The sequence below is a fragment of the Cryptomeria japonica genome, chromosome 11 (genome assembly GCF_030272615.1).
Source record: "Cryptomeria japonica chromosome 11, Sugi_1.0, whole genome shotgun sequence".
Taxonomy (NCBI): domain Eukaryota; kingdom Viridiplantae; phylum Streptophyta; class Pinopsida; order Cupressales; family Cupressaceae; genus Cryptomeria; species Cryptomeria japonica.
In genome coordinates this window covers 138,650,729-138,722,817 of record NC_081415.1, presented here as the reverse complement: position 1 = coordinate 138,722,817, position 72,089 = coordinate 138,650,729, and positions in this window count along the sequence as shown.

Here is a 72,089-nt window from a genome sequence, read left to right as displayed (position 1 = left end):
AGTTCTAGTGTGCGTGAGCAAGCATACCGGTGAGAGGATTCTACTAGAAGTTCTATAGTCTTGTAGTTGAGCCTAACTAGTAAGGTGTGGCAGAGCAGGAAGCATCCTAGTGTGATCCAATGTGTTGAGAGACTATGTGTGAGAGGGAGAGAAAGATAATAGAGGTTGAGAAACAAAGATAGTAATTCCACAACCAACAGTGTGAGTTTCAGTGGAAGAGAAAAGACTATCAACTGATAGACTGTTATTTGATCAAAGAGTTGCAAAATTCATTTGCAACAAGAAGACTTAATTGTATTCAAATAGTATTTCAATATACATCACCAAGTTGAAGCTTGGTGCAGGGGTTGGTGCTCCCCAGGTTGGTGCCCAAAATCTTTGTAAGTCAATGTTTTATTTGTGAGGCTGGATTGGAATAGTAGTCTCCAACAACTTTTCTCACCAAGGTTTTTCCCATATTGGGGTTTCCTCGTAAATCCGGTGTTGTGAATCACTTATGTGTGAATGATCTCTTTGGTTCTCTTTCTTGTATTACTGGTATGACTTCTTAAAAGTTAAGTGAGTACTTGATATTTTGAGATTAGATTAGAAAAGCGAAAAAGCTAGAAACCATTGACTCACCCCCCTCTCAGTGGTATTCAGTGTTCAACATATTTGAGGCAAATGTAGCAAATGGAAATGGTGAACAAACCTTGATCCATGATATTGATTGGCTAGGTTATCAGTTTCACTTCTTCTGAATGATGTCCTGCTATTTCACTATAGTTGGATTTTATTTCAATACTCTAGTATGGATTAATTGCATTCTATCTTGTTTGTTAAAGGTATTTTCCTCTATTGATAGCTGAGAATAGTCTTGTGCCCTAGGTTAGATATCAAGAGTTCTTGTGTATTTTCTCTATTTCATATCAACAGGTTTGCTTACATCAATGACAAAATCCTTCAGGTTTTTTAATTACAGGTGATTGTTCTTACAGTGTATGTTTTTCTACATGGTTGTTTATATATGGTTTTAAGTGGACTTGAAGACAAAATCTTGCATGAAGTTGTTGTAAAAAATAATACTTACTTAGAAGAATCCCTTGCTTCACAGTCATTTGTTTAGCTAGGCCTTTTGATGGCCTTGCCAATGGTGATGGAAATTCATCTAGAACGAGGGTATCATACTACATTAAGTGATTTTATTATTATGCAACTATAGCTAGCCTCCATTTTATTTTATTTTTCTCTTGGTACAAACACACATTACTATGGATGAACATTTCTTCATGTAGGAGCCAAATACAAAGCTACTGGACATGGATTTGTTGTTTTCCATGCCAAGTTGGTAGATAACTATTGGTTCTACTCACACAGTCCAAGCCATTGGACAATTCATTTGTAGTCTAGGAGATTTCAGAGACTTCATAGCAGAAAGAAGCCATAAAAGGATAGTTTTGTCAGTGGTTGTTGCAGAGTAATAAGGGTGTCCTTCCCATATACATCTTTCTTTCAAGAATGTTGTCAATTAAAGAAATGGTAGTGGTTATCAGATCAATCATAGTTGAGATTAAAGAAAGTTACTATTGGAGTGAAGGGTCCAAGGAAAAAAAAAAGATAAATCAGTGCATCATTGTTAAGAGCATAGATAGTAGCTATGATAGAGAACACTGCCAAACTCATGGAAGCAACATGAGTAGAGGATATAAAAGTTACAGTAAAGGACCAATAGCCATTCATTATATCAGAAAAATATAGTAAGGTGTTGAAGATAAGGGTCTTATTGTAGGTCAAGATCATAGAAGACCTAATCACTAACAGTAAAAGTCATCTAGGAATTTTAGAATAGAGGAGCATCTTTCTAAAATATTTGTCATAGAAAATAGACTCCCATGCTCATTTGGTGGTTAGGAAATTTCCCAAGGTAGTATTAAAGATATAAGGTAGTGGGAACCCCTTTTGTTTTGATTGCAAGTTTAGAGTTAGAATATATGCCACAGAGGCAAATTTAATGAGCAGAAGGGGAGCAAAATTTGCTAAGGATAGTCTCATCATAAAGGAAGTTATGAGAATATTATGATGTGTTCACATTCACAGTCATTAGGCACTATCATGGAGCTTAGATATAGTGATAATTGCAGCCCATAACAGCCAATGGGGTGAGGAAGATAAGAAACTATATCCTAATGATAGTAATGGTAGTCCTTTGTATTGCAGGATAAAAATAATTCACAAGGGATTAAAACACATATCTCTTGTTATTTCGTCCATTCGAATTAAAAGATTGTTTTATAAGGAGAGTGAATCAAATTTAACCCACTCCATCTATAAACCTTATTCATCTTATATTTGATACTTTTGTTCTCCTGAAGCCTAATTTGTATGTGATAGATGTTGTTTATCTACTTCATGCTTTGGGATATTTGCTTGAAAAGTTCTTTATTGGTTTGCTACTCATTTTTTCCTTAAATTTTTTTGCCTAGGCAATTGACACTTTTATGGAAATTCCTATTAGCAATTTGGAGGAATTGATTATGTGTTGCATTCATGTTTTGTCATTGATGGCAACATCGACTATTTTAGTTGTTGATTGGTTTTTGGTTGGTTTTGGTAGAGTGGTTGGATTATGATATTGATCTAGTATGCTCCAATATACTTTGGTTTGTGTAATTAATTTGGATCTTTCATTCATTCTATTTAGATGAGTATCACGATAAGTTGGTTTGGGATTTGATGACTTAGGAGCTATCATTTGCTCTAGTAAGCCTTTTGGTCACCAGTAAGGGTTTTACTAGTAGAGCTTTGTTGAAGATCTTTTGATGCATGTGATAAGTGGTGTTGGTGTGACTTCTAGATGGTTCTTAGGATGTTGTTGGTTATCATTTTTGTGTTCCTGTTGATCAGTGGTGTTGGATTTGGTTTATGCCAACCCATTTTGGGTCCAATGTTATCTAGGTTATGGACCGGTTTATGTAACATGTTGGAGGATGTTCTTGATGCGTTATCAGTGGGATCTCATGATTGGTTTAAATTGTTTTCAGCCTAATCCAACTTGGTTGATCATTGGATTGTGATTTTATATTATGAACTTATTGTACTATTTTTTAGGTGGCCGACCTAGTTGTTTAGGTCCCGGGTTGGTATAAATATGATGTAAGATCTCTTTGTAGATCATGGGAATATGAAATAGGACTATCTGTGTGAGAATAATTTTGTAATCATATGTAGAGGTTTTGGTCGATCATAGGTGATGGAATTGGGTTGGTAAGAGAGGTTTAAGACCTCCGATATTGAGCTTAACTAAAACTATTCTCAAGCATAGGAGATGTTATCTTTGCAGTTCACTTTTCTTTTCTAATTGTAGTCTGGATTTGTTTTGTAGTCAGTGAGGCTCCTTTTGTGATGAGCAGTGAACTCTAGGTTGTTGGCCTTCATGCATGTACAATCCCCTCATATTGTAATCACATACTTACTATAGAAGTATTATCTAATTGTGGATAGGCTTCCCACCATGGTTTTCTGCTTTACCAGGTTTTCCACGTACAAATCTTGGTGCAATGTGTTGTGGATGAATGGTAACTATTTTGTGATTTATGTTTATGTTTAATAGCTATATCAGTTATTTTGGTAGTTGGTTTATGCATTCTGATATTGAGTTTATGTATTCTGGTAATAAGGTTTTGAATGCTTAATATTATGTAATCTGTTGAAAAATGATTCAGCCCCCCCTCTCAGTTGTCCTCCGGTTATCTAAGTTGTCTAAAAATTGGTATGAGAGCTTGGTCCTATCTACATAAGCTTAATTTCTTGAGGAAGATCCTATGGAATCTAGCAGTTCAAGTTCATCAAGTACATCTGCAGTTGCTTTCCAGAGAGAAATTCCTAGGCTTGATGGAACAAATTACAAGGTATGGAAGATTAAAATGGAGAATAATCTAAGATGTCATGGAAAGGAAATTTGGGAGATCACTAAGAAAGGAGTTACCCCATTTAATTTGTCATCTAGCAATGCTTCTCCGACAGGTCTTGATAAGGATCTTAAGAATGATTGTAGAGCTAGAGAAGCCCTTTTGTGTACACTTTCTGATCAGTAAATAATGAGACTAACTGATAAATCAACTGCAAAGGCTATATGGGACAAATTGGAGACTTTGAATGAAGGTGACCCTACTATTAAAATTGTTAAAGTTGATGGTTATCGGGTGAGGTATGAGAACCAAAAGATGGAAGATTATGAAATGATTACTACTTTTATGGAAAGAGTTAATGAGATTGTTTTGGGAATTTAATGTTGTGGTGGATCACTGAGAGAAGATGAAATAGGTTCTAAAGTACTGAGAGCTTTTTCACTGGCTTATAAGATTAAGGCTATTGCAATTAATGAGTTGAGAACTATGGAAAACACCTCTATTAATAGGCATACATTGGTTGGGAAATTGTCTTCTTTTGAGCTTGAGGATTTTGGACCTTTTGGAGCTGTAAAATCTGAACCTACTTTCCATGCATCTACATCATCTACCAACAAGAGTGATTGGAAATATTTATATGAAAATGAACTAGAGGATATGAAGAAAGAAGATGAAGAGTTTGAGAAACTTGAAGCCTTATTTTCTAGAAGAGTACCTAAAGGACTGACAGGAAGTAAGTATGAAGGAAAATCACCTTTTAAATGCTTTGCATGTAAACAGATAGGTCATTTTACATCTACATATCCGAAAATGAATTCAAGATTTGAAGAAAGAGCTAGAAGAAATTTTAGGACTAACCATTATCAGAACAAGCATAAGTACAGGAGGAACAAAGACAAATAATGTTACTATGCGAATGAGGAAGGTGTGACTAATTCTGATGATGATTCGACACAATATTAAGCTAGTGGATACAACAATGGAAAGGAATGTTTCTTTTTAACTATCAAGGAAGATGATTTGGTACTTGAAGAGAAGGCCCTTGTTGCTAAAATTGAAGACAAGGAAGAATGGGTAATTGATAGTGGATGTTCACATCATACGACTGGAGATAGAAGGAAGTTCTTATCTATGCAAGAATTTGATGGTGGTCTGGTTATATTTGGAGATGACAAAGAATGCATGATCAAGGGAAGAGGGAAAATATCATTGGATAGTAAGAATAACACTGATAATGTTTATTATGATGAAGGTTTAAGGCATAATATTTTGAGTGTAGGATAGTTGGTGGATAAGGTATTTAAGTTATAGTTAAGGATGGAAAATGCAAGATTATCAATAGATCTGGATTGGATATTGCAATCGTTACACAGACTAAAGGTAATATTTTTAATTTGAACTCCCATGAGAAGACATTTTTGATTGGACAAATTGATGAGAGTTGGATATGGTATAAGAGGTTGTGTCATGTGGATTGTAATTCCATTGTGAAGATCATTTCTACTATGGTAGATAGAGATATACTTAAGATTGTAAAGCCCTATAATCCGATATGTAAGGAATGTCAAATGGGAAAACAAGTCAGAACTTATTTTAAGAGTATACAAGACAAATCTAATGATGTTCTTGATCTTATTCATAATGATTTGTGTGGTTCTGCTAGAATCAAAAGTTTTTTAGGGTGATAGATATTTCATGCTAATCATTGATGACTATTCAAGAATAATATGGGTTACTTTTCTAAGGGAGAAGTCTGATGCATTTGAAAAGTTTGAAATATTTAAAGCTAAAGTTGAGACAGAGAAAAGATTAAAGATTAAGTGCTTAAGGTTAGATCAGGGTGGAGAATTCACATTCAGTGAATTTAACAACTATTGTGAGAAGAATGGGATAAGGAGACAGTTGTCTGCACCCAGGACACCTCAACAGAATGGAGTTGTGGAAAGGAAGAATAAAACTATCTTGGATGCAACTAGAAATATGATGATGGAAGATAATATGCATCATGTCTATTGGAGAGAAGCTGTAAGCACAACGATATACACATTCAAAAGAGTTGATATCATAGGAGATACCGGTAAGATACCTTATGAGTTATGGTGTGGTCATACACTAACAGTTAAGTATTTTAGTATCTTTGGTAGTAAATTCTATATCAAAAGAAATGATTTCATTGCAAATATTTATGCTAGATGTGATGAAGGAATGCTTCTTGGTTATTCTAATGAAAGAAAAAACATATAGATGTTATAACAAAAGATTTTAGAGAATTGTGGAGAGCACAAATGTCAAGGTGGATGAGCAGAACAAAAGACAAATTAGAACTCATGAGAAGGAATCGGTGGTAGAAATGATCATAAATGAACCGGTAGCACCTAAACCAGAAAAAAATGTTGAACCAATTACTCCAGTAGTATTAGAAAATTTAACAGTTTCTAAAGATTAGGACAGAGGAACATAAAATCAGAAGACTCCTAGGTATGTAAGGCTGAATCATTTAGAAGATCAGATCATTGGAGACATAAACAAAGGAGTGATGACAAGAAGAAGGTTGGAAACTGATGAGGTATGTTTAATTTATTAAGTTGAACCAACATTAGTAATTGAAGCTTATAAAGATGAATGTTGGATGAATACTATGGAAAAAGAATTAGATCAAATAGAAAAGAATAACACATGGACTTTAGTTCCCTGACCTAAAAAAAAGAATGTTATTGGAACTAAATGGGCTTTTAGGAATAAATTGAATGAAGATGGACAAGTTGTGAGAAATAAAGCTACATTGGTTTGTAAAGGATATTCTCAGAAGGAAGGAATTGATTATGGTGAAACCTTTGCACCAGTAGCTAGGATTGAAGCTGTGAGATTATTTCTTGCTTATGCTGCACATAAGAACTAAAAGGTTTATTAGATGGATGTTTAGTTTGCATTTCTGAATGGAGATATTGAAGACAAAGTTTATATTGAGCAACCTGATGAATTTTCACTTTTAGATGACAAAAACATGGTTTGGAGGTTCAATAAAGATTCATATGGATTGAAACAAGCCCCTAGAGCTTGGTATGCAAGACTAGATAAATATCTTTTGAAGCTTGATTTCACTAAAGGTAATGCTGGTAGTAATTTATATTATAAGATCATTGATGATGACACATTGATTATTAAACTCTTTGTTAATAATATCATTTTTGGAGGTGAATATAAGTTGTTTATGGAATTTTCTAACACTATAAAGAATGAATTTGAGATGTCTATGATTGGGGAGATGATTTTTTTCTTAGGTTTGCAAATTACACAAACTAATAAAGGTATTTTTATTTGTCAAACTAAGTATGATACAAAGCTATTGAAGAAAGTTGGTATGGAAAATTCTAAACTGGTTGGTACTCCTATGGTTACAAGTGAGATATTGAAAAAGAAAGATGCATCTACACTGGCAAATCCTACAAGGTGCAAGTCTATGATTGGAGGTTTGTTATATTTGACTTAGACTAGACCGGATATAATGAATGGAGTTTGTATTATATCAAGATATCACAGTGGTCCTAGAGAAAATCATGAGTTTGGTGAAAAGGATTTTCAGGTATTTGTAGGGAACAACTGAATGTAGTTTGTGGTATCCTAAAAAAGATGACTTTAAATTATATGCATATATAGATACAAATTGGGCTGTAGATGTTGATGACTAGAAGAGAACATTTAGTGGAGCTTTCTTTCTTGGAAAGAAACTTGTTTCATGGATCAACAAAAAGCAATCATGTACCTCTTTATCTTTTATTGAAGAAGAGCATGTTACTGCTGCTACTAACTATACACAAGTTCTATGGATGAAGCAAATGTTGAAGGATATAAAGGTAAATTGTAATGAATCGATAGTTATTCATTGTGATAACTCTACAACTAATGATATATCAAAGAATCTGGTATTTCATTCTACAACAAAACACATATCTATCAAGTATAACTTTTTGATGGAGAAGGTGGAAGAAAATGAAGTCAGACTAGTTTATGTGAACACTAAAGAGTAGATTGCAGACATCTTCACTAAACCTTTGCCTAAAGAATAATTTGAGTACTTTAGAGACAGATTGGGGGTTTTTTCTCCTCCAGTAGAAACCGGAGTGATGTTTATTAGAATCAGTCTAGTATGCATTATCAGAGCTATTACTCATTCCAGATTGATGTGATGGTGCTACTACTCAGGGGGAGTAGCCATCTGTAAGATTCAGAGGATTTATGATATTTCTTTGACGTTTATATCAGATTTATGGAATTGATGTCAAAGGGGGAGAGTTATTCCTATGAAAAACATAAGTGAGAGATATATTCATTAGAGTAGTTTGGTTCAGTGCTTCATTGCTATATCATTTTGTGGGAGATTGTTGGATGTCTTCCATAGGGGGAGACTTGTTTGGCATTTCTTGGTACTTGGATGTTTTTCACATCTAGTGTTGCACAATTTGGAGGAATTGATTTTGTGTTGCATTGATGTTTTGTCAATGGTGGCAAAACCGACTATTTTTCTTGTTTATTGGTTTCCATTTGGTTCCAGTAGAGTGGTTGGATTATGATATTGATATGGTATGCTCCGGTATGCTTTGGTTTGTGGAATTGATTTGGATATTGCATTCATGCTATTTAGAAGTGTATCACAATCAGTTGGGTCAGAATTTTATGACTCAGGAGCTATCATTTGTTCTAGTAAGCCTTTTGGTCACCAGTAAGGGTTTTACCGATAGAGCTTTGTTGAAGATATTTTGATCCACATGATAAGTCGTATTGGTGCAACTTCTAGATGGTTCTCAGGATGTTGTTGGTTATCATGTTTGTGTTCCTATTGATCAGTGGTGTTGGATTTTTTTTATGGTGACTTATTTTGGGTCTGGTGCTATCTAGGTTATAGACCGGTTTATGTAATGTGTTGGAGGATTTTCCTTGATGCATTCCCAACAGGATTTAATGATTGGTTTATATTGTTTTTGGCCTAAGATGACTTGGTTGATCATTTGATTGCGGGTTTATGTTATGAACTTATTGTATTATCTTTTAGCTATCTGACCTAATTATTTAGGTCCCAGGTTGGTATAAATATGATGTAAGATATCTTTGTACATCATCAGAATATTAAATAGGACTATCAGTGTGTGAATAATACTGTAATCATATGCAGAGGTTTTGGTTGAGCATATGTGATCAAACTGGGTTGGTAAGAGAGGTTTAAGACCTCTAATACTGACCTTAACCAGAACTGATCTCAGGCATAGGAGATGCTATCTTTGGAGTTCACTCTTCTTTCTCGATTGTAGTCTGGATTTATTTTGTATTCAATGAGGCTCCTTTTGTGATGAGAAGTGCACTCTAGGTTGTTGACCTTCCTACATGTGTAGGCCCCTCATATTGTAATCGCATACTTACTACAGAAGTATTATCTAACTATGGGTAGGCATCTCACCATGGTTTTTCCCTTTACCAGGCTTTCCATGGACAAATCTTGGTCTCATGTGTTCTAGATGGATGGTAACTATTCTATGATTTATGTTTATGTTTAATTTCAGTATTAGTTATTCTGGTATTTGGTTTATGCATTTTGGTATTGAGTTTATGTGTTCCGGTAATAAGGTTTTGAATTCTTAATGTTCTATAATTAGTTGACAACTGATTCACCCCCCCTCTTAGTTGTCTCCTGGTTATCTGAGCTATCTAACAATTAAATTCTTTAAATTATATGAACGTAGCTACTATGCCATGTAAATGATAACATTCACAGACAAGGTTTGCGTTAGTGGCGAATATTCACCAGTGGCGAATTTTTAAGGTCAGCAACCTGGGAAATGGCGAATATATTATACCGACTGGAGGTGGCCATGTCCCTAGAACATTATCAATTTCCGTTAAATTCACGACCCGATTACAATATGTTTTATGTCATTAATCATTTCTATGCGACAATTTTTCCAATACAATATATGGTGGACACATGGTAAATTTAATATTTTGGCTACACTCTTTGAGGTTGCCTTAATAGATGACCATAATTTTTCTATAGGAATATGAATAGTTTTTGACCAAGAGGACCCAATTCGCTTGATATTTTGTCAGCACCTGTCTTCATTTACCCCAATTTTTGCCAACTCTATTGTATTTGCCAGTTAATTGGACTACCCATAATCACATCAAAAATTACATGTCATGTTATAGTTAAGTGGGTTCACCAAATATTTCTATACCATATAAAATTCCCATGGAATTTGCCATATAAAGATTGATATAGATACATTCAAAGATCAAATCTATCTCTACACAATATAGTGGGTTCTAGGCTATGAATTTGGATCAGTATAAAAGTTTCAAACCAAGGAAAAATATTGATGTTCACTTCATTGGCAATTGCTAGGGACCTAAAGGTGAGCGATCATATTTTTGAAGTGTTATAATATTATTCCAAATTTATCTATATTTGTTTGCACTGTTGAGTTCATTCTTATTTAGTGGGGACCCATTTGTACCAAGTGGTCATCTGGGAGACCTTAGACATTTAGATTGTAGGTCATAGGGCTAATGAAACAAATATTATACTTTATAGTCTATTATTACTTCTTCAACAAATTGATATTTTATTTGCAGCCTTTATTTCATTGCAGATGTCGAACAAGAAGGGTAGGAATCCTGAATGTGGGGAAGGCCATGAGAGGCCAACAAAATGTAGAACACTATCTTCATACTTTGGCTTTGGAAAAGATTGTGGTGAAAATCAAGAAGGTACATCATCACAAGTACAAGTACCAAATTTACAACCTACATTGCATGTTGAAGATGGTGGTAAACTTGATATCTCATATTAGGATGAACTTGAATAAGATTATCTGGTAGATACCTAAGTTAACCGGAATGATATAATCAACTTGGGTGATAATGCCAAATATTATAATGCATGGAAGGGGAAAAGAAAGGCCAAATCAAAAAAAGATCAACCAAAATAAAAAAAAGGGTCGGTAGTGGGATATGTGAGAGAGCAGTTTTCAATTTAACTAGGCATCAAAGTAATAGAGCCTATCCAGGCCCTCTGGTCCTCCGTAGACATACTTCTCAAGTGGATAGGAGTGTCCATCTTGAGAGATCAGAATACCAAATTATACAGCTTGAGCCTATAGACCTAAACTAGAGGCAGAATTTAACTACCATGAGCCTCGACAATTTATCTACCTAAGGCTAACTTTAGATGAAATTAATGAAGATAGTTTATAAATAAATGAAGCTCTTGATTATAATAATTCTTTCTCTAACCGTGTTAATTCCTTTAAATTTTTTTAAATCTTTCATATAGCTTTGCAAATCTTTCCAATAATTGCACTAGTGTGCGAAATTGGAAACAACTCTAAACCAATACCAAATACCATATTGGAAGTCATGCTATAGCTGTGGGGGCAGAGTGGATTGTAGTTAGTGACAAGACATATATTAAATGACCAATATTATCAACCATGATAGTTGAAATGTATCTATTGAATCCAATTCCATTCCGGGCACTTTTTGGAGAACTACATTCTTTTTAGACATTTGGGCCGCAATAAAACTTGTCATTGATCTATGATCATCGAATGGTTTAAATCATTGATATATTTTAGGTATGTGTGACATGTCAATGAGGTCATGCTTATCGATACATCATGCATAGTCTGGACTCAATGTGATGTGATGTGATGTGCCTTATCTATTAATGGCAATGAATTCATGAAATCACCAATAAAATATATATTTTTCCATAAATAACAAATCATTAGTCAAACAAATCAAATAATTTTCAAACGGTGGATAAAAATCACAATACAATTAAATAATTTTTCCTTCAAAGTAAAAATTTTCATCCATACACTTATATATTTGTTCCTTTAAACAAAAACATTCACCTCCTGCAATATATATTTTCTCCATAGAACAAGGTATTATTCACCAAAATTTTATGGAATTTTTCATACCCTAGAAAAAAATCGGCAATACAAATTAATTTTTTTTTCCACTTTGAAATTTTTTTGTGCCATCAATATGAAAATTTGCCCCCCCAAAATAATGCCTGATTTGCCAGGGTTTTACACTTTTTCCTAGGGGGTGCTTTCTTAAAGTTATCCCTATTCATAGAGATCAATCTAGACATCATCATGATTAATTTCGAGCTCAAATACTTCATTCCATTTGAATGTGGAGCTCTTCATACACAAATGTGAATTTTATAGGGCCCCATGAATCAAAACCAAAACACAAGATCACCATAAGAAATTGATAAAATATCATGGTATATTACAAAAATTGCTCATTGTTTCAATCATGGTTTAAAAACTTATGACTCAACAAACCTAAATTTGACTCAAACTTGACTTCTCCACATAAAACTTGCCAAAACTCAATGAAATTTTTAAACATTAAAAAAAACATATTTTGTAAAATATTTTTTTTGAATACCCTAAGTTAACCTTCCATAGGTGTGGAATTTACCTTTGTCTACAAATCTCTTTACACAAAATTGTGTGCCCATATCGGGCACACAATTCTAAATCAACAATGTTCTAATCCACAATGCAAGAGAAGCAAGAAAAAATAATCATAATGATAACCAAAGTTTGGATGTCATAGTTGGTTGAAAGGCATGTGAAATAGCACAAAACCTTGAAGATGAAACCCTTGTTTTAGAAAAGTATGTGATGCTTTTAAGATTTGAAAAACCTACCTCAACTTTCTTCTACTATTCCATTGCATGAAACTATTGATTGTGTGGAGAAACTATGGAGGGATTGTTGTTCACGTAACATCAATTGTTTCAGGTGTGAAAATATTCCTCATTACCTCACCAAGGGTTCCTTTAGGGCTTTTTTTGCCTTTTAAATCTCCTTTGACTATGGGCTAGGAATGAGTTAGTGGAGGTGTTGAAAAGTTTACAAGCTTGGAATTCCCTCCTAAAACCAAAGAGATGAGATCCTCACAAAAAAAAACCTATAATTATTTTAAATATGACTTAGGTGAGTCATAAATCATATAAAACAAAAATTATACTATAAAAATTAATTTTAAATATAATTTAGGTGAGTCAAATAAATTGTATACAATAAAAATTATTTTGGATTAAATTAATGATAGTTGATATTGACAATTTAAAAATAAAAGTTAGTTTTAAGAAAACAATTGAAAAAGAATGGTGTTGATAGCTAATAATCTAATGGTAATGTTCTCTAGGACAACCAAATTGCTACATTCTTTGAATAAAAATATTCATATATAAATATATATACATATATCTATATATAAATATGTCTTTTTATTTTAGATAAATAAATAAATTTATTTATTTAACAAAAAAATTATTTATAAGAAACTAGAAAATGACAATAGGAGAATTAGTCATTTATTTAGTCCTTTTTTTAATTTTTGCATGACTAATGGTATAAAGGATTACTAGTCATTTTTATTTGTGTCAGTAATTTTTTTTGTGTGTTTTTTATCTGACAATCAAATTAGTCATTTATAGTTGTGTTGCAAAAGATGACTAGTTTTCAACCATTTTTAGTTGTCGTGACTAAAATTTTTCATCACCTGGTCATTTATTTATCAGATTTCTACTAGTGTGTCCTAGGTATCAAATGTGTTAGTGGAACCCTTGAAGAAGATGAAATTGTTGCTGGGGTGTTGATATCTTTTCCTTTTGCTTACAAACATAAGGTAGCTGCTATTGATGAGATCTGGAGTTTGACTACAGTGACAACATATATGCTGGTTGGAAAGATTGTTGCATTTGAGTTGAGTTAATTTGGTGAATCAGATGGAAAGTATGAGACAACATTTAGAGCATTTGTATCTAGTAAGCAAAAGTATGATTCTTGAAGAATGTAGAATATCTAGATATGAAAGAGAAAGGAGATAAATGGAAGAGCAAGAAAGAGAACTAGATGAGCTTGAAGCATTGATTGCCTAGATATTGCCTAAGGGAGGTGGTAAGTATGATGGAAAATTGCCTTTGAAATGTTTCTCTTGTAATAAGATAGAACATTTTTCTTCTAGATGCTTAGAGAGAATGGCTAAATATGACAAGCATGACAGATTTGATAAGCATGATAGAAATGATAGATATGAGAAGCATGAGAAGTATGATAAGCCTTACAAGTCTAACTAGAAGTATAAGCATCAGAAGAACTACTATTATGTTGTTCATGAAGGTGTTATAGATGAAGAATCAGAAGGAGATGAAGTTGTTTTTCTTTCCATTAAAGAAGAAGGATCGGTACCTATTGATTTCACTAGCTGCACTATTGAGGAGAGATCTTTAGATGCTAAAGTTGAGGAAAGAGATGAATGGGTAATTGACAATGGTTGTTCACATCATATGGCTAGTGATAAAATATTTTTTTTGAGTATTGAAAGGTATGATGGTGGAATAGTAATATTTGGAGATGACAAAGCCTATGTGATCCATGGTACATGTTATATTTCCTTTCATGGTAAGCATAACACTAATGATTTTTTGTATGTTGAAGGTTTGAAGCATAATCTTTTGAGTATTGGACAAATGGTTGACAAAGGTTATGATTTGCAGTTTAGAAATGGTAAATGCAAGATCCTAAATGCCTTTGGTATAAAGATTGTATCTAGAACTAAGACTGAAGGTAATATTTTCCATTTCAAAGTTGGTGAGAAAAGTTGTTTGATTGAACAGATTGATGAAAGTTGGTTGTGGAATATAGGAGAATGTGTCATGTTATCTTTGATTCAATGATTAAAATTAGTTTTAATCAAGCTGTTAGAGATCTTCCTAAGATTGTTAAATCTAATAATTTGGTATGTAAGGAATGCCAATTGGGTAAGAAAACAAGAATTTCTTTCAAGAGCAAGTAGTATACATCTGATGGATTGCTAGGTCTTGTACATACTAACCTATGTGGACCTACAGATGTTAGAAGTGTGCAGGGAGATGAATATTTTATGTTTATAATTGATGATTATTCCAGGATGATGTGGGTTATCTTTTTGAAGGAGTAATCTGAAGCATTAGCCAAATTCAAGATATTCAAAGTAAAGGTTGAGACTAAGTTAGGATTGAAAGTGAAATGTCTGAAATATGATAGAGGTGAGTTTGATTCATTATGTGAGAAGCATGGGTTTAGAAGACAATTATTTTCTCCTACAACCCCACAATAGAATGGAGTTATTGAAAGGAAGAACATGAATGTTTCGGATGTTGCAAGGACTATGTTGATTGAAGGGAATGTTCTCAAGATATATACCAGGTAAGACTACTTATGATCTATGGTTTGGTCATGTTCCTATAGTGAGATATTTCAGAGTATTTGATAGCTATAAAGGAGGGGATTTGTCACCTCCAAGATGATAAATCTCAAAGGACAAATCGATCTGCCTCTACCTCCCTCAAACTGGCACTAAGGTGAGCCAAGGGATAAAAGTGAAAATCTAAGCTAATAAACTGCATATGAGACTCTTGGATGACTCTATTGAGTCTTTGTCCTCAACATGACTATGTAGAGTTGGGACACCAACGTGATGCACTATCGTCTAGTACGGACAAAAGCCAGAAACTGTATGGGGGTTGCAGATACAATTATAATATTAAATAAACGTAGAAAAACAACAAGATAGACTAATAACATAGAATGAGAAATAATAAAATGATTTGAGAAGAGGGAAAAGAAGAAAGCTTACAACTGGTTCACGATATGAATCCTCTAGCTAAATGATTTTCTTCCTATGATTATAAACCTGCACACAAGCAAGAAGTAAAATGTTGGGGGTTGTGTTTTGGAGTCTATCTCATTTAGAACCCGATTTTGGTGTTTCCACCTCCATGGACAACCCAAATAGATTAATAGAATAAAAGATAAATACAAGATAAAATAAATGATGAATGATAAATGATAAAAGAGGGATGTGATAAATCCCAAGATACTCAAAGATGAGATATATAGAATGATAGAAAGATATTACCAAAGAGGCCTGAGAAAGCCAAGAGAGTTACAAGAGATATTATTAGAGCTTTAGAGAGCTTGAGAGAGATTGAGAGTGTTGTAGCAAATTGGATACTGCTATAGCAAGTGAGTGAGAGAGCAAGAGAAAGTTGTGAGAGTCAAGAGAGAGTGCTTGGAGAAGCTAGAGAGATTAAATATCCAAGAGAGCTTGAATGGAGAGAAAAGATGGATTTAAAATGAGAGAAGAGGAGGGAAAGAGAGGTTCGTGATCCATTTAGAAGATTTCATTCTGTTTCCACCAACATGCGCAAGTGACAAGTGGAAAGGTGCACTCAGAACTAACATTCAAGCATTGAGATGCTATGGGACTAATGCATGGCACTCAGACATCCAGGAGGTGTGCTAGTGTCCAAATGAGCCACGCTAAAAAATGACAAGAGACAAGGGAGATACGCGACTAACATGAAATAAAAGATGAGGGATGCCTTGAGAATCCTAAGAGGGAAAAGGCTGATGTAAGGACTAAAGTGAGCCTACTCAGGTGCTAGGGAAGTGGACACCAAAGTGGTTACAAAAGATGTAGGTCAAATTACAAAGGGGTATGAAATTTTTAACAATATTGTAGAAATATTTATATCAAGAGAGATGAAAAAAATGGAAAGTTTCATGCAAGAAATGATGAAGGAATTTTCTTGAGATATTGGTGCAGGAGCACTTGGAGTCCAGTCCATATATCAATTAGGTGCTTGAGTCTTAGGAGTTAGGGGTCATGTCATTTTTATTCAATAAGGTCTATTGAGACCATTTGTAATTTAATTTCATCCTTTTAGATGGGTATGTCAAATTTGGAGTCATAATTTGCAAATATGTAATGTTGTTCAAAAGTTGTTATTTTTTTTGCCATCGGTGATGTTATAGCGATAGAGTGTCATTCCTGTAAAAATATCATCATTATTGTAATCGGGATAGTTATCTCGATAAAGGGTCTCTGTTGTAGAAAAGTTTTCAAAGTGGTCATCGAGATATTTATCCTGATATATTGTCATCGGGATAGGTTTCTCTATTAGGATTGGAAAATCCAGTTCAACCGACTTTGGTGGGATATTCCGATAGGCATCCAATACCTTGTCAGTATAGCTATACCAACATAGGGGTCATAGAGGTAAGTTTACTTTATCAAAATTGCACAAAAAGGTTACCTCACCGATATTAGTTATTCTGATGGGTGAAAAAGTCTTAAGTTTGGGATTGTTATGGCCCCGACGATGTCCAACAGGGTTTTGTCGATTTAGGATTGCTATCCTGATGTTTGTGTTTAAATTTGGTATTTTAAATGTGGAAGTCAGACAGTCAGGTAACCCAAGGGTCTATTGTGACTACGAGAATGCATAAATTTGGTATAAATTATATAGAAATGGTTGGAAAAAGAGGGGATTTTGCAATGTAAAATTGATTTTCAAACTTTGAAATCATTGGCACCAAAGTTGAAAGCTTATTTTCTGCAACTCGCTTTGTCTCTTCAATTTGTTCTATTTTTTATTTTTGAATGTTGTTGTATGGATTTAAACTATTTATGTGAGAACGTTAGGGTATAGAGTTGTGGGCAATCTTCCATTTGTCGATGGTTAAAATTCTGAAAATTAGTTGTATGTTATAGAATCCCCTCTTTTTCGAACCGTTGCTCTACAATTATACCAAATTTATGCATTCCCATGGTCATAAAAAACCCTTGGGTTCCCTAACTATTTGACTTCCACATTTGAAAAATCAAATTTAAACATAGACATTAGAATAACAATCCTCAACTGACAAAACCCTATTGGACACCGTCATCAGAATAGCAATCCTGAACTGAAGACTTTTTCACCCATCAAAATAACTAATATTGGCGGGGTAACCTTTTTGTGCAATTTTGATAAAGTAAACTTACCTTGATGACACTTATGTTGGTATAGCTATACCAAGAAGGTATTGGATGCTATCAGGATAGCCCACCAAAGTCGGTTGAACTAGATTTTCCAATCTTGATAGAGAAACCTATCCCAATGACTCTTTATCAGGATAACTATCTCGATGACCACTTTGACAAATTCTCTACAACAGAGACCCTTTATCAGGACAAATATCCTGATAATAATATTGACGACCTTTTTACATCAATGACACTCTATCGGTATAAATTATCTTGGTGACAACAAAAATAACAACTTCTGAACAACATTACAAATTTGTAAATTATGACTCCAAATTGGACATACCCATCTAAAAAAATGAAATTACATTACAAATGGTCTCAATAGACCTTATTGAATCAAAATGAGATGATCTCTAACTCATAAGACTCAAATACCTAATTGATATATGGACTGGACTCCTTGTGCTCGTGCACCATATTCAAAATTTTAACAATCAACAAATGGAAGATAACCCACAACTCTATACCCTCACGTCCTCACAGAAACAATTTGAATCCATACAACAATATTCAAAATAGAAAAGAGAATAAATTGCAGAGACAGAGGGAGTTGCAGAAAATAAACTTCTAATTTTGGTGCCAATGATTTCAAAATTTGAAAATTAGTTGTACATTATAGAATCCCCTCTTTTTCCAACTATTGCTATACAATTTATACCAAATTTGTGCATTCCTGCAGTCACAACAGTCCCTTGGTTTCCGTGACTATTCAATTTCCATATTTAAAAAATCAAATTTAAACATAGACATTGGGATAAAAATCCTGAACTGATGAAACCCTATTGGACACCATCATCGACATAGCAATCTTGAACTAAAGACTTTTTCATCCATTGGAATAACTAATATCAGTGGGGTAACCTTTTTGTGCAATTTAGATAAAGTAAACTTACCCTGATGAACCCTATGTAGGCATATCTATACCGACCAGGTATTGGATGCCTATCGAGATAACCCACCAAAGTTGGTTGAACCAGATTTTCCATTCTCGATAGAGAAACCAATCCCAATGACACTTTATCGAGATAACTATCCCGATGACCACTTTGACAACTTTTCTACAATAGAGACCATTTATCGAGATAAATATCCTGATGATAATACTGATGACGTTTTTACAGCAATGACACTCTATCGATATAACTTATCTTGATGACAATAGAAATAACAACTTTTGAACAACATTAGAGATTTGCAAATTATGACTCCAAATTTGACATACCCATCTAAAAAACATGAAGATTGCATTAATGATATGTTATGTTGTCATTGATATCAATTAATCAGTAATGATATTGTTGTTAATATTGTTATTAAAACTGGTAGGAAGAATTTGTGGAGTACACCGGTAACCAGTGTAAACCCTATCTATTAATGTAACCAGTAAACCCTACCTATTGTTTTTGATAAACCCTAACCAATTAATTTTTCTGAATTGGTTATATTGGTTTATGATCTGATGATGAGCGGTAATGATTATGACATGTATGATTATTGTATGAAGACAATTTGAAAAGATTCTGGCGATTTGTTGTAATGGTTTTTGTCTAGGGAATGAGAAAATGTATTGCATCTAATGCAAAGCACGTGATGAGTTACTAAGTTCGATGAAGTGGTGATCAAGAAGCGATCAAGGTTTTCTTGATTGATGTTCAGAGATTGCTATGTAATCCAACGGTCATACTTGAACTTATTTGTTTGTAATCTCTATGAAAATTAACTTTTTGTTGTTTTACCAACCTAATTGATTTGTAATGAAGGTCAATGGAGTTGTTTAGTTTAATGAGTTGGCAAAGAGTGGGCATAGATCAGTTGAGTGTGTGGTTACCAAACTAGATGATGTATTTGCAATTTGAGTAAAGATAGATAGGAGCATGAAATGAATCTGATCAAGGAAGTGTAGTGCTATTCAGATAGATCAAAAAACTCCTATTGTTTTCTAACAATTATAGAAAAATTGAAATCCCTTAACCAGATAAGCTCTAACAAGCTTGGTACTATTAAAATCCAGTAACAAGGTGATCCATTAGATTGGATTTTCAAATCCTCTATTGAGGTTACTCCTTACAGGGTATTTCTTCTAACAAGGCATTGTAGTCAATACCTTAACCGAGTGATTCCTATCATGATCAGTTCTTAATAAGACTTTTGTAAAGTGTTAATAGGCTAGGCTCCTAACAAGGTAAACTTCAAAAGAGTTCAGATAGTTATCTTGTGAGTCTCATCTCACCATGATTTTTACCTATTTTGGTTTCCATGTCAAAAATATCTATGTCAAGTGGTGAATGTTTTGTTGGTTATGTTTTCATGGTTGATTTTCTTAAATACTTAATTACTTTGATAATTCATGATAACCGGAAGCATTGAGAAATGAAGAATTTGTTGTAATAGTCAACTGGTTTATCTTATGAGTTTTTATCTTGACAGTGGTATTACATTGATTAGTTCTAAGTTTACTTTAAGAGATTGATTTTTGAGATTGGTGAAGTTTGTATTAGTTTTTCCATCTACTGATTCACCCCCCCACCTCTGGAGTTGACTAGATACTTATTCTTTCATCATATCATTAATTGGTATTAGAGCATTTTAGGTACTCTAAGGTCTAAGCCTAATAAATTGAGGTAAAGATCTTGTAGATCATGATGAAGAAGGAAGGTTTGAAATTTAAAAAGAGGGAACTACAGGATATGGAGTGATAGAATGAAAATTTATATCAAGAGTCTGGGAAGCTAGTATTTGGAGCATGTCGATACTAAATATGTTGCACCTACTGGGATGTTGACTGATGATCAGAAGAAAGAGAAACAAGAAAATAATCAAGCATTAGAGGCCATTATCAATTATTTGTCTTATGCAGACTATGTAGATGTTCATGGTCTAGAGACTGCATATGAGGTATGGAAAAAACTTGAAGAGATTTAGAGCGGTGATGAACATGTGAAGATTGCTAAAGAAGAGAGTCTAAGAGGAAATTTTGATGACATGTAGATGGCTGAAGGTGAGAATATCCAACACTATGGTCAAAGGATAAAGGAGATAGTCGATAAAATTAAGAGTGTAGGAGGTAAAGTGGAAGATTCCACAGTGATTAGTAAGGTACCGAGAACCTTGCTACCAGTCTACGCTATCTGAGTTGCAACTATTCAAGAGTCGAAGTCCATTGACAAAACTAAGGTAACTATTGATACCATCATTGGAAATCTTATTGCTTTTGAATTAAATGGTTATGATGGTAGCGTACAAAAATCTAAGTCTGCATTTAGAGCTTTTGTTTCTAGCCCACCTGTGAGAAAAAGTAGAGATGCCAGTCACAGTTATGAATCTGTATCCAATAGAGAAGCTGATGATGAAGACAGTTTAGTTGAGCTTGAAGCATTGTTCGCCAAGCCGTTTCTTAGAGGTACTAGTAAATATACAGGTAAATTACCTTTGAAATGTTTTGCATGCAACAAGATTGGACACATTTCTACTAACTGTCCTAATGCTGATAATGAGCACAAATGAGAGAAATTCAACAAGTATAAGGGTAAAGGCAAAAGGGATTGTCTTATTGTTGTTGATGGTGGTATCACTGATGAAGAATCTGATGGTGATTCTAATGAAGAAATTGTGTTTGTAGCCATTAAAGAAGATATGTCAAATCAGAAGGCATTAGTATCCAGGGTGGATAACTATGTTGATTGGATCATTGATAGTGGTTGTTCACATCACATGACCGGTGATCGAAGCAAATTTCTTTCTCTGAAGGAATTTGATGGCAGAGTTATAAGATTTGGTAATGACTCACCCTACATGATGAAAGGTAAGGGAACTATTTCTCTTAATGGAAAGAGAAGTGCAGATGATGTCTATTGGGTCGAAGGTCTAAAGCACAATCTTTTGAGTGTGGCACAACTCAATGATAGAGGATACCCATTGGAGTTTAAAAATGGTATGTGCAAAATCTATGACAACAAGGGTGAACTGATTGCAACCGGGAAGCAAACTAAAGTTAACTTGTTTCACCTTAATCCTAAAGTCATCAACAATTTAATTGCAAAGATATATGATAGTTGGATTTGGCATAGGATATTTTTTCATATAAACTTTGATAACATTGTTAAAGTGAGTAAGTCCAAGAAAGTGAGAGGTTTGCCTCAGTTGGACAAACCTATTAATGCTCTATGCAAAGAATGTCAGTTGAGAAAGATGACATCCTCAACTTTCAAGAGCAAATCTTTTTCGTGGGAACATTTGTTAGATTTGGTTCATACAGATCTTTGTGGACCAATAAGAACAAAAAGTATTCAAGGTGATAGATATTTTATGACCTTCACTAATGATTTCTCAAGGATGATGTGGGTCACATTCTTGAAGGATAAAACTAAAGCTTTTGGTAAGTTTAAGGCATTCGGTGTCTTAGCTGAGAAGGAGAGCAGTAAGAAGATAAAGTGTTTGAGGATAGATCAACGTAATGAATTTACTTCTGAGGAATTCACTAGGTATTGTGAATAAAATGGTATCAAATGACAACTTTTTGCACCAAGGACACTATAATAGAATGGTATTATAGAGAGAAACAACTGGCTAGTTGTTGAAGCTGCTAGGATGATGTTGATAGAAGGAGGTGTAGTGAAAAATTTCTGGAGAGAAGATGTTAGCACAAATATCTGCACTATGAATCGGATTTTGGTAAAGTGAGGTAAGGAAAAGACTCCTTATGAATATTGTTATGGTAGATCACCTGATGTTAGCTATTTCAGAATATTTGGAAGAAAATGTTTTATTAAGAGAGCTGATTATATTAGCAAATTTGAGGCTAAAAGTGATGAATGTATAGTTCTTGGCTATTCCACCAAGAGTAAGGCCTACAAGTGTTTTAACAACCAAACACAGATAATTATTGAGAGTGATGATATTCAAGTGGATGAAAATCCTAAAGTCTCAGAGGAAATGAGTTTAGAGAAAAAGGATGAAGATCCTTGCATTTTGATTTTGGAACCAGAGACTCTGAAATCTAAAACTAGCAAAGAAAATATTAGTGTACCAATTCAACCGAAACAAATAAATTTGGAAGAAGATGAGGATAATGAAGAAGCTGAACTTGAAGATAATGATAGAGTTATATATGAGACTGAATCACAATCCTGAATAGATTATTGGGGATAAGGATGCTCGAGTACTAACCAAAAGAAGAATCAAAGAGAATTATTGCATGATCTCCACTATTTAATCAATAACTGCTAAGGAAGCATTTGGTGATGATCATTGGGTTAAAGCTATGGAGGAGGAACTTGATCAAATTGAGAAGAACAACACATGGACCCTAGTACCCTGACTAGTAAATAAAAATATAATAGGTACTAAGTGGGTATTCAGGAACAAGTTGAATGAATATGGTCTTGTAGTTTGCAACAAATCTAGGTTGGTTTGCAAAGGTTATGCACAAGAGGAAGGAGAAGACTATGGTGAGACTTTTGTACCAGTGGCAAGATTGGAAGGTGTCAGAATTTTACTTACATTTGTAGCACACAAGAAATTTAAGGTATACCAAATGGATGTTAAGTAAATATTTTTGAATGGGATAATAGAAGAAGCATATATTGAGCGGCCAGATGGTTATGCTCTGACTGATAAGAAAGACATGGTATGTAGATTCCAAAAGGGTTTATATGGATTAAAGTAGGCACCAAGAGCATGGTATGAAAGGCTTCATACACATCTGATGAAGATAGGCTTTCTAATAACCAGTGATGATAGCAACATATATCTCAAATCTGAAGGAGATAAAATACTAGTCAATAAAGTATTTGTTAATGATATCATATTTGGAGGTAATGATGGCATGAGCAACAGTTTTGCAGATGAAATGAAAAATGAGTTTAAAATGTCTTTAGTGGGAGAAATTAAATTTTTAGGCTTGCAAATACAACAAATGAAGAATGGTATCTTCATCACATAGTCTAAGTATGTGAAAGAAGTTTTGAAGATATTTGGCTTGACTGACTGTAAACTAGTTTCGGACACCTATGGTTACAGGTTGTAAGTTATCTAAGGAAGATGAGTCCAAATATGTTGATGAGAAGGAATACAAGTCAATGATTGGAAAATTGCACTATGTTGTTCATAGCAGACCGGACATAGCTCATTTAGTTGGCATAGTTTCTAGATTCTAGAAGAATCCTAAGGAAACACATCTAATAGCAACCAAAAGAATTTTTAGATACTTGAAAGGTAATATTGATTATGGTTATGGTATCCATATGGATGAAATTTTGTCTTGAAGGTGTACAAAGATACAGATTGGGCAGGAAATATTGATGACTGGAAAAGCACAACTGGTGGAGCATTTTTTCTTGGAGGAAGAATTGTTTCATGGAGTAGTAAGAAGCAGAGTTGTACTTCACAATCTACTATTGAATTTGAGTATGTTGTAGCTTACATGAATTGTACACAGACTATATGGATGTGGCACATTTTTGAAGGTTTTAAGATGAAGATTTTAGAACCTGTAAATATTTTATGTGATAATACAAGTTCCATGAATATTTCCAAGAACCCTATTTTGTATGCATGAACCAAGCATATTGAATTGAAGTATAATTTCTTGAGGGAAAAAATATAGAGTAAAGATGTGATCTGAGAGCATGTTTCTACCAAGGAGAAGCTTGCAGATATTTTTACTAAACCTCTACCTAAAACTACTTTTGAGAATCTTAGAAGTTAGTTAGGGGTTGTCCCTCTTCATGAAGTCTGTTAAGTATGATGTAGATTACATCAGTCCCAGAGCTACTTGCATAATTTTATAGAAGGATTGGTGTAGAAGTGGATTTATTCCATAGGGGGAGTATCAAGTTGCAGATTGTTGATAATGCACAATGAAATTTGACACTACATGTTTTACTTTCAATTTAGAATTGTTGTCAAAGGGGGAGAAGAATTATGTGATTATGGCAAGGAGAGCCAATGATAAGCTAAAGACATAAAGAGCATGGTGAATACTTGGTAATGTAAACTAGGATTCCTATTCACAATCATGCTAAAATCAATGGTATTGATATTTGTATTGCCATCAATGCCAAAGGGGGACATTGATGGCATTTGCATTAAGATTGCATTAAGGTTATGTTATGTTGTCATTGATGTCAATTAACCGGTAATGATATTGTTGATATTTTTGTTAATATTGTTACTAAAACTAGTAGGAAGAATTTGTGGAGCGAACCGGTAACTGATGTAAACCCTATCTATTGATGTAACTGATAAACCCTACTTGTTGTTTTTGATAAACCCTAACCGATTAAGTTTGGTAAATTGGTTATATTGGTTTATGATCTGATGATGAGCGGTGATGATTATTGTATGAAGACAATTTGAAAACATTTTGGTGAGTTATTGTAACAGTTTTTGTCTAGGAAATAAGAAAATGTATTACATCTAATGCAAAGCGCATGATGAGTTACTAAGTTCAATGAAGCGGTGATCAAGGAGCGATCAAGGTTTTCTTGATTGATGTGTAGAGATTGCTATGTAATCCAATGGTCATACTTGAACTGATTTGTTTGTAATATCTATGAGAATTAGGTTTTTGCTATGTTACCAACCTAATTGATTTGTATTTAAGGTCAATGAAGTTGTTTAGTTCAATGAGTTGGCAAAGAGTGGGCACAGATCGGTTGAGTGTGTGGTTTTCGAACTGGATGATGAATCTGCACTTTGAGTAAAGGTAGATAGGAGCATGAAATGGATCCAATCAAGCAAGTGTAGTGCTATTCTAACTGTATGCGGGAAAAGTAGGTTGATGAAACTTAAAATGTGAAAATTATGTTCAAAGGGGATTGTCCACACACCCATAGGACTTCTTGGTGCAATTTATGGAGTCATGAAGAATGACTCAACTTCCCAAGGTAGGTTCCATGGTTCTCTATCTCACAAGGTCCCTCAAGCCAATGCCTTTGCTCTCAGATCACTGAGCAAAGTGACTAAGGGATGACGAATGCAAGAGCGAGGGATGCTTTAGATTAATTTTAACATGAAATGCATCCTATCTATGCTAGATTCCACAAATGAAGTAAACTAGGTTATAAGATGACAAGGTTAGTAGCAATACTATCCTAACATGATATACTAGTTAATAATTTAAGCTAATGATAAAGGAAATACTCTAAAATGTTTATTAGATTAATTCCTATTACAAAGAGAAGCTATATGTATTGATAAATTTGAGTATAAATGAGATTCTAAAAGCTTGGATCCTTTTTGAAATGGAGGAATGAGAGCTCTATTTATAGTGAAGATAGGGCAATGGAAGGTCAAGATTGAAGGAGTTAATCAAGGGTTAGGATTGAAAGTTTTCAATCCATGTTTACAATTTTCACCAACGAAATGGTGACAATTGTCAACATAATACTGCTTAAGAGGATATGTAAGAAGCATTAAATGCTTGAGAAGACCTCATGGTTACCTTAGAAGGTAAGGGTTAAGATTAGGTTAGGGTTATCCAATGGATAAAGCTTTTATCCAAAGGGTAAACTCTTGTGCAAAGGTTAAAGGGATAACCATGGTCAAAGAAATGAAGGCTTGATGAGACCCCTGGGTTAGATGAGGGTTAAGTTAGTCAAAAAGTCTCTAACAATGCCACTAAGGGTTAGTTAACCATTAATAGTTTGAAGACTTTGGGGACAAAATTTGTAAGTCCTTCCAAATTTGGGGGTATTCAACAAGTTAGCTTGTTGAAAGCATAAAGGCTTTAATGCATTTTGAAGACTTTACTCCAAATTTGAGAAGTGACCTCCTCAAATTTAGGGAAAAGGGATAATGGATGGGTTTAGGCTAATTGATTAGGATTAGATGGATTCTAGAGGAAATTAGGAATAAGGTTAGGATGCAAGTAGGAGATGTAGGAAAATGCAAGTGGATGAGGGATAATAGGATTAATTAAAATAAATTGCTTTATTTCAATTTGGTTACAAATTGGGGATTGAATAAATTAGATTTATTTAATTGGGGTAGAACTATTTAATTAAATGTGAATTTAATTAAAAAGTAGAGAGAAGGGTTTTAATTGAATAAAATGATTTATTCAATTAAATGATGCAAAGGGCTTTAGTGAGTTTAAATATATAAATTGAAGAATTTATTTAATTAAATAGATGAATGTGGGGGATTTAATTAAATTAGATTTAACTAAGATAGAGGAATGAGAATAAAATGAAAATTAAATATTCATTTAGGAATATAGTCATTTTTATACATCTACATTTTGCCCCTGTTTGAAGTGACGTGTGTGCACAAGTTGATTCAAAGAAAATGATGTGTCGTCATGATTTGGCTATGATCAGTGTGATGTCATGTCAAGATGCTCATGTCCTGCAACAATTTTGATAAATGATGTTGACAATGCCCCCTCGGGAGATGAATCAAAATTTTGAAAATTTGATTTGATTTGATAATTTTGGTTGCATTGTAAATTTTTGTCGATGATGAATGCAATAAATTGATTCATCTCCCAATAATGATGTTTGTGAGGGTTAGAAATGAGACTACGAACAATTTACGTGCTTGCCCACGCAACCCTAATTTTCATTTACCCTATAAAAAGGTAAAAAGTGATTTATTTTGACTCATTTGTGCTTGTTGACTTTGCAGAAAGTGACACTTGGAGAAAAAGACAAAATGTCGATTCCTTATGCCTCTCATCGATTCTAGCGCATTCGGAGGTATCGGAGGCCCACCATGTATGGACCACCGGTAAGTCATCCTTTTTGACCCCTTTTGGATTTTTGTTTTGTTATTTTTGATCATGTTTTGCAATTTTTCCATGCAAATTTAATGGTTTAGCGCATCAAGGTTAAACCGTAGCGCATATGATAAGTTAGGTAGCGTGTAGGGTTTAATAAAATATAGTAGCATCCGAGTAGAGTAGGATAGTGCAGCGGTATTTTAGATTAGCGCATAAAGATAGGTTAGCGCTTGGGGGGCATAGGGTAGCGCATAGGAGAAAAAGGGTAGCACGTAGGAGAGACCTAGCACATAGGGTTCGTTGGGGTTCGCAGGGGTAGTGTAAGATAGCGTGTAGGTATACCCTAGCACATAGGGTTAGGTTTGCAGCACAGGGCCAGGATAAGATAGCGCATAGGGGTTTTTAGCACTTAGGGTAGTTTAGGTGATGCATAAATAGGATAGGGTAGCACATAGGTGCTGGCTAGCGCATAGGGTGAATGTTGTAGCGCATTGAGAGAACAGGGTAGCGCATAACCAATAGTTTAGCACATAGATAAGATTTTTTAGCACATGAGGGAAAAATTTGGGTAAAGTAGGATTTTGGATGAAGAAAGATAGGTAAGTTTTTGCCCGTTTTGTTGGGATGGGTACGAATTGTCAGTTTGTGTGTCTGTTGTCATTGTTTTGATAAGTTGTCCAATATGAGCTCTAATATGACTTGATTTGATATGCAATATTTCAAGTTGATATTGATCTGATGTTGATATGATGTGGTTTTTGATATGGATGCTTTGATATGAAATTGATTTGATATGCATTGTTTCAAGTTGATATATATGTGGAGCTTGAGTTGTTTTACAAGCTGATATGGTTGTGGAACTTGAGTTGTTTTACAAGCTAATATGAATGTGAAACTTGAGTTGTTTTACAAGTTGATGTAATTGTGGAACTTGAGTTGTGTTACAAGTTGATATGATTTGATATGGAAATGGATTTGATATGATGTGGAACTTGATTAGATTTTCAATGTTTCAAGTTGGTATGAATTTGATTTGATGAGAATTGATTTGATGAGGAAACTAATATTGGACTTGTTTTGTTTGTGATAGGAGCGTATTGGAGTTGTTCAGTCACGAGAGAGATTTCTAAGACCATGGTCATTGATACCATGATTGACATGGGCTGACAGGGATATTATTGAGAGGTGTGGCATATCCTCTTTGTTAGAGATGCCCTAGTTTATCATTAACCAGGGTTTGTTGACAGTGTTGGCTGAGAGGTGGCATAGCGACACCAACACCTTTCATTTGGGGATAGGTGAGATCACAGTGACACCTGAGGATTGCTACCTAATTCTACAGATTCCCATGGTAGGTGCATTGTTACCTTATGAGCAGATAGAGGAGGGCGGGATAGAGGCACTTCCCTGGATTCTTTATGATGATACAATTTGTGGATATGAGATCCCTTGATAGGAGTTCATAGATTTGGATTACTATCCTCTATCATTACTACTAGTAGGATTCATAGGTGGTTTCTTATGTCCTGACCATAGGTCAAAGGGACTGGCAGTAGGATGGGGGTTGGTCCTGGAGGACATGGTGATACAAGGTCATCGATTCGCATGGGGTCAGCTATGCTAGCCCACATATACAGGGATCTGCATCAGGTGGTGTACTTGGGTTATAGTAGTCTATCAGCTAGAGTTACACTATTACAGGTATGTGTGTGGGAGCATATTCCTATAGCCAAGCCACTTACGAATAGAGATAGGTCTGCTAGGTGTACGTATGCATGGAGATATTAAGGGATAATTGTCCAGAGTAAGCTAGGAAAACTACAGCACTGGAGGAGAGTGTTAGATGATATTGATACAATTATCTGTAGACCATATATGGAGTGTGAGGTATGGGCGGAAGATGGGATGGAAATGCCCTATGTCTATATGTCCCAATTTTTGATAGGGCAAACACCCTTTGTAATTGAGAGATTCTTGCATAGCTGGGTGTTGTGATAGTATGGTCGTCAGCAGGGAGTTCCATAGGAAACATGCTTGTATGCTCGACAGAGATAGGATATACCAGAGTGGGGACCCACTATTGATAGCACGGTGGCAGTTGAGGAGTTCTTTCACTTAGCTAGCTAGATATGGGACTATGCCTACAAGGTAGTGGATGCAGGGATGACAAAGGAGTTCACCACATTATTTGTGGCACATGTTGTTGCCAGGATATCAGATCCAGGGGAGATGATTCTCACTTTTAATGATGATGAAGATGAGCAGCCCAAGAGGCTAGGGAGATGGAGAAAGGATGGAAAGGAGCTAAATGAGGGAGGTGGGGATGGTGGAGGGGTTGATGGTGGTGATGGTAGAGGATGTGGCTGAGGTCGGCAAGGGGATAGAGTGAGAGGAGATCAGGGGAAGAGAGGAGATAGGGGTGGAGATGGTGGTGATAGAGGGATTCAGGTGGAGAGAGTAGTGTGGTGAGCTATGGTGGATAGAGGGAGAGGAGGTTTGGCTATTGGAGTTGGGGGTGAGGAGAGAGTAGGAGAGGTGATAGTAGTAGTGGGAGGGACTGGTGAGTTTAGAAAGTCAGCCCAGAGGAGGAGGTCAGATGTGTTACCTCCATTAGCACCGAGGATAGGGAGAGGGATAAGCGTGTTGGTATTTTGGTATGGTTTTGTCATTGATGTCAACACCTACTAAACACTATCAACTCTAGCATTTTGGAGAACCAACAACATTCACCGACAAGCAGACAGTCACTGATATCTAGTACACCGGCAGGATATGATATTCACCGGTAGTTGGAATGGCATGGAAAACACATGGTTATGTCAAAGACATCTTTTGGACACCTTGTCTTGAAGATTGGTTTATTGGAATAACTGTATTTGCATATTTGCTATTACCAGCAAATAGGTCTATGGTAGACACCGACAGGATTATCTTTTCAAGATCAGCACGACATGCTATGGAGATGATTTATTATTATTGTAAATGCATTAAGCCAACATGTTCAATCAGTTATTGCATCGAATATTGTTTCGTTTGTAAAATTTTTTTATTGTATTATCTTGTAGAGCCAACCTACTAAAATTGGTCTTATGTTATGGTATAAATGTAAGATCAGGTGTGGAATGTGAAAAGGAATTCTAAGAAGGTATATACAAGATTAAGCAGAGCTATACATGCAGACATCATTTGAAGGTGAAGCTAGGTTTTTGTGATGATAATCAGAACTACATCGGTACTAAATCCAGCATATGAAGAAGCTATTTTAAGCAGTACATTCTTATTGGATTTAACTATCCAATTGTAGTCAGTGTCACTCCCATTGAGTAGTGAGCTCTAGGTGCTTGGCCTTTCTACATGTGCAGACCCCATTTGTATACACTTACTATTTGGAGTAGTATCACCTGATTGTGGGTAAGGTTTTCCACCATGGTTTTTCCCCTTATAGGGTTTCCATGTACAAGGTTTGGTGTTATGTGTTGTGGATGAATTGTTTCCTTTTGTTTCATGCATTAGAATCTTACTAGTATTATAATTAACTATTAAAACTATCTACCGGCATATTAGACTGGTTTACTAGTATAAAGTATTAACGTTGTTTAAGTTTCTTTTGGTTTAAATTTATCAGGCAACTAATTCACCCCCCCTCTCAGTTGTCCCCGGGACCTAACAATTGGTATCAAAGCCTAGTCCTCTTTTTGCAGAAGTTTAACAGCTTGAGGAGATCCAATGTCTAGCAACTATTTCAGGAAGGACAGTCCTAAACTTGATGGAACCAACTATGGGATATGGAAGATCAGGATGGAAACACATCTGAACTGCATTGGAAAAGATATTTGGGAGGTTAAAAAAAAATGGATATACTACTCCTACTACATGTCAGCCTAATCCACCAAATCTGGCTAAGGATGAAGAAAATGATTACAAGGCAAGAGAAGCACTTTTGAGTGCATTATCAGATTAGTAAATCATGGGACTATCAGATAGGTCTACTCCTAAAGCTATTTCGGATCATTTGGAAACACTAAATGAAGGAGATTCCATAGCCAAAATTGCAAAACTTGAAAGCTTCTGGGTCAGGTATGAAAATCTGAAAATGGAAGAAGATGAAAGAATTTTTGCTTTTATGGAAAGAGTAAATGAAATTGTTTTGGGTATTAAATGTTGTGGAGGAACCTTGAGTGAAGATGAAATTATTTCAAAATTTTTAAGAGGATTGCCACTGGCATATAAGATGAAACTTACTGCTATAAATGAACAAAGAACAATGCCTAACACATCAGTAACTAGGGATATATTGATTGGAAAACTTTCAGCATTTGAAATTGAGGAATTTGGTCCTGTTGCTACTATAAAAACTAACTTAGCTTTTAAAGCATCAACATCATCTGCATAATCATTTGACAAGTTTGATTGGAAAGCTTTTTATGCAAGAGAACTTGAAGAAAGAAGGAAAGAAAATGAAGAACTTGAAGAACTTGAAGCACTATTTGCAAGAAAAATGCCTAAAGGTCCAATTGGAAGTAAGTATGAAGGTAAAGCACCCTTTAAATGTTTCAACTATAATAAGATTGGTCATATGGCCTCAAGATGCCTTGATAGACATGCTAGGTTAAGAAAAGAAGCTAAAAGGACATACAAGCCTAACCCTGAATATCAGAGATATAGATTCAAGAAGAATAAGGAAAAATCTTGTTATGTTGGTGATGAAGGAGTGACTGATGATTCTGATGAGGATCCTATAGATAATGGATGGGTTTTTGTGGCTATAATAGAAGATCAACTAGCACCTACTGTTCAACCGGTAGAGCAAGCCTTGGTAGCTAAAATTAAAATAAAGGATGAATGGATCATTAATTCAGGATGCTCACATCATATGACTGGTGATAAGAGTAAGTTCCTAACTTTTTAGGAGTATAATGGAGGTCTAGTAAGATTTGGAGATGATAAAGCTTGTTTGATCAAAGGTAAGGGTTCAATATCTCTTGATGGTAAGCATAATACTGACAATGTTTACTATGTTGAAGGTTTAAAGCACAATCTTTTGAGAGTTGGTCAATTAGTTGAAAAAGGATTTCAGTTACAGTTCAAAAATGGTAAATGCAAAATTATGAACAGAACTGGTTTGGAAATTACAACCGGTAATCAAACTAGAGGTAACATCTTTCATCTGAATAACAATGAAAAGACATGCTTGATTGCTCATATTGATGAAAGTTGGTTATGGCATAAGAGACTCTGTCATGTAAATTTTGATTGCATGATGAAGATCAGTACTACTAAGGCAGTTAGAGATCTACCTAAGATTGTTAAACCTCACAATCCGGTATGTAAGGAATGTCAATTTGGAAAACAAGTTAGAGCTACTTTCAAAAGTATTCCAGAAAAATCTAATAATGCTCTTCACTTAATTCATGTTGATTTATGTGGTCTAGCTAGAACTAAAAGTTTACAAGGAGATAGATATTTTATGCTAATCATTGATGAGTATTCTAGAATGTCTTGGGTTACTTTTCTCAGAGAAAAATTAGAAGCACTTGGGAAGTTCAAACTATTCAAAGCAATGCTAGGAAATGAAACCGGCAAGAAAATTAAGTGTCTAAGATCAGATCAAGGAGGTGAATTTACATCTAAGGACTTTAATACATTCTCTGAAGTGAATGGAATCAGAAAACAACTATCAGCGCCCTAGACACCACAGCAAAATGGAGTTGTAGAAAGGAAAAATAGAACTATCTTGGATGTAGCCAGAAGTATGTTATCAAAAGAAAATCTATCACATGTATATTGGAGAGAAGCAGTAAGCACAACAATTTATATATTCAACAAAGTTCACATCAAAGGTGAAACTGGTAAGAGACCTCATGAACTATGGTTTGGCATTACTTCTACACTTAAGTATTTTAGAATATTTGGAAGTAAATGCTATATTAGAAGAGATGAGTATATTGGAAAATTTGATTCTAGAAGTGATGAAGTAATATTTCTTGGTTATTCATCTAAGAGAAAGGCATATATATGCTTTAACAAAAGATTGTAGAAGATTGTTGAGAGTACAAATGTAAAGATTCATGAACAATTTAGAGAAACTTCAAGGTATACAGACTCTAAACCGGTAACAAAAATACTAACAAATGAATCTGTACAAAATCCACCGGTACATAATGAAGATCCAGTTACACTGGTATCATTTGAAAATTCCACTATGACTGAGGAACAATAACAAACAAAGACACCCCGGTATGTAAGACTGAATCACTCTGAAGATCAGATAATTGGAAACAAGGATAAAGGAGTTATGACAAGAGGAAGATTGGAAAATGAAGAGGTATGCCTTATTTCTCAAATTGAACCATCATCTGTTAATAAGGCATGTGAAGATAAACATTGGATTAAAGCTATGGAAGAAGAATTAGAACAAATTGAGAAAAATAACACTTGGACATTAGTTCCTCGGCCTAAAGATAAAAATGTGATTGGAACAAAATGGGTATTCATAAACAAACTAAATGAATATGGCGAGGTTATAAGAAATAAAGAAAGACTAGTGTGTAAGGGATATTCTCAGAAAGAAGGAATTGATTACAATGAAACCTTTGCACCGGTAGCTAGAATAGAGGTAGTCAGATTATTTTTGGCTTTTGCAGCACATAAGAACTACAAAGTTTATCAAATGGATATTAAATGTGCATTTCTGAATGGAGGTCTTGAAGAAGAAGTCTACATTGAACAACCTGGTGGATTTTCTTTGATAGATGACAAAGATATGGTTTGCAGGTTAAGGAAAGCCTTGTATGGATTGAAGCAAGCTCCAAGATCTTGGTATGCAAGGTTAGATAAGTATCTTTTGAAGATTGGTTTTTCTAAAGGTATTGCAGACAACAATTTATATTATAAGGTGACTAATGATGACATCTTGGTTATAAAAGCTTTTGTTGATGATATAATCTCTGGAGGAGAAAATGGATTATGTGAAGACTTTTCTATTCAGATGCACCAAGAAATTGAAATATCTATGATTGGAGAAATAAATACTTGAAGGAATTACTAAAGAAATTTTAAATGGAAAACTCTAAACCGGTAAGCACACTTATGACTACAAATGATAAATTATCACTAAGAGATGAATCTACACCTATTAATCCAACTAGGTATAAATCTATGATAGGAGGTTTACTGTATTTGACACAAACAAGACCTGATATCATGAATGCAGTATGTATTGTTTCAAGATTTCAGAGTAATCCTAGAGAAAATCACGAATCAATAGTAAAAAGGATTTTCCGGTACTTACAAGGCACTACAAATCTTGGATTATGGTATCCTAGAGATGAAAACTTTGAATTATATGCATACACAGATGCAAATTGGGCAGGAGATGTGGATGATAGAAAGACCACCATAGGTGGAGCATTTTTCCTTGGAAGCAGATTAATTTCTTGGTTAAGGAAGAAACAAAGTTCTACATCTTTATCAATAGCTGAATCAGAATATATTACAGCAGCAACAAACTGTACATAGGTATTATGGCTCAAACAAATGTTGAAGGACATAAAGATAAAATGCAAGGAACCTATAACTATATATTGTGATAATACTGCAGCAGTTGATATATCTAACAACTCGGTATTACACTCTAAAACCAAACATGTTTCTATAAAACTAAATTTTCTAAGGGAGAAAGTTGAAGCAAAAGAGATAAAACTGGTTTACGTGAATACAAAAGAGTAGATTGTAGATATTTTTACTAAACCTCTGCCTAAGGCAACTTTTGAATATCTCAAAGATCAGCTTGGGGTTATACCCCCACTGGTAGAGACTTAGGAAGTTGATGATTGTCATCAATTGACAGAATTAAAAAGAGAAAATCTTTTACTCTGGTCTTTGATGAAGAAGCTACTTCTCAAGTGGAGTAGTTGGTATACTGTATTAGTTGGTATTTTGTAAATGTTCTTTTGCATTTGATGTCAAAGGGGGAGAGATTGTTATGGAAAAACACAAGAAAAACATAAGGAAGACACATGTTACTCTCAGGGGGAGAGACTATTATTTTAAGGAGAGACTATCCATATCTGAATTCTGGTTATAGTTTCTTTTTTTGAAATTATTGGTTTCTGGTATTTGGCATTTCTATTTTGGCAATTTGATGGTTTTTCCATCTTGTGTTGCCATCAATGCCAAAGGGGGAGATTGTTGGTATTTTGGTATGGGTTTGTCATTGATGTCAACACCTACTAAACACTATCAACTCTGGCATTTTGGAGAACCAGCAACATTCACCGACAAGCACATAGTCACTAATATCTAGTACACTAGCAGGATATAATATTCACCGGCACTTGGAATGGAATGGAAAACACATGGTTATGTCAAAGACGTCTTTTGGACAACTTGTCTTGAAGATTGGTTTATTGGAATAACTATATTTGCATATTTGCTATTACTGGCAAATAGGTCCTGGGTAGACACCGATAGTATTATCTTTTCTAGATCAGCACGACATGCTATGGAGATGATTTATTATTATTGTAAATGCATTAAGCTGACATGTTCAATTAGTTATTGCATCGAATATTGTTTTGTTTGTAAAATGCTTTTATTGTAAGATCTTGTAGAGCCAACCTACTAAAATTGGTCTTAGGTTATGGTATAAATGTAAGATCTTAATTGTAAGATCGGGTGTGGAATATGAAAAGGAATTGTAAGAAGGTATATGTGAGATTAAGCAAAGCTATACACACAAACATTATTTGAAGGTGAAGCTAGGTTTTTGTGAAGACAATCAGAACTACACCAGTACTGAATCCAGCATATGAAGATGCTATTTTAAGTACATTCTTATTGGATTTAACCATCCAATTGTAGTCAGTGTGAATCCCATTGAACAGTGAACTCTAGGCACTTGGCCTTTCTGCATGTGTAGACCCCATTTCTATACACTTACTATCTGCAGTAGTATCATTTGATTGTGGGTAAGGTTTTTCACTGTGGTTTTTCCCCTTACAGGGTTTCCACGTGCAAGTTTTGGTGTTATGTGTTGTGGATGACTTTGTTCCTTTTCTTTCATGCATTAGAATCTTATCGATATTACAATTAACTGTTAAAACTATCTACCGACATATTAGACTAGTTTACTGGTATAAAGTATTAAAGTTGTTTAAGTTTCTTTTGGTTTAAATTTATCAGACAACTGATTCACCCCCCACTCTCAGTTGTCGTTAGGACCTAACAAAGGGGTACCACTTCTCAGGTACCCATTTAGATGCAAATTCCAATGCACTAGGAGGATGCACAGATTAGGTCGCTGCAATTATCAGTTTAGCACCTACAGACACAACTATTGATGAATCAGTGATAGATTATATAGCTGACCATAGAGCGGGATACCATTTTGGAGTGGTTGGGTTGAGCTGAGGCTTGAGCAGAGATTTTGGAGAGAGCAGTAGCCAGTGGCCTAATGAGAGACACTTTGAGAAAGTTGGCTTTGAGAGCCAAGGAGGTGAAGGACTATAGGAGGCATTATGAGGATGTGTTGCCTCGGGAGTGCCGAGTGCAGAGTTTTACAGCTTTGAGATCAAGTCGATCTTGAGAGACTAGGTCAAGGACAAAGAGTAGAGGCATGATAGGGCCTCCTAGACAAGATCCACCTAGAGATCTAGGTGCTAGGACATCTACAGTGAGACCATCCCCTTCAAGCAATAGTCATACCTGAGAGACGTTGTCTCCATTGTATTTTGATCATTTTGTTGTATTGGCACAAACTTGACATATTTTGTACATTGATCATTTTTAAGATATATATGACACCATTTTCCTTGATCCTTATGTGATGTGTTATGGATGATGCTTTCTATATGATTTTGATTATTCTATGATGATGATGCAGTGCTTAGATGTATGTGTGTTTGAGAGTTGATGAATATGATGTGTTAATGCATGATGTTTATGAAATGTATCTCGAAAATGAGATTTATGATAATGATATGATGTGAGGTGTATTTTGAAAATGAGATGTATGATATGATATGCTGTGAGATGTATCTTGAAAATGAGATGTATGATATGATATGCTGTGAGATGTATCTTGAAAATGAGATGTATGATATGATATGTTGTGAGATGTATCTTGAAAATGAGATGTATGATATGAGATGTTGTGAGATGTATCTTGAAAATGAGATGTATGATATGATATGTAAAAGGAAATGATACCGATGCAAGATTAATGTAATATGCAACTTAATTTTGAGAATCCTTATTCTACGTTTGTCATCCCTATATAGTCACATGTTTTTGCTTTCTTTGTAGGTATCATCATTGAGCATTGGTTTGTTGGGATATCTTGAAAATTTATACAAGAATAATGGTATAATTCAACCATAATGACCTGAGAAAAATTTACATGATTTTTTATTTTGCAAGATAGCACAAGCATCAAGGTATAATTGAACCAGGATGACCTGAGAGTAGATTGCATATAAACATACAAGATTAAACCATTTGTATGCACAAAGTGGAATCATGTCTTTAGTGATATGCTTTGAATCACATCTTGAGACAAGTATCTGCACAGTACAAATGATAGCCTCACAAACAGAAAACTAAAAAAATATTGGAATCCTCACAACTTTCTCTAGCTTGAAGCATTGTTGAGAAAATGTAGAGGATCCAATAACTCAAAAAGTTCAAGGGCAAAATAATCAAAACTTTATGAAAGATGCAAACATTTGATACTTCAGAAAAACATCCATCATGTTTTGTGAATCCTTTAAGTGATCAATGTTAGGTTTTGTGATTTTTGAGTTTTGTTTTTTTTGCTAGATATGATGTTCTAAGTTTGTTACAAGTTTTGATGTTCTGAATTGGCTACAAGTTCTGATCAATGCTGCCCCTAGCTAAGTTTTCCTCTTAATGCATATATATACAGTGATTACCAAGCCATGGTGAGATGCAGTGAAAGAATATGTGGATAAACCAGGATAGTGACTACGCTAAGTATGCCCTAGATAGTACGATAAAAAAAGGTTGGGTGATGGCCGATAGTGCTTGAGTGTGGATATAACGGCTTGGTAGTAAAGATATATAGAGGAGTTGTCCTCTTACAATAGCACCTATTGTCAGGTTTTCACCAGTTTCTTTTATTGTACCTTTTATTTTCTTTTTTTCTTGTTTTTTGATAGACCTATCTGTGCATTAGACTGCTTAAGTGTAGTATTTCTTTAGATGGATGTTGTTAGTTGGTTCATTGAGCACATCTCCTTCTGAAGTTGTTAGCTGATAAGAACCTGATCCATAGGCTGGTATGATGACATAGGGACCTAACCAGTTAGGTTCAAATTTCCCTTTCTTTTCCTGATCTTGCTGATTTCTAGGATTTTCCTTGAGTACCAAATCAACAATTTTAAACATTCTGGGGATGACCTTGTGGTTGTAGCTTCTGCACATGCATTTCTGATATTCTTTGAGGTAAGTGTAGGCATGTTGATGTCTTTCATCTAGCAGTTCTAGCTCTTGTAGTCGGTTGACTCGATACTCTTCATCTGGAATTAGGCCTTTTAAAGAGACTCTGAGAGATAGAATTTCTACCTCCAGAGGTAAAATGGCTTTGGATCCATACACCAATGAAAATGATGTAGCTCTTATAGGTGTGTAGATGCTAGTTCTGTATGGCCAAAGTGCGAGATTGAGTTGTACATGCCAATCTTTGCTTGCATCATTTACTATTTTCTTGAGGATTTTCAATATTATTTTGTTGGATGCTTCTACTTGACCATTTCCCTATGGATAATAAGTGTAGATAAATGATGTTGGATTTTGAAATTTTTACATAGTTCTCGCACATCTTGGTTCTTGAAAGGTTGTCCATTATTTGTGATGATGAAACTTGGAATGTCATATCTACAGATCAGATAATTAAGGATAAAAGAGGCGATTTGTTTCCCGGTTACTATGGTCATGGGGACTACTTCAATCCACTTGGTAAAATATTCTATTGCAATTATAATGAACTTGTGTCCATTTGAAGATGAAGGATGAATTTTTCCAACTAAGTCCAGTCCCCACTGGCAAAAGGGCCAAGATGTTGTGAATGGTTGCAGTTCTTGTGCTGGTGCATGTATGAGATTGCCATGTATTTTGCACTTAGGACACTTTTTTGCAAAATGGTATGAGTCTTTTTCCATTATCAGCCAGTAATATCCCATTCTCAAAATTTTTGAGCAAGAGTAGGGCCACTTGAATGTGTGCCATAGATACCTTTGTGAAGCTCTTGTAAAGTAGAGTTAGATCTATTTCGATCAAGGAAATGAAGAAGAGTACCATCTAGACCTTGATGGTACAAAGTATCAGTAGTGAGAGTATAATGGGCGGCTTGCTAGATAAAGTTTCATTTTTGGTTTCGGGATAGGTCAATGGGTAGGATATTGTTTTTAACATAGTCATATATCAGTCTATATAACAGAGAGTCAAAACCAGTCAAGGCATAGATAACATGGGATTCAAAATGGTCATAGGCTGGGGAGACCAGTTGCTCTACCAGAAACTCATAACAAATTTGTTGCTTTGGAATTTGCAGTAGTGAAGTGATAGTAGCCATTGCGTTAGCTACTCTGTTGTCTAACATTGGTATTTGCTTGAAGGTGATGTGTACAAAATATTGTTTGAAATCATCCACCATTTGTTTGTATGGTAGCAGCTTGTCATCCTTCGTCTGATAGTCATTGTTGATTTGATTGATGACTAGTTGTGAATCTCCGTAGACTTTTAATTTTGTGATTCTCCATTCCATGGCCATTTTGATGCCTATGACTAGTGCCTCATATTCAGCAACATTATTTGTGCATGGAAACATGAGCCTATATGATCTCAGTATGGTGTGTCCTTCTGGAGTGATGAACAAAATGCCAGCACCTAAGCCATATTGAGTATATGATCCATCAAAGTATAGGATCCATTGTTTGGTGTAAATAGCAAGAACATCCCTTTCTAGAAATTCGATCTCCATTGGTTGTTTTCTAGGTAACGGTGCTTCAGCTAGTTAATCTCCAATTGCTTGTCCCTTGATAGCTCATTTCTCTATGTAGTGGATATCAAATTCACTAAGAATCATGACCCATTTAGCCAATTGGCCTATAAGAGCTTCTTTGCTGAGTAAATATTTGAGAGGATCAATTTTTGCTATGAGCTTGATTGTATGCATGTGCATGTAGTGTCAAAACTTTTGAGAAGCAAATACCACTGCTAGGCAAGCTTTCTCAATGAATCTATAGTTGAGTTTGTATCCATTTAATGTCTTGCTGATGTAATAGATAGCTTGTTCCTTGCCTTGTTGATCTTCTTGTGCTAATAATGCCCCCAACAATATGTATGTTGTTGAGATGTAGAGAATGAGTGGTTTTCTTGCTATTGGTGGTACTAAAATAGGTGGGTTCATTAGATATTGCTTGATTTTATAGAATGATTCTACACATTTGGCTTCCCATCTAAATGGTACATTTTTATGTAGCAAATGATTGAATGGTAGACTTTTATCTACTAGTTAATGATGAATCACCTGATTGACTAGAGTCGTCCTTGTAGAGATCTGAGTTGGCTGATATTCTTAGGTGGTGGCATTTCCATTATGACTTCTACCTTTGTTGGATCCACTTCAATACCCTTAGCTTAAACTATGTGCCCTAGTAACTTGCCTGATGTAACCCCAAAGACACACTTCTTAAGGTTGAGCCTGACTTGGAATTTCTCCAATATGTCAAAAATATTCTCTAAAATGCTTAGATGTTCTACTCGGGTAAATGATTTAGCTAGTAAATCATCTACATAGTCCTCCATGAAAGTATTCATCATGTCATGAAAGATTGTCATCATTGCTCGTTGATAAGTTGCCCCTGCATTCTTTAAGCTGAAAGGCATGACATTCCAACAGTATGTTCCCCAAAGATAAGTAAATGTTGTTCTATCTTGATCCTTTGGGGCTATCTTGATTTTATTATAGCCTAAAAAACCATCCGTTAATGATAGCATTGCATGGCTTGTTGTGAGGTCTACAATTATGTTGATACTGGGCAAAGGAAAGTCATCATTTGGACAGGCTTTGTTGACATCTCTAAATTCAGTGCATATTCTGATACTGCCATCTGGTTTTGATACTGGTATGATGTTAGAAATCCATTCTGCATAGTCGATAGGTCGAATAAATCCAACTTCTAATAGTTTCTTCAGCTCAGCTTTGACCATGAGTGCTACATATGGATTCATCTTTCGCAGTTTTTGCTTGACTGGCTTAGCTCCTGGAGCAATGGACAAATGATGCATGATTAATTGTGGATCAATCTTAGGCATATCTGCATATGACTAAGCAAAGTTGATTTGGTTTTCTTTGAAAAATTAGATAAACTCTGATTTTTCTTCCTCTGTTAGAGATTCTGCAAGGTGTATATTTTGGGCTGCTTTTGTACTACAAATGTTGATTGATTGAGTGGGCTCAATCAATATGGGTGATCGCTCATAGTAATTCTTAGGAAGAGTGTCAAGTCTCCCATCTTTAGGTGCCTTAAAAAGGTTTTCACCCTCAGATGCGTCCTTTATTTTTACTTTTTTGTTATCTATTGCTGCTAGTGACTAGTTTTGAGTAGTAGATCCTTTATTTTGTTCATTTTTGCAACTGAGAGACTTGGCACTCCCCTGATTGCAGATGTCATTACTTTGTTCACTAGTAGAGTCTGTTTCTAGGCTAACAGTACACAAGTAATGGATAATGGATTCATTGTTTGGGAAAATTGGTATGTCATGAGTTTCAGGTTCATCCCAATCTATGAGGTCAGGAAAGATAAGTGGTAAGGAGTCATTAGGTGGATCCAGTTTAGCTGTTGTAAGTGTCAAGATGGAGGTATCATCATGGTTGGCCGGGATATTAAAAAAGTTAAATATTTTGTCGAGGTCTTCGATGGTATCATCTTCTATGTATACTTGCTCGTAATTTTGTTGCTTGTTCTCTTTGGTGTCATAGATATTTTGTGGACCAAATTCAAGTAGTCTAGGTTATGTGTCATGTTCTTCTTGAGAGATGGGTGTATGACTATCATTTGCAGCAATATCTTTCATAACATTAGAACAACTACCCCATTCATATTCAATAGAATCCATCTTAGAGGTATTATCCCAGGTTTTGGTAGTGTTGTTGACGGGTATGTTGTAGGGAGAAAACAAGTCTTTGATGATTGATACAAGTCTGATAGTTTTCTCTGATTCTGTGTCAGATCCTGCTTCCACTCTTTGCATTTGTTTGTATACTGTCTCTCCTCAGGGAGGAATGATGTTATTAGGAGGTGATTTCTCTTTTTTGAACATGGGTTCTTGAACATGATGTATTTTTGTAGTAGATGGTTCCTTCTTTTTTTTGATGGACTTCTCTTGATATTGCTTTCATTCTTGGTACTCACATTCCTTGCGTATTGTCTATGCGGATTCAAATAGTGCATCCCGCCAAGAGTCCTCCTTGTATTTCTTCTTTACCTTCCATTCAGGTTTTTGGTATTTGCTTGGTGTCTTACTGGGTGGTAGAGTGTGCTTGTATCCTAGTCCTATTTTGTCTTTACTGAATTGTGAAGGAGGATCTAATGATTCTGTGACACCTTCCTGATGCTTGCCGATAGTTCCTTTGCCATTGTATCCCATTTCCTGCATGATTAAGTAGCCTTTTCCATACAAGTGTGTTGGTATAGCTACCTCTATAGTAGCCACTCTGCCTTCTTGCTCATCATTGTATAGCCAACTAAGGATGTCCTTTTCTTTGGATTCATGAGATAGTGAGCCCAGTTGAATAAACTTGTCATCAAACTTGGTGATGGGCTGTGTCTCTTGATGTGTTGATGCTGAAGGTAGCCCATGAGATTTAGGTGATACTGGTAAGTTTGCTAAACATAACGGCTCCAAAGAGTATTCTCCCATGCCTTGCTCTTTGATTTTCATTTTCTATTTGAAATCCATAGATAGTGATGTAGGCTTTTCTTGTTGAAGATCAGGTGCTAAGTAACTTTGTTTTTCTCTATTATGTGGAACCAAGCTATCTTGGGCTGCCCCCATAGCATTACAATGTTGAAAAGTATTATGATCCACTGAGATAGAAATTTCCTATCCATTGTATGGGAACTTAACACACTCGTGATAAGTTGAAGGTATTGCTTGCATTTCATGTATCCATGGTTGACCCAATAAGATATTGTATGTGAGATCTATGTCTAAGACTTGGCACATAGTGTCCTTTTGTATTGGTCCTACTTGAATTGGCAACATTACTATTCCTTTGGATGATCTCTCTTTGTCATCATATGCTTTGATAGTGATCTTTTTGCATGGATCAATAGATTGCTCAGAGAAGCCTAATGCATGGATAAGTTTTAAGGTATAGATATTGAGTCCAGCTCCTCCATCTATTAATACTCTCTTGACTCAATGTTTGTAGACCAAGAATTCAACATGGAGTGGAGTATTGTGTGGATGGCTCAATGAGATATTATCATGCTCAGAAAAGGTGAGGTTATGAGGTCATGTCATATGAGCCACCATGGCTTGGAATTTGTCAGTATTGAGATCTTGAGGTACGTTTGTTTTTGAAAGTGCTTGTTCTAAGATGTCTTTGTGTTTTGGTGAAAGTTTCAGCAACTCTAGTATAGATATTTGAGCAGGAGTCTTGCACAATTGACTGACTAGATCATATTGAATTTTGGGTATGGTGTTTTTTGTTGAGGTATGCCGCTTCAAGACATATTTTTGAGCTCTGGTTATTACATTGATAGATTCATGTTCACGCTTGTCCTTGATTATGATAACATTTACTTGATTGTCCTTGGCTGATATATGATTGATGGTGTTCTTGTATATATGGTTAATACGAGCTCCATGTGTATCATTTGAGGTTGAAGCTCCATCCTTGTTGTATTTTGGAAGAAGATTTTTAAAGGCTCCATGGTCACCATTTGTCTTGAGACCATCATTTGTTAAATCACCTCTATCAATCATGTCTTGAACAATGTTTTCCAGTCTCATGCAATCATTCATTTGATGACCCTTGTTGTGATGAAAGTCACAAAAGTGTGAATCATTCCACTAGGGAGGTTTGATTTGTGGTTCAAAGTTGTTGATTGCTAGTAAGGAGATAATTTTGTTTGCTAGGAGTTCTCTAAATGCTGACTCCAGTGATTGCCCTAGTGGTGTGTAAACACATTTTGGAAAGTTGTTTGTGTTGCCTCGTGATCTTGGATTAGGTCCTTGATTGGTGTTATTGTTTTGGGTATTGTTGGCATTGTTTGAGTTGAGTTGAGTTGATCTCGATTGGTATTTGGTGGATAAGTGTTAGTTCATTGGTTAGCACCATTTGGATTCTTTGTAGCTTGAGGATTACCCAATAACGCTAGTACTGGTTGTTTGGATTTTGGATCATTTGATTCGTTTCCTCCTTCATTTCTAGTGTTTTTGTTTCTAGTCCAGAATCTGGATTTGTCTAAGTTGTTATTGTTTTGGTTGTTGTAATTGGATGAACTTGTTCCTTCTTTGAAGAATTTTAATGTTTCTTTTTTGACACATGCTTCTTCTACTTGGATGCCATTTTCAATCAATTTGGCAAAAGATGGTATGCATTGAAGCTTGATTATGTAACTCATCTCACTATTCAAGTTGTCGATGAAAATTTCCATCTTTTCTTTTTTAGTCACATCTCGAGGATATCTCAAAACCATACATCACCAACATTGAAGGAATACCATGAATGCTTCATTTTTTTTCTTCTTGGTATTACAAACATCTAGCATAGTGATAGCATGTTGAATGTTGTAGGAATATTGAGTTATGAATTTGTTGACTAGTTCATCAAATGATCTAATAGGAGGTGTGATTTTGGATAACCATTCCATTGTCTGTCCTCCCAAGCTTCTTGGGAATAACCTCATCAAATAGGTGTCATCATGGGCGAATTCAAGACTCATGGTACAAAATTCTTGAACATGATCATGAGGATTGATTTTCCCATCATATTTATCAAATTTGGGAATATCCAAGTTTGGGGGAAAAGGTATCATGTTTAAACATCTGTCAAAAGGATAAGGACAAATTTCAGTTAAGGAGTACCGAATTGTTGTCCCTTGTTGCATGTCTTGCATTTGTCTTTACAACATTTGCATTTGTTGAGTGAGAGCAATCAAAAGCGCATTTGTTTGTCAAGGGAAGGGTTCTTCCCTTGCATTGTTGCGAAGCTGGAATGGCATGTGTTGAGGTATGTTTTATTCAGGGATGTGTTGCTTAGGTATGCTCTGCTCAAGCATGTTCTGTTCACGCTTATCCTTGATTGCGATAACGTTTACTTGATTGTCCTTGGCTGATATATGATTGATGGTGTTATTGTATATATGGTTAATACGAGCTCCATGTGTATCATTTGAGGCTGAAGCTCCATCCTTGTTGTTGTCTGGAAGAGGACTTTTAAAGGCTCCATGGTAACCATTTGTCTTGAGACCATCAACTGTTAAATCGCCTCTATCAATCATGTCTTGAACAATGTTTTTCAGTCTCATTCAATCATTTTTTTGATGACCCTTGTTGTGATGAAAGTCACAAAAGTGTGAATCATTCCACTAGGGTGGTTTGATTTGTGGTTCAAAGTTATTGATTGCTGGTAAGGAGATAATTTTGTTTGCTAGGATTTCTCTGAATGCTGACTCCAGTGCTTGCCCTAGTGGTGTGTAAATGCATTTTGGAAAGTTGTTTGCATTGCCTCATGAGTTTGGATTAGTTCCTTGATTGGTATTATTGTTTTGGGTATTTTTGGCATTGTTTGAGTTGAGTTGATCTTGATTGGTATTTGGTGCATAAGTGTTAGTGCCTTGGTTAGCACCCTTTGGATTCTTTGTAGCTTGAGGATTACCTGATAACGCCAGTATTGGTTGTTTCGATTTTGGATCATTTGATTCATTTCCTCCTTCATTTCTAGTGTTTTTGTTTCTGGTCCAAAATCTGGATTTGTCTAAGTTGTTGTTGTTTTGGTTGTTGTAATTGGATGAACTTGTTCCTTATTTGAAGAATTTTAATGTTCCTTTCTAGACACATTCTTTTTCTACTTGGATGCCATTTTCAATCAATTTGGAAAAAGATGGTATGCATTGAAGCTTGAGTATGTAACTCATCTTAGTATTCAAGTTGTTAATGAAAATTTCCATCTTTTCTTTTTTCAGGAACATCTTGAGGATATCTTGAAACCATATGTCACCAACATTGAATGAATACCATGAATGTTTCATTTTTTTTCTTCTTGGTATTACAGACATCTAGCATAGTGATAGCATGTTGAATGTTGTAGGAATATTGAGTTATGAATTTGTTGACTAGCTCATCAAATGATCTAATAGGAGGTGTGATTCTGGATAACCATTCCACTGTTTGTCCTCCCAATCTTCTTGGGAATAACCTCATCAAATAGGTGTCATCATGGTGAATTCAAGACTCATGGTACAAAATTCCTGAACATGATCACAAGGATCACTTTTCCCATCATATTTGTCAAATTTGGGAATAGCCGAGTTTGGGGGAAAAGGTATCATGTTTAAACGTATGTCAAAAGGATAAGGACAAATTTTAGTTAAGGAGTACCACACTGTTGTCCCTTGTTGCATGTCTTGCATTTGTCTTTGCAACATTTGCAGTTGTTGAGTGAGAGAAATCAAAGGCACATTTGTTTATTGAGGGAACGGTTCTTCCCTTGTATTGTTGCAAAGATGGAATGGCATGTGTTGAGGTGTGTTTTTTTCAGGGATGTGTTTCTCAGGTATGTTCTTCTCAGGCATGTTCTATTTAGGGTCACATGCTTCCTCTTCTCTTTGTTGTTCTTGATATTCATAATGTCAAGACCTAGTTCTAAATATGTTAGTATCGAAGTCTTTAGGGAGCTTTAATCCTTTTCTTGTGAGCATGAGTAGATTTTTTTTTTTATCATTTTCCATGAGTCTTTCCACAAGTTTTTGAAATGAAGCACTTTCTTGACACTCTTGGAGGAGTTCCTCAGAAATTTGTTGTCCTCTAGATTTGGACACTCGAAAGGATTTGATAATCTTCTATCCATGATGGACTTTGGTTGTATTTCACTTTGTTGGTTGTGTTGAGAGCAAGTAACAATGGGCATCTAGTAGAAGCTTTCTATGACAAAAGGAATGAACTCCTCTTCAATGTTTTGTTCAGGGGTTGGTGGTTCAAACTGCTATATGTTGTAAGTGATACACTTGTTGGGTAAGAAGGCTAGATTGATCTTCCCTCCTTGATTTATGCTTTGACTAAATGCAGATTTTTGATAGAATGCTCTACTCCTCAATGGTTCCTTGTCAAATTTGTTGGTTTTATCTTGAAGATACAAGCAGATATGACGAAGGAATGTTCAATGAGATTTGAAGAGTTGGTGATTGATGTATAAAAAATTATTCCATTTTGCAAGTTTCTGAGAACTGGGTTGTTGTTTCCTCAACTTAGTGTTATGATAAATACTCTTTCTTCTCAGAATATGAGGATTAGTCATGCACAACTGATCAATGGTTTCCTTTGATTTGTTGGATTTAGTTGGGCTTGTTTTAGAAACTTAAGATTTACTTTATCAAATGAAGGTTTATATGCTCCCTCACAACGAAGTGTGTCAAATGATATGGAATACAAGCTTTCCCGATATGGAAACTCGATTTGACAACTTGGAGTTTTTAAAACAAGTGTGTTTTTGGATAGAAATCCTTTTGATTTGAAGGACCTGTTTGATACTTGTGATGAGGTTTCCTGATTTTGATAGGAGAGATGTGTGTTCTCTTGTGACTAGTTTTCAGATTTTGGCAACTTTATTTTATGGAGAACTTGCTTTGAGAATAGTTTTTGATACTCTATTTTGATTTTCTAGTTTGATGAAGTTCAGGTTGAGGAAGGAAATCTCCCTAAATTGTTTTCAAACTTTTCAAAAATGACCTCTGTTTTGCCCCCTGTTTTCTTGGTTTTTGCCATGCACTAAGATAGAAATGTCATGTGCTATAAAATTTCCTCAATGTGCTAGAGAAAAGACCCCACGTGCTATACTTCCCTCTATGATGAGCTAACTGGTTTGTTTTTATTTTGTCTTGGTTCAAAAGTTTATGTGCTAATATGGGCTGCTAATGTGCTAACCATTGGTCTCTATGCGCTAAAGTTTGTTCTCCACGTGCTAAGTTGATGCTTCAACGTGCCAAACTATTTTCAAAATGCGCTACTTGAAACTGCTAGTTTTGGATTTTGATGAAGCGCTAACGTTAAGACTTAATGCGCTAAGCTGAAGGTTGAATGTGCTAAAAGATGGTTTCCACATGCTAAGAGGTTGCTCTTAAGCGCTACACTACCCTGATAGTTTGGCTTGGTTGTTTTTTTGCAATTTTTTGAACTTTGTTTTTAGTTTTTAGTGATAATAGATGATTTTTTGAAGTAACAACTGAAAGCACGACACAAAACAAGCAACCATTTTGCTTAATCTAAATAATGAGTGTATGTATTGCAAGGATGTGTTCAAATCCCCAATGTTTTAATAGGTTTAGATACAACAAGCAAATCAGTCAGACTCTTTATTCAAGGGTCATAAGTAATATCATGGCCCACTAGTCTCGCTACTCCATCAGCGCAAACAACCATGTCACCCCCTAGGGGGCGCACGTTTTTTTGCCTTTTGCCAAAAATTAACCCAAAGTGAATTTCTTCACAATTGAGTAGTTATCTTGGGAGATATATGGTGAGCAATCTTGGGGGTAGATTCTTCCCCACCCTTGCACTATGATATTACAAATGTCTGGATACTGACTCGGCTCAAAGTTTCTATGCTTAAGTTCATAATCAAGTTTCCCATTCAATCGTCAGTGATAAACTCCCTCAGGAGGCTTCCCAACCTTTAGAACAAAGGCTTTGTGTATCTCAAGAATACTAGGGGAAGGCTAATCACTGCATGCAACTATTGAAAAGGACTTTCATCACTTTCCACTTTTGATTATAGTGGGTTGGAACATTTGGTGTCAAAGTCATTTCCCACTTAGGTTGTTCCCTTCACACAAGCCAAAGAATGGCTTTAAGAGTTTTTCAACCCCTAGGAAAGGCAGGCCTGCTAAAGGATTTAGTGCAATATTACAGAAAGTGTAAGAGTGGTTTGGCTTTTTGATCACCCAGTTAAGGGGAGAGCATATTCCTTCCACTTTTGAGACAAAGCAAGCAAGGTTATTTTTAGCTTTTCATTGCAATGATTTGCTAAAATTTATACGGAGATGTTGCTCCACAAAAAAATGGTATTCATTTTACCCCTTTAAAGTAATGATTTTCTGATCTAGGAAAAGAACTTGGTCAACAAAGCAAATTCGCTGTTTGGTCAACAAAAGAAATCGGTCAAAAGGGGAAGATCTTCCCTCTTTAATTGTAAATGACTTTAGACATGTGTGATTATTTCACTTTGTAAAATTTTTGAAGTGGATCCTTTTATGCACTAAAGGATGGTGAAGTTCTTTTTAAACACCTTTGTTTGCAAAAATGAAAAATTGCCTTGTTCTTTTTAGAGCCCAAAGTGAAAATTTGTTTTCCTAGGAAAAGCAAAAAGGATTGCTTTTGTGGTTCTTTTTATAGCCCAAACAAGGTGAGTTCAATTTTATCTAATAAGAATTAAAAAGACTCTAAATTTTAACTAACTTAACTAAGTTAGTAAAAAATTAAACTATTTATAATTGTGAAAATAAACTAAGCTCCTCCCTACAAGAAAATGTTAGAAATCCTGCAAAATACCAACCAACATAGTTAGAAAAATAAAGGCTTTTGTGGACTTCAACAAGTCTAAATTTAGGCTCAGTTACAATTTTAATTTTTGCCTTTTGTCTGTAATGCGCTACAAAAAAGACTGTACGTGCTACAAAACAACTAGAATGCGCTATCAGACAGACCCGATGCATTGAACTATTTTTAGAATGTGTTGCTCTATTATCTTCCCACGCCGAGACCTACAAGAAAATGTTAATAAAGTTTATGTGCTAAGTGATGGTCTGCATGCCCTAGGGAATGATTCCCATGCACCGAACAGTGAGCTAGATGAACTAAGGGATGTTCCCCACATGCCGACTCCTGTTTCCCACGTACCTGCAAAAGTGATTATTTTTAAAAACCAATTTTATTAATGGGGTAGAGCCCCACGGTGGGCACCAAAAATGTATGTGAGAAAAGCGGGTCGATGAAACTTAAAATGTGAAAATTATGTTCAAAGGGGCTTGTCCACACACCCATAGGACTTCTTGGTGCAATTTATGGAGACATGAAGAATGACTCAACTTCCCAAGGTAGCTTCCATGGTTCTCTATCTCACAAGGTCCCTCAAGCCAATGCCTTTGCTCTCATATCACTGAGCAAAGTGACTTAGGGATGACGAATACAAGAACGAGGGATGCTTTAGATTAATTTTAACATGAAATGCGTCCTATCTATGCATGATTCCACAAATGAAGTAAATTAGATTATAAGATGGCAAGGTTAGTAGAAATACTATCCTAACATGATATAATACTTAATGATTTAAGCTAATGATAAAGGAAATACTCTAAAATGTTTATTATATTAATTCCTATTACAAAGAGAAGCTAGATGTATTGATTAATTTAAGCATAAATGAGATACTAAAAGCTTGGATCCTTTTTGAAATGGAGGAATGAGAGCTCTATTTATAGTGAAAATAGGGCAATGGAAGGTCAGGATTGAAGGAGTTAATCAAGGGTAAGGATTGAAAGTTATCAATCCATGTTTAGAATTTTCACCAATGAAATGGTGACGATTGTCAACATAAGACTACTTGAGAGGAGATGTAAGAAGCATTAAATGCTTGAGAAGACCTCTTGGTTACCTTAGAAGGTAAGGGTTAAGGTGAGGTTAGGGTTATCCAATGGATAAAGATTTTATCTAAAGGGTAAACTCTTGTGCAAAGGTTAAAGGGATAACCATGGTTAAAGCAATGAATGCTTGATGAGAGCCCTGGATTAGATGAGGGTTAAGTTAGTCAAAAAGTATCTAACCATGCTAGTAAGGGTTAGTTAACCATTAATGGTTTGAAGACTTTGGGGATAAATTTGTAAGAGTCCTTCCAAATTTGGGGGAATTTAACAAGTTAGCTTGTTGAAGGCATAAAGGCTTTAATGCCTTTTGAAGACTTTACTCCAAATTTGAGAAGTGACCTCCTTAGATTTAGGGAAAAGGAATAATGGATGGGTTTAGGCTAATTAATTAGGATTAGATGGATTCTAGAAGAAATTAGGAATAGGGTTAGGATGAAAGTGGGAGATGTAGGAAAATGCATGTGGATGAGGGATAACAGGATTAATTAAAATAAATTGCTTTATTTTAATTTGGTTGCAAATTGGGGATTAAATAAATTAGATTTATTTAATTTGGGTAAAACTATTTAATTAAATGTGAATTTAATTAAAAAGTAGAGAGAAGGGTTTTAATTGAATAAAATGATTTATTCAATTAAATGATGCAAAGGGCTTTAGTAAATTTAAATAAATAAATTGAAGAATTTATTTAATTAAATAGAGGAATGTGGGGGATTTAATTAAATTAGATTTAACTAAAATAGAGAAATGAGAATAAAATGAACATTAAATATTCATTTAGGAATATGGTCATTTTTATACATCTACACAAACAAATCAACAAACTCTTGTTGTTTTCTAGCAATTACAGTAGAATTGAAATCCCTTAACCGGGTAAGCTCTAACAAGCTTGGTACTATTCAAATCCTCTAACAAGGTGATCCATTAGATTGGATTTTCAAATCCTCTACCGAGGTTACTCCTTACAAGGTATTTCTTCTAAAAAAACATTGTAGTTAATCCATTAACCAGGTGATTCCTAACAGGATCAGTTCTTAAGAGGACTTTTGTAAAGCTTTAACAGGCTAGGCTCCTAACAAGGCGAACTTCAGAAGATTTCATATAGTTATCTTGTGAGTCTCATCTCACTGTGGTTTTTACCTATTTTGGTTTCCATGTCAAAAATATTTATGTCAAGTGGTGAATCTATTTGTGGTTATGTTTTCATGGTTGATTTACTTAATAATATTGTTTTGTATTGTAATATTATATGTATAGCCAACATGATGTATTGTAAAGACTCATATATGTATGAGATCTTGTAGGTCATTTTGAAATGTAATTAGGTAATGAATTAAAGTGGTATATGAGAGTGAATAACTGTATATGAATTTTGATGTAATTATTTTATGACCGAATAAGAGTAGAGCAGAGCAAAGAAAGGTTTATGGAAAAGGTATTTGACAAAGCTTAAACTGCTACTGAATCCAGCATTGCAGATGCTATTTTGAGCAGTACATTGTCATTGGATTTAACCATCCAATTGTAGTCAGTGGGACTCCTTTTTGTGATTGAGTAGTGAGCTCTAGGTTGTTGGCCTTCTTGCATGTGCAGGCCTCTATTGTATCAGTAATATTTATTCATATTGGCTAGTGAGTAAATATTTAATGTCACAAATCCCACTGAGGTTTTTCTCCTACCAGGTTTCCTTGCCAAAAATATCTACGTTATGGTGTGCATTGATGGTTATAGTTTTGTTTTTCTTTATTGTATTATTATTTGCTTACTGGTATATTAATTTGAGTTATAAAGTTTCAAACAAGTTTAAATCTTTTGTTTACCAGTTAGACACTGACTCACCCCCCCTCTTAGTGTCTTTGGGACTAATCAAGTATCTAATAATTGGTATCAGAGCCTAGTCCTCTATTTGTAGAAGCCTAACAACTTGAGGAAGATTCTGAAACTGGTATCGATGGAAATTTTGAGATAATAGTTGGAAGGACCTCTTGAAGATTTTGATGTAGAAAAATTGATAAATATCAAACTGGAAGATGAACTCAGAACTACTCGAGAATTTATCAAAGCACTTCAGGATAACTTGGTTATAGAAAAGAATAAAAGAAAAGAATTACATGTGCAATTGCAAAACCAATATGATGAAGAAAAGGAAACTCTCAGAGATATTGCAGAGAACTTGAGACAAGAGAACAATAACATGAAGAATAAGATGCAAGATTTAACCATGAGATTATGCAAGGATATTGAAGATAGAAAGAGGAATGAAGAAGATTTGGCCAGAAGACCTAATGAAAGATCAGATGAATCTCTAAGCCTTAGTTATGAAAATGATATGCTCAAAACAAATTTGATTTACATGAAATATGACAAAGAGGAACTTATGAGACAAGTTAGCACTTTGGAAGGTGAGTTGGTCACTGCAAATGAATACAAAGACAAATTCAAAAAGAGTTCAGATAATCTTGATGATATGCTGAAAAGTTAGAAACCTGATGGAGAAATAGTTGGACTTGAATTTGAACATGGAGAAATTTTTAGGACTGCAAACAATCATGATCACAACAAACTAGTAAGGAAACCTAATGCTTATAAATTCAATGGGAAATTTTTAATTGCAACAAATTTTGTCATAGAGAAAATCAGTATAGATTTAGGAATAATCTAAATACAAACTTACCCACTGGTCAATATTCCAAATGCAATAAAAATAGTCATAACTCAGACAATTGTGGAATGAATGTGAAATGCTATGTTTGTGGTAGATTTGGATATTTATCTAATCAATGCAGAACTCAAACTGGTCAAGGTTATGGAAAAGCTATTCAGACAAACAATGTAACTTGTTATGCATGTAACAAGATTGGGCATATTGAAAATTTTTGTAGAAGCAAGAGTGTATCGCCGAACAATAAAGGATCTAATGACAAAGGCAAAGGAAAGGTGACTAAAATCAAGCAAGAATTTTCTAAACAATGGATTAGGAAGAGAGATAAAAGAATTGATGAATTTGTCTTTGCACTGGTAGAACAGGGTAATCCTGCACCGAAAGGAGATTCTTTATCTAACTATGGAGTAATCCTTAGGGGTAAGGCAACTAATTGAAGATTGTGCATTTACCCTCGGTTGGTGGTAAGAAGTTATAATTATTCTTTACTAGAAGATATGTGGAAATTCACTTCTCCGGTGAAGCATTTATTGCAGTTGTAACTTAACTTTTTGGTTATAAAAGCACGGTAACTTATCATTTCATCTCACCAAGCATTCAAGCATCCAAAGAGAGAAAATTTGAGCAAAGGCATTCTAAAGGCGAAGAAGCAAAGGTATTTCAGAGAATTCAAGGATTTCTCTGTTAAAAGGTATTTATCTTTCGCAATGGCTTCTTCATCCTCCATTCCTGAATTCGTAGCAAACCCTACCATTGTGAAGAATATACAATGACCTAGACCCATTTTCAAAATCATTCCTAAGATAGAAAAATTGTATGACTCCATTGGTGCATTTTCTAGAATTCCAAAGGGAGTTGTGTTTTTTGAAGACCCTAGGGCACACATACAATGTAACATAGGGAGTTTAGGGTCCAAAGATTTGAAGAACATGTACATGAATGTTATCACTGACAAGAATGGGGTAGTGAAACTGAAACACAAGGTAGTTGAGGATTTAGGTTTCATTGATATCATCCATATGTCAAAATTCTCAGATGTAACCATCTACTATGTTCTTAGCAGGGTTTATGGTGAATTTATGTGGTTGTACTCAATTTTTAAGATTAGTAAGGAAGCTATAAAGGCTATTACTGGTTTACCATCCACCGGCACTAGGCCTGACAAGAAGAAGAAAATCCCAATTAAAGAGGTTATGAGCTTAACCAAAGCATAACAATGTTAAATTTGCAAGTATGGTCATTGGATATAAAGTTGCTCATACTAATAGGTTGAATTATGTATCTAGTTCCTACATTCATAGTGCTCATGAGATGATATTAAACAATGCTAAAATTGACATCTGTGAATGGTTAAAGGATGAAATATTAGAGAATTTGCACAAAATCAAAGGTTATAAGAAGGGAACCTTCAAATTTGGAAGTCTGATTGTGTGTTTAATGCTTTACTTCTCCAAAGAGATTCCTAGTATAGGACATAACGATTTTGCCTATGATATTTCTATTGGAAAATAGATAAAGGAGGCAATTACTGGTATGGGATTTGATGGTGATGAGTTGGTGAAAGACTATTTCAAGAACTTCCAAGCCAAAATGAGATGAAGGGAAAGGATTCCCCAGAGCATTGTGGATAAATATGATAAACAAATATGCTTTGTAGTGAAAAGAGATGAAATTTGGATGGAGGCAGTTAGAATCAGAATTGTTTGGATTACTGAAATGGGATATGAGGTGGATTCTCACATCTTAGATTCATATGCTAGAATACTCGTAGATGCTCCACCAAAACCATCAGAGAATTTTTTTGGAAATGCAGAAACAATTGAGAAGGAACTAGACATGCAAAAGTAGAGGAAGAAAAGAGAGAAACTAATGAAAGATGCTTCTAAGTTGGTAAAGGATGTTACAAAAGGATTGATGAATCTTGGCGGTATTGCTACTAGTGTGAAAGAAATTCAATCAGAGTAGAAACTGGTAGCTCACATCTCCCCTATGGATACTTCATTTGATTCTAACACTGATTAGGCAACCGAATTCAAGACAGTGGATAGGAAGAAAAGAAAACCCTCACCGACACTTGCTCCATCTCCCAAGAAGTCAAGGACATGGAGAAAGAAACAAGTTGTAAGAGATCCCAGTGGTCCGAAGAAGAAAGTGACTCCAAAGAAGAAATCTAAACCTAAGACACTAGATACTATTTCATGAGAAAAGTTGATTAATGAGATCACCCAAGATGGTAACCTTGGTAATGTGAATAAATATTATTATTCTTTCAATGATTCAGATAAGGAAACCATAGAAGAAAGTATTATTTTATACCTAGACATGTACAAAAAGGTTTGTATTGAAGTTGTAGATGTTCTACCAAATGATTTATATTGAAGATTAGAGGCTAAGAGAATGTTTGTTATGGAGCTTGACAAGAAATTAAAGGTAGAAGCTCTATTAGCTATATATCCTGTTAATTCCAACCAGGAAATTAATGATCTAATATTTGAAGTGAATAGAATAGTTTTTATGAGTGGTCACTGACAAGTTAGTCTTATGGTCAACAGAGTTAGAGAAATAGCAGATGAAACAATGGATAAGTGGGATATATTTTTTTTTGAGAGAGAGAAGAAAGAAGAGAAGGACGAACATAAAGTAGATAAGTCTTTTGCTAAGGTATATTAGAAAGTTGATAAAGGTAAAGGGAAAATTGGAAGTATACCTGATATCACAGTCAAGGAATATAACCTTCCTCCACTGGCATAGGACACCCCACCAATAACTGCAGAGGCACCGACACAAACTGATAGTCAACCTGAAGAGAAGATAGAGGAATAACAAAAGATGATAGTAATCTAGAGTCTGGCATTCTTTTTACTATGAATGTGGACACTTAGGATTTTAATATTGTGTTGGATAAGGAAACTATAGAGGTAAAGAAAGCTGAAACTACAAATCTTGAGATCTCCGACTCATTGGTCAACACTATTGACTGTCAGCAGAATATTGAGATACCAACTGAAGTTAAGAAAACAAAAACCATCCCTAATGATACTTAGCTTAATATTGAGATACCGGTAGAATTAGAAGCAGAAAATGGAACCGAAACTGGAACAAGGCGTGAATAGAGTATATCTTAATCAACAGTTAGCAAGGAAGATAGTAAGGATGATAGTAAGGATGAAAATAAGGTTGAAAACAAAAGTGAGAACAAGGAAGAAATAGGGAATAAAGAAGAGGTTAATGATGGAAGCAAGATAGTAGAAGTGGTTAAGGTTAATGTGTAGACATCTAAAGAAGATAAGAAACCAACTGCAGAGCCTAGCACTTCCACCATGGATTATAGACCAACAAATGTTACAGATGTACTTTTATATTCAATAAAAAAGATTACAGAATGCAATGCCTTAGAATTTAAGGCCATTGAGGATACTTTACCAATTTTGCAAATGATTGCACCGGCATGTAAAGTTGATCATGTTGCTGGGTCTGTGAGTAAATTGGACACATTGTCCAAATTCATTTCTTCTAATATTCAAACTTTGGATAAAATAAATGAAGAGACCATTAGGGAAAGAGTGAATAAGGAGAAAGATGAATTATTTGATAGGACAATTAAGGAATGTACTTGACAGATTGATTATTTGTTACCGACACTAAATTCCACCATTTTGGAATACAAAGAGTTGTATAGGGAAGCATGTAAGCCTCACCATCTAATAGAGGATATTGATAAGGAAATAAGGGAAACACAAAAGGAAATTGATGATATAGCTTATAATATGATAGGTTATTTAGAACTTACTTCAGTTTTGGATCAGGAAATGGTAACCAATGAAGAGAAGATTGAGAAATTAGAAAGAGAGAAGACAAGGTTAAGAATGAAAACCTGGGAGTTGAAGAACAAACTTGGTCCTAGATTGGATAGCTTATTAACACACCAGAATGATCTATCTAAGGCATCTATTCAAGGCAATAGATCAGTGGAGCAACAAATGCATTATCTCACTAGGATGATCCGATAGACTGAGACCATAATTTCTGATAGTACTAAGTTTTTGTAAGGCCTTAACCTTGTTTTGGTAGACATTTTTTAGATTGTACATAACTGGTTACAAGTTTCTAGGTAAATTCTGAATTCTTTGATTCTTGTGACATCCTTTGTCATTGATGTCAAAGGGGGAGTAGTGGTGTATGAGAAAAATGTACAGAAGGAGATCATTTGCTCAGGTGGAGCACACTCAATATTTGGATATTAGTTTTTGGATTCTTCTCATGAGTGTTGCCATTAATGCCAAAGGGGGAGATTTTTGGCATTACACACTTAGATGAGAATAGTTGATGTTGTCATTTATGGCAACCAATTGGTAACATGGTTCATAGGTTACACTGGTAAACAAACATCATCTATTGGCACTAGTAGGCACTACAAGTTTATTCACACAAGCATCTAGTCTACACCGACACTCTAAGACTACATGAAAATAACATTGTTTTGTATTGTAATATTATTTGTATAGCCGACATGATGTATTGTAAAGACTCATATATGTATGACATCTTGTAGGTCATTTTAAAATGTAATTAGGTAATAAATGGAAGCGGTATATGAGAGCGAATAACTGTATATGCATTTTGATGTAATTATTTTATGAGTGAATAAGAGCAGAGCAGAGTGAAGCAAGGTTTATGGTAGAGGTATCTAATAGAGCTTAAACTGGTATTGAGTCTAGCATTGCAGATGCTATTTTGAGCAGTACATTGTCATTGGATTTAACCATACAATTGTAGTCAGTGAGACTCCTTTTTGTGATTGAGCGGTGAGCTCTAGGCTATTGGCCTTCCTGCATGTACAAAACCCTGTTGTATAAGTAATATTTATTCATATTGGCTAGTGACTAAATATTGTGGGTCACAAATCCTACCAAGGTTTTTCCCCTATCGAGTTTCCTTGCCAAAAATATATGTGTTATGGTGTGCATTGATGGTTATACTTTTTTTTTCTTTATTGCATTATTATTTGCTTACCAGTATATTAATTTGAGTTATAAAGTTGCAAACAAGTTTAAATCTTTTGTTTATTGATTAGACACTAATTCACTCCCCCTCTTAGTGTCTTTGGGACTGATCATGTAACAATGATAACCAGAAGCATTGAGAAATGAAGAAGTTGTTTGCTGTTAATTTGTTGTAACAGTCAACTGGTTTACCTTATGAGATTTTATCTTGACAGTGGTATTACATTGATTAGTTCTAATTTTACTTTGAGAGATTTATTTATGAGGTTGGCGAAGTTTGTATCAATTTTTCTATCTATTGATTCACCCCCCCCTCTCAGTATTTGATTGGATACTTATTTTTGCATCATACCATTAGAAATTACAATACAAATGGTCTCAATAGACCTTATTGAATCAAAATGACATGACCCCTAATCCTAAGACTCAAACACCTAATTGATCTATGGACTAAACTCCAGATTCTCTTACACCAAACATTCAACAAAGAGCAAAGCCTACCAGTGCTACAATAAGAGACCAAGAAAGATAGTGGAAAGTGCAAATGTGAAGGTGGATGAGAACCTTGGGAAAGAGATCAGAGCTTGTGGACATGATGATGGTCAACATGTTGTTTTGAATCCTATTGAGACTAAAAAAACAAAGTAGAATGATCTGGTAGAGACAGTTAACTTGGATGTTATTGTTGTCAGTGGGGAGGTGTAGAAACCTAAAAATCAGAATAATCAAAAGACTCCAAGGTACGTAAGATTTGCATCATTTTGAAAATTAGATTATTGGTGATAAAAATAAAGGTGTGATGACTAGAGGAACATTAGTTGCTGAAGAGGTATGTTTGATTTTCAAAGTTGAACCTAAAGATGTTGTTAAGGCTTGAAAAGATGAAAATTGGATGAGAGATATGGAAGAAGAATTAGATCAGATCGAAAAGAATAACACATGGGAGCTTGTGCCTATACCTAAGGATAAGAATGTGATTGGTACCAAATGGGTATTCATAAATAAATTGAATGAAGCCAGTGAAGTTGTTAGAAATAAAGAAAGATTTGTATCCAAAGGATATTCAAAAAAAGAAGGGATTGACTATGAGGATACTTTTTCTCTGATGGCCAAACTTGAAGCTATTAGATTGTTGCTTACATATGCTGCCTATAAAGATTTCAAGGTATATTAGATGGATATCAAATTTGCCTTTTTGAATGGTGATCTTGACGAAGAAGTCTACATTGAGCAACTTGATGGATTTTCATTATCAGATGATGGGGACATGGTACAAAAATTGAAGAAAGATCTTTATGGACTAAAAAAAACCCCTAGAGCCTGGTATACTAGATTGGATAAGTATTTTCTGAAATTGGGATTTAATAAGGCGACTCCTGATAGTAATCTGTATTTTAAGATTGAGAATGATAACATCTTGGTTGTTGAATTCTTTGTTGATGATATTATATTTGGAGGTGATGATGACTTGAGCATGAAGTTTGCTAGTGATATGCAAAATTAGAATTTGAGATGTCTATGATAGGTGAGATGAAATTTTTCTTAGGTTTGCAGATTTAAAAACTAGAAAAGGTATTTTTATATCTCAAACTAAATATGTGAAGGATTTGTTGAAGAATTTTGGATTAGATGACTCCAAACCAGTTGCAACTCTAATGGTGATTGGCTGCAAATTGTTTAAGAATGATGATTCTTCGAAAGCTAATTAGAGTTTTTAAAAATCTATGGTTGGTGGAATGAGCTATATCTTACTCAGACTAGGCTAGACATTAGGCATGTTGTGTGCATGGCTGCTAGATATCAAGCTGATCCAAAAGAGAGTCATGTCACTGTTGTGAAGAGAATATTTAGATACTTGAAGGGGATTGTGGATTATGGTTTGTGGTATCCGAATAATAATGATTTCATGTTATGTGCTAACACTAATGCTAAATAGGTTGGTAATGATGACTGAAATAGTACCTCTAGTGGTGCTTTCATTTTGGGTAAGAAATTGGTTTCATGGTCTAGTAAGAAACAAGATTCAGTGTCCTTATCTACTATTGAAATTGAGTACATTGCTACTATTGGTAGCTACACTCAGGTAGTTTGGATGAAGGAAATGTTGAAGGATATTAGAGTTATCTATGATGAGCCTACTGTCATATACTATGATAATTCTAGTGCTATTAACATGTCAAAGAGTTTGGTGCAAAATTCACAAACTAAACATGTGTCAATTAAATATCATCACTTGAGAGGAAAAGTCGGTGAAGAAGAAGTGAAGTTGGAATATGTGTCTACAAAGGAACAAATTACTGATATTTTCACTAAGCCTTTACCTACAGATACATTTTCCTATCCGATAGATAAGTTATGGGTATGCACCCCTCATGATGAGAACTAGATGCATTGAGTTGCATCAATCCGGTGGATCTTAGTTTTAGCAATTGATTCTCAATTGGTTGGTTTCACTATGTTGTCATTGATGGAAATATAGTATTGTATTCCAGCTTCATGTTTTGGTTTAGTTGTTTACCGATAGGAATTTCATAGACATTACACTGGCACAAGCACTGACACCGACACTGGCAGGACAAAAGGATTTCTTTGGTTACTGACAATGCAGGTCGACATGGTTTAGTAAAAGGTTTTCGGCATTGGAAACCGACATCTCTTGGATCTGACATCGACAATTGGATTTAATATTTATGCATTTATATTATCTGGTTGACATGAAATCTAATATTGTATATATCTTTGTAAGCTGACATAAGGCATGATAATTTTTATAGGGTGTATACGTCAATTTGATAGATCATTTTGATATAGACATGAAATAGGAGATTATGGATATGTGAATATAATATGATACAAAATATATCAGAGAGATTATGTATATGAGGATATTTATGTAAGGGTTCTTCTGGTAAAGGGTTTAGGGTTTTAGACCGGAACAAACAAAGCTTAAACCAGAACTATATTCTGGCATAGAAGATTCTATCTTAGCAGTTCAACACTTCTCCGAATTGTAGTTTGGATTGATATGTAGTCAGTGAAGCTCCTTTTGTGATTGAGCGGTGTGCTCTAGGCTATAAGCCTTCCTAGAAGTATAGGCCCCTCATATTTTGTAATATCCTCATATGGCTAGTGGATTGATATTGTGGGTCACAAATCCCACCATGATTTTTCCTCTTTGAGGTCTTCTATGTATGATTCTCTATGTTATGGTTCTCATTTATGTGATTGGCTTATTGGTTACTTTACTTCTTTCAATTCTGTATGTACTGGTATACCGGTTGGGGTATGCATGTTTTAATAAGGATATAATTGCATTTCAGTATAACACTGATTCAGTCCCCACTCTTAGTGTTATTGGATTCCAACAATTGGTATTAGAGCCTTATGCGTCGGAGGAAGTTTAACAACTTGAGGAAGTTCCTGAATCTGGAATCCATGGATATGGCTTTGGAGAAGCAACTTGAGATGGCACTTGAAGATTATGATGCTAAAAGGTAGAAGAACTTAAAGCTACAAGATGGATTGAATTTTGCTAAGGAATTAATTATTGTCCTACAAGAGAGGCTATCATTTGTTCAAGCTATGAGGACAAATTTTTTGTAAAGTCAGAATGATGAATAGAAAGATGCACTTAAGGAACAATGTCAGAAATTGAGTCAGGAGAAAATGGTTATGAAAAATGAAATGCAAGTTATAACTATGAGGATGTATATGAGGATGTATAAGGAGATTGAGGACCAAAGGAAGAAGGAAGAAAATCTTGTTGTATCCCTGAAGAACAAATTTGAAAAATGTGGTAGCTTGGTTCATGAGAATGATATGTTGAGAACTAATTTAGTACAATCCCAAAGTAATGAAAAAGAAATTGAGAGACAAATGATAATTTTAAGAGAATAGCTAACTACTACAAGTGAGTATAAAAAAAAATTCAAGCTTAGCTCAACACAACCAGAAGAGTTATTAAAGAGACAAAGGCAAATTGGAGATTCCAGTAGAGTTGGATTTGAGAAAGGACGGAGTTCCGGTACTGCTAATGAAGATCAAAACCATAAGGCTAAGGCACCGATAAGGCAATTTAATGCTTATAAATTCAATGGTAGATGTTTTGTTTGTAATAGATTTGGTCACATGGATAGGCAATTTAGAAATAGAGCAAATCAAAACCCTGATTCTACTCCTAGTAAATGTTCTAAATACCATAAGTATGGTCATAAGACAGAAGATTACAGAATGAATGTTAAATACTATGCATGTACAAAATTTGGACATATGGCTAATTAGTGTAGGTCAAGCAATTTCACCGGTTTTAGCAAAGCAGTTCAAAGGAACAATGTTACATGTTATGCATGCAATGAGGTTGGACAAATTGCTAAATTTTGTAGAAGTAGAAATCCACCAGTTGGTAATAGAGGATCAAATGAGAAAGGGAAAGAGAAGGTTAGTGAAATTCGGAAAGATCATACTCAGAGATGGGTTATGAAGACTGAAGAACAATCATCAGATGGAAATGTGCCAGTTACATATCTGACAGAAGAGGTTGCTCCTACACTAGTAGATAGCTCATTCAGTAACTGAGGTAGATGCCTTAGGGATAGGAAAATTCATGAAGATGCTAAATGTGCCTTGGGAAGAGGTTCTACAAGAGGTTCCATACATTGGAGATGATTATCCAGCATCGATATGTTCTATGCGAGATCCGGTATCTTTCATGGGTAGTCATTTAAGTCAATGGAAGATTAGGGTTTTTCATGGAGGTTAAAATGTTGAATTCACTTCATTATTGATCACCTTGCATTACGAGTTATTCCAAAGTGATTAAGAGTGACTATGAGTGATCAAAGGCATTATAGAGCAATCGGATTTCTTCTTGGGCAATTTGACTAGCGTCTGGAAGAATTTGTGGAAGATTTTTATTGAGAGTGATCAAAAGGTATTTATCTTTAAACATGGAAGTAGGATCATCATCTATTCCTACTTTTATTGCAAACACGACTGTAATAGAGGTTAAGGACTACCCCGACCAATTTTAAAGCAGTATCCACATGTGGATACCCTAGAAGATTTGGTTGGAGAATTTTCCCATGTTCTGGAGAGAGTTGTCTATGTAGAGGATGTTGGGGCATATATTCACTATCACATTGAGGACTTGGGAACTTCTAAAATTAAGGACATGTATATGAGTGATCTGATAGAAGAATCTGGAAAGATCAAACCAACATACAAACACATTGAAGACTTAGGGTTTACCAGCATTCTAGATATTCCAGAATTTGAAGATGAGATAAGCAGATATGTTTTGAGCATAGTACATGGGGAATTTATATGATTAGACCTCAGAAGATCACCAAGGAAGTCATCCGAGAAATCATTGGTTTACCATCGGTTGGGAAACATCTAGATAAGAAGGTTTTGAATGATTTCATGAACAAAATCACTAGTGTGACATCTGACAGAAGATCTATGAGAGTGAGCACTATTACTAACATAGACATCAGATTCGATAGCATGATCATTGGGTATAAGGTAACTTAGTCAAACTGATTGAATTTTGTTTCTGGTTCATGGATTTTAGCTACATACAAAATGATGAGAGAGGATGTGAAATTGGATCTATGCAGTTGGATGCTAGATGAGTTACATTAATAAACCTAGGGAAGATTAAGGGGGATAAGAAGGGTACATTACAGTATGGCAACTTGATAGTTTTCTTAATGTTATATTTCATGAATGATACACCTAGTTTTGGTAAAAGGCAATGGGCATTTGACATCCCGGTAGGGAGACAATTGAAATAGTCAATTGCAGCTTTAGGAAGTTAGAAAGATGATTAAGTTTAGGGATATTTCAAAGCATTTCAGAAACCTATGAGGTCTACGGTAAGGGTACCTAATCATATTGTAGAAAAATATTCAACTGACATATACTTCATGGTGAAGAAGGATGAAACACTTATGAAAGTAGTTAAGCCATGAAAGATTTGGATTGAAGAAATGGGCTATGAGGTGGATGCATAGATTCTTGATGCCTATGCAAAAATGTTGATGGATGCACCTATTGATGAGGTAGAGAATCCTTGTGGTACTGCACAACAAAAAACACATGAGGCTGAAACAGACTTCAACTGAAAGAAGATAGAGAAGCAAGAGGGAAAACAAAGAAAAATTGTTGAGAAGGTCTCACAAGACATTAAGGCATTAATTGATGTTGTCTTGGAGAAAGGCAAGAAGAGGAAGAATCCCAAAGTACACATTGAGCCTATTACTGCATAGTCTGAATCTGAGGATGACACACCATTGACATTCAAGAGGCTTGTAAGGAAGAAAATAGAGGAAAAAAAGGTTGAAGCTAAAAATTAACTAATTAGGTAGGTTATTCAAAAGACCAACACAGAAACAAGCACCAAAGGTAACCACTTTAGCTGCATCTGGTACTACAAAAGGGAAGAAGAAGAATGACACTAATTTTGGTAAGGGTCCACCTAAAATTGTGCAGAATTAGTAGATCAAATCACTAAAGATGGCATGTTAAAGAATATACAGTTTTACTATGATAATTTAGAAGAGGATGAACAAAGAGATGTAGAGGAAGCAATCTTATTATACTTGGATATTTATAAGAAATCCTTAATAGAAATTGAAAATGAAATACCGGTTGAGTTGTATAATATGTTAGATGCTAGAAGACTGTTAGCTATGCAAGAAGATAATCATATTAAAATTGAAGAGTTATTATCTATTTGTGTTACTATTGCTCCAAATGAAATGGGAAAGACACTTGAGGTGGTAGATAGAAAAGTCTTTAATAGAAAACATAGAATAACTAGTCTGATGATAGGAAGCATAAATAAAATAATAAAGGATACTCCAAAAGCATGGGTTAATTTCTTTGGAGAGAACAAAGGATTCTTTACTTCACCGAAAACCAAGACAGACACTATAAATACCCTGGTTGAAGGAAAAGGAAAGGGGATTATGGGTACTTCACCCTCAATTTTGAAAAATATTAAGATAGTGGAAATCAAGCCCCCATTTGATACTAATGCATAGACAAACATTGAGATATTGGTTAACATAGAGAGTGAATAAGTTAATGTTGTACAGGATACTAATGTTGAGGATAAAAATCCTCTGGATATAAATGTATAGGTTAAGGTTACAGTTCCTATAGATGAACAGGAAATTACAAAGATTGCACAACATGATGAAGCCACCAATGCAAGTGAGGAGGTTATAAAGGATAAATCTTTAGAAGAGGAGAAGAAAGGAGAATCTGGCAGGGAACTAGTAGTTGGTTCATTATTGTTGTCAATTGACACCTCATAGGTCGAAAAGAAAAAAATAACCGAGATGAGTCCTACTAAACTCATGATGATGGTAGCACAAAAACTAATGAAGGAGGGATCTACAGATAAGGGGATTATTGATCAGTCAATCATTGTATTACACAAACTAGTCCCAGAGTGCAAGTTTGACAATGAAGTGAGCCCATCCGGCAAGCTTAAGATAATTACTAAGCATATTTCAAATGATTTTCAATCCTTACAGCAAATTTCAAACTGACAAGCATTAGAGAGGTTTACTCAAGCGAAGAGAGCTGCATTTGATTAGGTAATTCAATCAAAGAAGACAAAGATTGATGAGAAGTTGAAAATGATAAAAAATTCTTTGAAGCAGTGTACAAATATTTATAGGGTATGTTTTAACACTTATATACTTACAACTAATGTGGATAAGAAGATAAAAGAACTTCAAGAGAAAATTGCAAATATAGGTAATTCTTTTTACGGATTGATTTCATTGACTACATCCATTGATGGTCAAATTTTGATTTTGGACAAGCAAATTTTTATTGTTGAGAAGGAAAGAGATAAAATTATAAGAAGAGCCAGAAGTCTGAGAGGCTTGGTGAGTCCCAAGGAGTGTATGGATATGGTGGCAAAGCCCACACTGATAGAGGTAAATGAGAAAGACTCATTTGCACATATACTAAGTGGACTTATATCTATTTTTGACACTTTCAAAATAGGTTGGGATACCTATCTTGAGCTACTGGAGAAGGCTTATCTAGAAATTTTAAAATTTGTTAAGCTCCGATTAGATATTTTTGGATATTCATTGTATAGGTTTTTGAATCTGTGACATTCATTTTAGAATTTTTGATGGCATTGATGTCAAATGGGGAGTGATATAGATGTGAAAAAGAAAAAAAAGGGGTTTTATACATTAAAGGGAGTTATGGAGATATGGGAGCTATATATGTGGAGATGTAGAGTATTTTGCAATAATGAATATTCAGCTCAAGAGGAGCAAGCAAGATGAAACTGACAGATGGAAACCTTGACCATTTTTCACATGAGTGTTGCCATAAATGCCAAAGGGAGAGATTGTTGGCAATTGACTCTCGATTGTTTTGTTTCACTATGTTTTCATTGATGGAAACATGGTATTGTGTTCCGGCTTCATGTTTTGGTTTAGTTGTGTATCGACGGGCACTTCACAAATACTACACTAGCACCAATAGGAAAAAATGATTTCTTTGGTTACTAGAAATGTAGGACAATATGGTTTAGTAAAAGGTTATCGGTATTGGAGGCTGACATCTCTTAGATCCAGCATCGACAATTGGCTTTAATATTTATGCATTTATATTATCTAGTCGACATGTAATTTGATATTGTATATATCTTTGTAAGCCGACATAAGGCATGATAATTTATATAGGGTATATAGGTCAGTTTGATAGATCATTTTGATATAGACATGAAATAGGATATTATGGATATGCGAATATAATATGATGCAAAATATATTAGAGAGATTATGTATATGAGGATATTTATGTAAGGGTTCTTTCGGTAAAGGGTTTAGGGTTTCAGACTGGAACAAACATAGCTTAAACTAGAACTGTATTCTAGCATAGAAGATGATATCTTAATAGTTCAATACTTCTCTAGATTGTATTCTGGATTTATATGTAGTCAGTGAGGCTCCTTTTGTGATTGAGTAGTGTTCTCTAGGCTATAAGCCTTCCTGCAAGTGTAGGCCCCTCATATTTTGTAATATATCTTCATATGGCCAGTGGATTGATATTGTGGGTCACAAATCCCACCATGCATTTTCCTCTTTGAGTTTTTCCACATATAATTTTGTGTGTTATGGTTCTCATTTATGTGATTGGCTTATTGGTTGCTTTACTTCTTTCAATTTTGTACGTACTGATATACCGGTTGGTGTAAGCATGTTTTAATAAGGCTAAAATTGAACATTCTGGTATAACATTGATTCACCCCACCTCTCAATGTTATTGAATTCCAACACTTATAGGCTTATCTTTCTATCCGGTTTATGATTTGGTGTTGCTCCTGTGATGGAGTAGTCTGGTTACATGGCTAAGGGGGAGAGTTTGGTTATCTATATTCTATCTTTGACATTGTTATCAAAGGGGGGGAGAAGCATGTGAAAAATTGTTTTACCTACCTGATCTTAGGTAGAGACTGTTGGAGATGTTTTCCCTCTTTGGATGGACTATTTTTCACATTCATATGTTGCCATCAATGCCAAAGGGGGAGATTGTTAGACATTGTTGCTGCTAGGATATGTTGTTGTCATTGATGTCAAAATATTCCTTCTCTAGTGATTACAGATTGGTTTATTGGGATAATGGTTTGGTGTATGGAGTATATTTAGTATTATTATATTTTTTGGTATTGGTTTTGGTGATCGGGGAAGCTTAATTAATCATATCACATGATCCAGTTTTGTAGCTTGTTTTTCTGATATGTGCTTCGCAGAGCCCAATATTTCCTCTGGTATATTCCAGTGTGATTAGATCTTGATTTGAAAATTTCAGATATTATTTGGGATAGTCTTGTGAATCTTCACCTCAGATGGTTCATGATTTGGTGCTCCATAATTTACTTTTCTGCATGAGAGTTGTTGTTGTTTGAGTATTCTTGAGGTTCAAATATTGATAAATGAAGATTTGATAAGTGGTGTTAGTGCAGTTGTCTCAAATGATTCTAACATGCTTGCTAGTGTTTCCTATTTGTGTCTTATGTTTTTTATGATCTGTATTGATCATTGTGCAAATTATTGGTGATTTTTCTAATCCGATAATGTTCTTCGTGTTATATTATTTTCTTGGTGGTGTAGCGTGTTGCCATTGATCTTGGTGTGTTTTCCATTGGTGTTGCATGTTTGGAGATTTGAATTAGGTCTAGGTTATGTCATGTATATCATTATATTGGTCTGGTAGTTGATCTTTGTATCATGTAATGTAATTTTGTAATTGTGAGTTGAGGGTTTAGCCGACCTTGTTATCAAGGTTGATGAATTGTATAAATAGGTGATATTTTCATGTAATTTAAGTATCAAGGTTGTGTCTGCATTATCAGATAGTGGCATATGTACAAATGAATGATTCATCCTTCAGAATTATGATTAAGAAGAGATTGTTGTTGTAGAGAAAACAATTGTGCTTAACTAGACCTCTAGTTAGGCATATGGAGATGTTATTCTTTCAATTCATTCATTTTGTATTGTAGTTCAAATCTTGTTGTAAGTCAATGAGACTTCCCTAAGGGTTGTAACCCTTTAGGTCATTATATTTTGAGCAGTGACCTCTAGGAAGTGTGCTTGAATGCATGTGCATTCGTCATTGTAATATTTTCACACACTACTATAGAGTATCATCTTATTGTGGGTAGGTTCCCACCATGGTTTTTCCCTTAACCAGGATTTCCTCATCAAAATCTTGGTGTTGTGTTATCAATTTTCTTATCTTTGTTATTGCTGCAATTTATCAGATCTATTTTTGTGATTAAGTTTTTAGATCTGGTGAAAACTGATTCACCACCCTCTCATCTTTCCCTCATTTTTGTTTCCAACATATGTATAGATACATATGTATATATATATATATACATATACATATATATGCATGTGTGTGTGTGTGCGCTCACATGCGCACATGTGTGTATACTTTTATATACTTAAATATACATGCATGCATGCATACATACATACATACATACATATACATAGAGAAAATATTGTTAGACAGTTCAAATAACCAGAAGACAACTGAGAGGGGCAGGGGGCGGGGGGTGAATCAGTTGTCACAAATTACCGGAACCTTAAGCAATTAAAACTTTAATATTGGAACTCACCAAAACATTAATACTAGAATGCTTAAACCAAATACTGAAATAGAACTTAAACTAATTAAGCATAAACAATAATCATAAAATAAATATGATGCACATAAAACCAAAATTTGTACGTGGAAACCCCGGTAAAGGGGAAAACCATGGTGGGAAGCCTACGCATAGTTAGATGATACTTATGTAGTAAGTATGTGAATTACAATTGAGGATCCTGCACTTGCAGGAAGGCCAACAACCTAGAGCACACTGCTCATCACAAAAGGAGTCTCACTAACTACATAGAAATCTAGACTACAATTTGGAGAAGTGATTGAACTGCAAAGATAACATCTGGTATGCCTGAGTACAGTTCTGGTTAAGCTCAATACTGAAGGACTAAATCTTGTTACATAAACCCAATTCTATCTCCAATGATTGACCAAATCCTCTACCTAGATGATATTACAATATTCTCACATTACATATCCATCTCCCATTCCCATATGTCTCTGATCTACGATGAAATCTTACATTTATATATACAAACCCTCAACCATAAACAATCAGGTCAACCAACAGACAATAAACCAAATACATAATTACAAAACATGTCAGACTTAGACTAAACAAATAATATCCAACATATAAGACATCTTGGAAATGTATCAAGAAGTCCAATCCACATGTTACATTAAATCGGTCCATAACCTAGATCAACCGAGACCCAATATAGGTCCACACGCTAAAGAAATGATCTCCATTTTCCAATTCTTGAACGTGATCACCAACAACATCCTAAATCTCCACAATAAGCTACACCAACAACACTTATGCATATCATCAAAGATCTTCATCAAAAGCTCTGCAATGAAACTTTCGCCAAAATCACAAGCCAAGCTTCTAAGCAAATGGGACATCATTCGATCAGCAGACCAAAACCAACTGACTAAATATAAATATGAGTATCATGAATAAGACAATTCCATGACCAAACCATACTGAAGCCTACTAGATCATGCTAGATCCAAACCATCTAGAAACTACTCAACCTACCGAGACCAGAAGGGTGTTGGTAAAGCATCCAAACAAATAGTATTGACATTAATGCAACACATAATCACTTCGTTCAAATGGCCAACAATCTCACCCTTTGGCATTGATGGAAAAACTAGATATGAAAATAATCTAAGTACCAATAAATGACAAATAAGTCTCCCCTAGTGGAAGATAGCCAACAATCTCCCACTCAAAGATATAGAAATAAAGTTCTCAAACAAAGACCAAACTCCCCTTGTGAATGATATCTCTGTAAAGCTCTGAATTACACATATAACTCTCCCTCTAATTTATGTACAACTCCTCAAGTTTTTCTTTTTCACATCAATATCTCTCCCCCTTTGACATCAATGCTAGAAATATGACATAAATATCAAAGCAAAAACGTAAACCACTGAATCACAAAGTTGACTACTCCCCCTAAGCAGTATCATCCCACATCAATGTCAGAATGAAAAATATCTCTGATAATGCCTACCGGACTAATGCCAAACCGCATCAATCAAGTCTCTATCATAGGGGCAGAAACTCCCAATCTATCTCTGAAGTACTCAAATGATTCCTTAGGCAAAGGTTTAGTTAAAATATCTGCAATCTTCTCTTTAATGTTCACATAAACTAAGTTGACTTCATTTTCTTCCACCTTTTTCTTCAAAAAATTGTACTTGATAGATATGTACTTTGTCTTAGAATGAAATACCAAATTCTTTGATATGTCAATAGCAGCAGATTTATCATAGTGAATAACTACTGATCTAGTGCAATGTACTTTGATCTCCTTCAACATT